General features: G+C 43.6%; 1 protein-coding gene across 2 annotated transcripts; it reads right to left on the reverse strand.

The window, feature by feature from the left end:
• Positions 1-599: 599 nt before the first annotated feature.
• Positions 600-60,454, reverse strand: RHOBTB1 (Rho related BTB domain containing 1). 2 transcript variants are annotated; one of them, XM_083149141.1, is made up of 10 exons: positions 60,369-60,454; positions 30,133-30,334; positions 27,110-27,213; positions 16,061-16,246; positions 14,340-15,301; positions 9,988-10,106; positions 9,633-9,783; positions 8,015-8,103; positions 7,086-7,191; positions 600-4,984 (listed from the first exon to the last, which is right to left on the reverse strand). In XM_083149141.1, exons 2-10 carry the CDS (start codon positions 30,322-30,324, stop codon positions 4,812-4,814), a joined length of 2,082 nt encoding a protein of 693 aa, XP_083005267.1. In that variant the 5' UTR covers positions 30,325-30,334; positions 60,369-60,454; the 3' UTR covers positions 600-4,811. The 2 variants fall into 2 exon arrangements, with proteins under 2 accessions (XP_083005267.1, XP_083005266.1); XM_083149140.1 differs by lacking the exon at positions 60,369-60,454 and adding an exon at positions 40,603-40,967.
• Positions 60,455-72,089: the final 11,635 nt, after the last annotated feature.

Genomic DNA, 72,089 nt, shown 5'->3' on the forward strand with positions numbered 1-72,089 from the left:
AACCATCACCACTCTATGAATTTTTTATTGATTTCATTCATTGCATTATGTATGTCATGTTTTTAATTTGTTATTAAATATTGTTATATGACCTTTCATCATACAGCGCCACTTCCTTTCTTTCCTTTGTACTTGAACCATTGGGACTGACAACCCCATTACCAAGTGGCAGCTCTTGACAAAACACCCCTGGTAAGCGCCTGTCTGTGCACCCTAGGTAGCACACCCAATCCTCTTTTTTCGGAGAACACAGCATTGGATCTGAGGTTTGCCCAAACGCTGAGATCGGCGGCTAAACCAGAGGGATCCGTGAGTGCACTGTGAGGCCGGCGAGAGAGAGAGATATTTACTTAACAATGAAAATGTTTGTGCCTAGGGGCGGCCTGACCCCTAAATTTGCCCCTGGCTGTGTGGGGTCCTGAAGATCGACTTTGAGAACCTGTGTTTTAGTAAAGTTCCGCAAATAGGCCATAGACATATACAGGTGAGTTCTATGCAATGTTTAGATTTTCTTTTTATATTCCATATTTTAGATTGATCATCATCATCATCATATTTATTAAATGCACATGACAAGGACATACAAACCACACAACAACTTTATATTTAAACAAGTTTATTGACTTTTTCATTTTTTTTGCAAAATAAAAAACATAAAATAACCACAAACATAAAGGCCATAGGCTGTATAAACCAAATGAGCCAGCCACTTGGTTATATAAATTGACATTTAAGATTACAACTGGATATTATTGCATATACCCCAGGTGCGTTCGTATTGTTGTAACATTTGGCAAGTTTACAAACTGAGCTTTGGTTGTGTAAAACAGACGACTGTACTTTATTCCTATGGGTCACAGCATCGCGATACAAATTTAGGTTGTCAATTGCACGCATGAACAAATATTGCAAAACCTAACATAGCTTAATTGAATGGACACCCCCCCCCCCCCCCCCAAGTTAACCAATGCAAACTACCTTATTAGTCCATTAGACAGTCTGGCTATTTTGTTATCTTGCTGGTATATTTTTTATAGGGTTCCCCTATTTAAGTAGCACCTGTATTAACTATGCTAAGTGTCAGTGCCTCTGTCAACAATGCACCTGGTTTTAGGAACCACAATTTCATTAAAAAAGGTATATGGCTTTCAATCAGTGGGGTTTAGCAAAAAATATCTGATTAGGGCTAGTTCCATATACTTGGTCTTCACCTTTACCAAACTCAGGAGTTTTATTACTGTAGACTTCAGCATACTACAAAATGTTCCCTTACACCCTTTGCCCCTATCAGTTGTCCTCACATAAGTAATTGTGCACTTCAAATGGTCTTCAAATTATCCCTTAGATAATGTAAGCATTTAACGTGTGGCTTTTATATACCTGAAGAAAACTTAAATAAAATAAACGGTCTGTTACTTTAATCTGTAGTTTGTACTTAAATACAAAGCTTGTTGCAAATTGCCAGGCAAACATAGCCACCCTTTGGGCTATTTCACACACTCCGGCTCCTGCCGGGCGGCGAAATCACGCACGGCCAGGAAGCCGTGCCGCACACAGTTGTTTACAATGGAGGGTATGGCCACAGCCCAGCAGTCATCCCTTTCAGTGGTGGGATCCGGCTGCAACCCGGCGGCCGGGCCATGGCCGTCCCATGTGAACGGACACATTTGTGTCCATTATTAATTGCTGTGTGCGGCAGGAGCCGGAGCGTGTGAAATAGCCCTATTACTGGTTTAAGAACTTGAAAAGGCAGATTAACTGTTACTTTGTAGTTTTGAATTTGAAAAATATATAGAAAAAATAGGAGTTAAAAAATTTAAAAACAAACAAAAAAATTGAATTGCGCATTCTTTGAAATGCACATGAGCAGCCTAAAAGGACCATGCTAGGAAAAATCATATAAAAAGGCCACTAAGCCTAAAACAAACATTCTTTGCATGGAAAAGTTAGATAACATTTACTAACACATGTAAACGTTCAGGAAGGTATTTATTAATAGCGCATTTATGGAGGTGCGGGATTTGTTATATGCTAACGTTCCTGAATGCGATCAATTGCTTGTAATTAGGGAAGTATAATATCAGAGAGCTCTGGCATGGTGTTATAGGAGAGCAATTACATTGATATATTACCATATATGCTCCCTTAATCCTATTTATGATTAATATACTCATATTTTACTATTCCTCAACTGCGGCATATTTTATTTCAGGTTTTTAAGGGGATACATCAGACTATACACAAGGATTCCGTAAACAAGATATTTGTTTCCTATTTTATATTAATTATGTAGTTATGTCACATTAATTTTTCTTTCCTACTTTATAGGAATGAAGTCACATTAAAAAGACCCTATAGGAAAAGCATATACATTTCATAGACTGTACTAGATAAATGACAGCTGGCACCTTATTGGTTGCTAGAGATTTACTCTTTCCACCTGCTCTCTAGAACGTTTGGTAAATCCCCCCTATTCTGCTAAAATACGTAGTGATAGCTTGGCCCAGAAACAGCTTATGTCCTACTTAACAATATGTAAATTATTATTTTTGTTGTTGTTGTAATTAACACTGAAAACACACACAAAAAAGAACACGAAGATAAAGAAATACTGATACAAGAATATTCAATACACAACAAAGAGAAGGTTCATATGCTCAGTTTCCACGGCATATTCATGAAATGCAATATCCACTGAGCTACATCAGTCTGGAACACAGTTCATATGGAACCTAACAATAATAATAGGTTAAATGAAATGAGGATCCCAGCGCTATTTCCTTTCTGGATTTAAATAAAGCACAAAAAGTAGACACCGTCATGGTGTAAACTGGACTAATATTTTGCCTCTGTATTATCTAGGAATAGAGTTATCATTGAGGTGTTCCTAGTGAATTTTACAAGTTGAATTCTCATTCATATTACTTCAGCTCACAAAATGGCTGAGGTAATGAATCCCCTATAGCATTTTTGGACAAGGCCATAATATTCGAAGGACGGTATCCAATTACCCATGATTGCAGGTAATTGGCTACCAGAGGGTTATCCAATTAATCCCCAATGAGCCAACCTTTGTCTTGGCTTATTGGGGATATTGTTTCAAATGCCTGAGTCAGGCAAAGCAAAATCCCCGAAAGCAGCCCCGTTAAACAAGGCTGCAGCAGCCGAAAACAGACAGGTTTCACTGAACCTGTGTGTTTTGGGAATGAAATGTTTTTTTTTTTTTTTTTTCGTAATCGGACGATCTAATTGGATAGCCCGATGCATTTTGATTTTTTTTTAAATAGCAACAAAACTGATATTCCTTATATGTTAGGGGGGTATCCAGTTACCCTCATTTATTTTATCAAGGGTAACTGGATTCTCCACTAACATATAAGGCCCTACATTCATCTGCCAGGACCGACTAGAAAAAAAATAAAATAAAACAAAACAAAAAACACCACAACACAGAATACAGTGGACAGGAATATACACAACCAAAGAGTAGTTCAGCTGTAAAAAACAGCACTCTTTCCAATGTTCACAGTATACCTTATGCAGTCCTTTTGTAATCGATACAGGTCCACATTAAACAATCACTTCACAACATTAAAGGTGGAAGACCACTGTGTAATAAATGAATGATATAACATAAATACATATTTTAGGTCATAAAAGAATAGCTAAAAAAAAAACAAATACTTGCAAGTAGGGTCTTTTGCTTACCCTGAATATCCCTGTAAATAAAGCCCTTCTAGTGTGTAGATTCTAATCTAGCGTAGGCAGTTCACATACAAGAACATTAGTTCCCGGTAAAGTTGGGAACCAGATCACTACTGGATAGTAGTGTCCGTCTTCTACGTTTTTTAATGCTTTTGGTGGGCCAGAGACTAATAATCATTGTTTTTCTGTGAAATTTTTGAGGAGCTATAAAGATAACTGATTTCTAAACAGATCATTTTTTTTTTTTTTAAGCAAGCAGAAAATTCCTTTTACAGGCCAAACTGCACTTTCTGCCCCAAATCCTTGAGAATAATACACTGGGAACAGTTTTAAAAAAATGCATACTAAGAAAAAACAACCTTAAAGCAGATTCATTTCTAGAAGGGTAACACTGCAACAGGCCGTCGCCTCTCAACGACCGAACCGGGCCAACTCTCATTAAGAGTGGCACAAGCGGTACCTTGGCTTTTGCATTGTTTTATCTGCCGATTATAAAGAACGTGCACGATAGTTATTAAGAAAAAAATACCTGAATCTGAATATTTTCTGATTTCTAGGAGCTTAGTATCTTAAGAACACACAGTTTTAAGCACGATTGTCGAGCTTTCCAAAAATCTGAGGTTAGCTTGACACTCTTTTCTGGATGCTACACAACTTTGTTCCTAACGTTCAAAAACACAGTACTAGCAGAAGAGATAGACTTTGCGCTCCACAATATAATATTATTTTGTTTGAGCACTTGGTCCATGTATTGGCTTATTCTCACCCGAGAGTTTTTGCTCTAGATACATCCCTGTATTTAGTGCTATGAATACCTAATCTATGTTACGTTGTCAAAGGTGGTCATAAACACCATGTTGTTAATGCATTAAACATTTTCTGTGACACATGAGGGTCTACGTGGACCTCCAGCTGAAGGTAACAAGCTTGTATTATTTTAATTTTTTTGACCTGCTTGAGAAATTGTGCTTTGAGCTTATAAAAACAATAAATGCACACATGTGGATTCAAATCAGTGCTTCGAAGGTAAGTTACTGTACAGCTTGTTTTAACATTAAGACAATATTCATTTACAAGTGTTTTCAAGTGTGCAATTAAGTCATTGCTTAAGCAAAGGCCGCTGACGAAGAACTCCAGAAGCACCACTTGCGTTTTGATCGATATTTATTGAAAACGTGGTCCTCTTTCTCACGCTCTTTCTTCACTCGCTGGTAGTGGTCTTCTTCTTTTAAATACCAAACTGGTGGCCAACGGTGTCTTTCAAAGTATTCCTGGTTTTCTGGTGGAAGGGAATAAAAAGATGTGGTCTACCTGAGGTAAATGTGCAAATTTTCTGTACCTGTTTAGATAAATGACTAACATTTTATCATGCAATAGGAGTAAGGGTGCGAAAAGAAGGGAGTGGTCACAGCTTATGAGGCAGGTCACAAATCAGTGGGGCCTGGTACACCCTCATATATCAGTATGCCGGCTGCTGACATGCAGGCGAACAAGAAGCAGAGTCTGCACTGCTTGGCCAGCCCGGCACTCTGTGTAGCCGGATCGACCTAACAAGCCGTAGGTCCTCCTGGCGGTCAGTCCAGCCATGGAAAGAAGCAACCTTGTATTCACAAAACTCTTGGTCAGAAAAAAGTATTACCTCACGAAACCTAAAAATGATGTATTCAGTAACACATTTGTATGCACATCTGTGATTGCTCACACAAGGCGAGTACTTAAATGGAACCCTCAGTTGCCCATCGATGCACCACTATGCAAGCCTGTCTCATCTCAAAAGGAACATCTCACCTAAGATGCCTGGTCCTCTACTGCTGAGATCCAGACATCTGGTCGCAGTGGCTGAATCCGACACACCCAGAAAAAGTGCCTGGCATCTCAACTCCTTGCTGACTACATGTCACTCACTTTGCAAATACAGATGTGTCCACATACATCTATCTTCTGTGTGATACAAGTCGCGTTACACATAATGGGCGAGAATCACCAAACAGAAAATGCCGAAAAAAACCCGTTTTCGGGGGTTTTACCGCATTTCCATATGCAACAAAGCCCCACCGCCGGGGCTTCACTGCGGGGGGTTACGGCAGTTGTAGATGGAGGAAACCCAATGGAAGCCTATGGGCTTCCCTTCGCGTCCCCCCGCCGCCCCGCGCGCCCCCGCCGATCAGCGCCGCACCCCCCTCACCTGTATCTGGGCAGCCTCCTGCTGTGCTGCCCGTACCAGTGACCTCCTCCTCCCTGCACCTCTTCTGAGTGCAAGGAGGAGGAAACGGAGCACCCACACAGCGAGTAAGGGTGCAGGGGGGACCCGCTGCACATCGCCGGCCTTCGCCTTGGCGTTAATAATCGCATATGTTAATGCATATGCGATTATTAACAACGAGAATGCCGGCGATGTACAGCGGGGGTTATTAGTGAATCCCGCCCATTATGTGACCACCACGTGACTCGGTAAGGCGGGATTAGAAGAGCTGTTTGACAGACAAAGAAGGCTAGATGTTTGCGGACAATCTGTTTTCCGTGGCCAGGCGCAAGCCATCGGACCCCTTGTGAAAAAAGAGGTCCCAACAAACGTACCCAAAAAAGGTCCCAACAAAGAAAATGCAAGTGCACTATAAGTATTACAGAGTGCTAATCTGAAGCTGCTGATTTGTGCTAATGTAACAACGGTTTACACTTAGGGGCCATTTAATATAGGATCACTTCTGCGTTACATTTACCGCACAGCATTGCAATATGCAATCCTTTATCCCCAAAGTATGACCCTGCAGATACAGGGACAGAGACTCTGAAAAGAGCGCTTCCCTGTGTTCTGCATCGCCAGGTAACCAGGGGTCTGCATATGCGTGGTCATCGCTGACCCACCCAACCGCACTGCCCCCATTTTTCTTTTATTACAGTGCAAAAAACATGCAAGCTATGCTCCGCAAACCTGTGAACTTTCAGCTCCGCCCCCAATAGGCTTTCTTTTTGACTACACACTTGTGTAATTGGATGGATATGTACAGACATGTAACTGAGCATGTTTGCTCCGGGTGTGGTACAGGGGTCCGACAGTCGGGATCCCGACAGTCATTAGCCCGACGTTGGAATCCCGACTGGCCGGACCCAGACAGCATGGTGAGCGCAACTAAGCCCCTTGCGGGCTCGCTGCGGGCACGGTGGCTCGCTACGCGAGCCACCTATTCTATTCTCCCTCTATGAGGGTCGTGGGAAAATAGTAGGTGGCCGTCGGGAACCCGGCTGTCGGTGTTTTGACAGTCGGGATCCCTGACGTCGGGTAAATGCCTGTCGGGATCCCGACTGTCGGGACCCCGACCGGCACGTTTTGCTCCTTTAGGCATCTAGCCCACTTTACACCACATGGCAGAGACACTTACCAGCAGACTTTGATTTGATATCTTTTCGGAATTTGGAGCAGACGCTGTTGTAATTTGTACTGATGTGATGCAGGCACCAGGCAGCCAGCTGATGGGCATTGTGAAACTGTAACACAAATAGGTACCGCTATTAAAACCAAATGAATCTACAGTTTATTTGATCATTGTGTGTTTTGGGTCACAGCATACTAACATTGCTGTTGTTCACATTTCCCCAAACAGCTAGGATTTTATGCAAGCCCGGTTTACAAAACAAAATCTACCGTCTGATTGGTTAGTGTTGTTGTGATCAGATCTCTGTCTAGGACTTTCTAGTCCTGAAAATGATTACCGGTCCTGAAAGTGATTACCGGGTCAGATAGAAACACAAAACTGTCTTATAGCACAATTGGTTTCTGCCTTCGGTAGGCACTAGATCAGGAGGGGATAATCGTATCTGTGAGTTATCTTGTCAGGGAAAAAAAAAAACGGTACATGCACAAGGTCAGAAAACATCAAGTACTATATAGTCATTGCTGCACTGTCTATTTGTGAATTCGATTGCTGCTGAACTGGCATTGGCATCGCATTGGGATCGAAATTTTAAAAAACATGTTCAATCTCCATTCGATGTCTACACGATCCTGTTTCGGTTTTTGACTATATAGTCAAAATCAAATGCCAAATTGTACTGTGTCTACACACCAATAGACTCTAACTGGGCGCTGCAGATCTCTTGTGGCGCCATATAAGGGATATTATTATTATTATTTACAACAACAATGTAGGAATGTTTGCAAATGATATTCCATTATGAAGATCCGTATGTTCCTCAGGTAATGTAATAATTCCAGAAATGCCTGATCTCTGCTTCTCTCCTCATCACAGGCTACTCCTGGTGCTTGGACAGTACTATCCTCTGTGGTTAATGGAATATAACTAATACAAACCTGCGCAAGTTCCAGGTAGGTCAGCACTTCTTGATCAATATCCACCCCATTTACTGCGGCTTTGGTCAGCTCCAGCACAGCATGGTGTTCTGCAGGACAAAGCACATTTTAGACTCTGTGACAACCTTTATAAATAATACAAGTATTTCTTGCCATTAAAATATACATGTGAAGCAGATTCTATTAATAATCTGTTTTCAAACATCCCATAAAAGCCAGCAGAATGCAGAACCTTCCTGCCTAGGTTTTGCAACCATTCTGTAAACATTGCATATTTCTATACAGTGAGCCGGGGGAACTTGGGAGCATAACCTGGCTTTAGGATATACTAGGGCAGGAAAAAGGGAAATCAGTTACCGACATTGGGGGGGTGACTACGGTGTCTCAGACCTGCGGGCACCTTGTACGAGGACAGGGCGGGCAGCTGACATCTGCTACACGCCCCACCGCAACCGCGTCACTGGGCAATTTACATGGGAACGCCCAGCGCACATGAGGACGTTGGGCGTTCCCATAGGCAAATTGCCCCCCCCCCCCCGCCCTTCTGTGTGCGAGTGCTGTGGGCGCTCGCACACAGTAGCTGCACATGTGCATAAAAACCTATGTGCATGGGCAGTTGCAAACAATCGGTTCCCCCGTGCGAACGCACAGGGGACCGATTGAATCTGAATAACCCCCCAGGTGCAGAACAGGTCCATTCAAAACCTGAACCTTGGGTGGAAAAAGGGTGTCTGGCATGAACGAGTGCATTCTATGTACTTGCCAGAGTGGTGTAAAGCAGAGATTTTCATTTCCTGAGCTAGATTATTGAAAGAAGATAAAAAGACGAAGAGTTTTTATTGCTTTCATGTGATTTTGAACCAGCTCTCAAATGTCAGCAATGAAGTCTCCTCCTACACAAATCTATGGGAATTAGTTTACAACTTCCAGTAAAGCGTGCGGTTATAGGCATACTAGAACAAACAAATGACAAACAGTAGTAATGGTGCTCAGCAGTTTCACATAAAATGCATCAAGTCCATCGCATAAGTCGCAATCTATATGAAACTAAGCTGGGTGGCATTACAATGGTCTGTAGTTTCTATATTCATGGTCGGATTTGGTAGGATTTTGTGTCAACCTCTTGTGCTGACCTCAAGAAGTCGACACAAGCTTTTCATGTGTTTTTGTGTAGACCGACTTGGTTCATACTTTACTATCCAAGTGGGCACAGAGTGAGATCATAATGTAGTGTGCCGAGCGCGTGCCTTAAGCATGGCAAACTATGAGAGGGGATGCGTTACACGTATGCGGTGTCCATGTCGACAAATGTCAACCTACACACACAAAAAAAGTGAAAACCGTGTGTCAACCTTTTAAGTGTCAACCATGTACAAGTCTATCTTAAACTTGTGCCGATCTTCTGTCATTGCCAACCTAGGGTATGTCAACCAGTCTTAGATGTCCACCAATAATTTTTGACCTAGTAACTGTCGACCTAGACATTGTTGATCCATTATCCCAGAACTGATTTGGTGGTCCTTGAATGTGGCACAAGTTCATAGACCGCAGCAGCTCAGCGCATCTTCTCAATGATCATGTCCTATTAAATCTTAAACTTCAGTCACCCTTCTCTTACCTGTGAGAGCAACAAGATGTGGGAGGCAGATCCTATTTGCCAATGCAATCAGCTCCACCGGGTCCAGCTCTGATGTACAAGATAACTGCTTGGTGTACAGATAGTCTAATACAGCTCGCATTGAAGATCTGCTTACATTGGGAAGCACGACCTGTAAAACACAACATGGAAACAGGTCAGCTGCAAGCCCTACGTGAACACCCCTCCAACCTGTGCTCCCTGCCAGCCATACACATAGCCTACGTGCATCTCGTGTATTGCAGCAACCTCATGCAATGCATTAGTGTGTAGTGCTAGAATACAGAAAAAAAAAAATAAACACACCCAACACCATTAAAACAAAAAAAGTATATACCTCATTATTTGCACTTTCCACAAATGATCCTCCAAACATAGCAGACATCCATTCACAGCTACAGATTAGAAGCGGCTTATGCGCATGGATGTCTCCATCATCCAATTTAAATGTCACATCTGGAACCAAATATGAGATCATGATCACTAAGCTTGTAGGGATGTAGGAGTTCATGGACAGACAAGTTAGGATCAGAATATAGGAGGAGGAAAGGCAACTATCCAGCAAGCTACAAGGATAGCATTATGTTTTCTCCAAGTAGAAATGAAAGAGTGCCACATACTGGCCAGAAAGAGGGACTGCATGCTACAACATATGGCATTCGTATGTCATCATGTTAAATTAATATTTAGTGGCGATTCCCCTGCAGACTGACAGCAATTCTTACTCTATTGTTCCAAACATCCATGGGAAAGTAATTTTCCATTACACAGTAAAGACTGGATCCTGTACGTGAGGAGGCAATGGAAAATATGGTGTATATAAGGTGTAGGAGCTTCTGTGTGACTGCATGTGTGTCATCAGGGGTGTTTTACGGATTAGCCTATCAAATCTGAAAGGTTAGTCTTTCAGCACACACTAAGTTATTCAAACTTTTCTAAAAAAAAAAATACGTAAAACATTAATATTCTTAATGGTTTTATTGGGTGCCGGAGGACTCACTGGCAGTCAGGATTCCGACAGTCATTACCCAGACGTCGGAATCCTGACTGCTAAAAGCCCGACACATGTGCATCGGCTATTCTCCCCTGTGGGGGTCCACGACCCCCATAGAGGGAGAATAAAATAGCGAGCCGCTGTGCCCGCAGTGTGGAGGGTGCAGCAAGCCCGCAAGGGACTTCATTGCGCTCCCCCTGCTATCTGAGTCCCCGCAGTCGGGATTCTGACGTCGGGCTAATGACTGTCGGAATCCCGACTGTCGGGGTGTTATGCGGCACCTGTTTTGTATATCACATACACATATTTACTAATTATATATAAGTATCCACAGAGTCCGCACTCAAATTTATCAAGGTTCAGAAGGGGGTGCTCCAACAGATGAATGAACATCAAGGTATAATATAGGAGGAATGGGCACTCACCAAGGTCAAGGTTTCAACGACAAGTTTATTGTAAGCAAGAAGATAAATCATCCGACGTAACGTGACGTTTCGGTCTTGTACAGACCATCATCAGGAATTAGTACAACATTAGGTAGCAAAGTCAGACAAGTAACCTGGCATCCATCCTCCAGAGAGGATACGTATCCTTACGTTACGTCGGATGATTTATCTTCTTGCTTACAATAAACTTGTTGTTGAAACCTTGACCTTGGTGAGTGCCCATTCCTTTTATATATATATATATATAAAAATAAATAAAAATAAATGTCCAAGGTCCGGCACTCCAAATAACCAGTGTATAACTGGGTCCGGTGCCCTCACAGGTAAGCGAAATAGAGAAGGTAATGGTGCAGCACTCCGGATCAATAATCAAATAAATTCAGACGACAAGGTACTGATTGACAACGTTTCAGTTGTATTAGCCAACTTTTTTCAAGTCATACATATCAAAAGACAAAGTGTACATACCTTATATACTACAAACAATCACCCGTGCAAAGTGACGCTGCGGCAGAGAGGGCGGAACAATCCCCCAGCCCCGTCGCCGTGCAGTGACGTCAACAGACGCGATGTAATGACAAGTATACCATCACCATAAACAAGCAATCTGTAGGACAGAGACAAGGGAGGCAGCATAGTGCTGCAAGATCTCAGTGACTACCGTAAGGAAGCAGAATCGCAACTTTTTGACCGTGATGTATACTCTTTGATCTCCAAGGACCCTACACCCCATTCCAGACGTTTATTGACAGCATCTCTCAAACAAGCAGTGGACACAGAACCATTGTCCCAGGACCTGAGTGACATTCTTATACCGGACTTTCCCATTCTCCCTTTGTTTTAAACCTTGCCCAGGGTCCACAAGAGCCTCACCAATCCCCCCGGGCAGCCCATAATCGCTACCCGCGACTCATTATTCCAACCGACTGCCATCTTTCTGGACTCAATTCTCCAGTCCCTTGTACAATGTGAACCCAGTTTTTTGCTTGATACAGGATCGTTTTTGTCCAAACTTAATGCACTCACCAACATTCCTGAAGGCAGCTGGCTTATTGGATTGGATGTGGTGAGTTATATACCTCTATTCCACATGACTTTGGACTTCACGCTACTAAATTGTTTTTGCATAACAAAAGTTCTTTCACTGTACCACAAATTAATGCCATTTCTGATCTGTTATATTTGGTGCTTGCTAACAACTTTTTTCTCTATGACGGTCAGTTTTATCAACAAGCTCGGGGCTGCGCAATGGGATCGAGCGCAGCTCCGAGCTATGCTAATGTTGTTATGTATGCCATAGAAGATTAGGTCTTTTACAACAAACCAGATGTTTTGGATAAAATTGTTTTCATGGGCCGCTACATAGATGATGTATTTATTATTTGGTCATCCACTAAGGAAGTGTTTGCTGCCATTATTGAGGGACATAACCAATCCCCATGCTCCATTAAATTCACATATTCTGCTAGTCAGAATGTCATGCATTTCCTGGATGTATCGGTTTCATTATCCAATGCCATCATTTCCACTACCTTGTATCAGAAACCGACCGATCGCAACCAACCCCTTTTATCCACCAGCTGTCACCCACATAGTCTGAAACGCTGTTTGCCGTATTCCCAGATGATCCGCATATTGCGTATCAATAGCGATCATTCCATGGCACTCTCACAGATTGACGCTCTTATGCGGAAATTCCGCAACAGAGGCTATTCTGAACAGATTTTACAGCAGGCAAAACCAAAGCTCTAGCATTGGATCGCACTTCTCTTCTGAGTAAAAAGAACAAACCTCCCTCAGAGCCCCAACTCCCATGGGTTAATACATTTTGTCAGGTTTCTTCTTCCATTAATGCCATCACTAAAAAACACTGGCCCATTATGTCAACTGACACTGCACTACTATTCGCAAATACCTCTCTTATGCCATGTTATTCAAGGGGAAAAAACCTCAAGGATCTTCTCGTCAAAACTGACATTTCCAAATTGCATCAGGCTAAACCACGCACTGGTTCTTTTTTGACCAGCAAACCTTTGGGCTGTAACCGCTGCGGGTGCGTTACATGCCAATTCATGTTGGCAGGCAAAACCTTCAAGCATCCCCATACTGGCAGATCCATTAACATCCGTCACCATGTTAACTGTGATACCAGTCACGTGGTCTACCAAATCCTCTGTCCTTGTGGGTTAACATATATCGGTAAAACCGAGTGCAAATTTAAGGAGAGGATGGCCGCCCATCGCGCTGCGATCCGCAAAGCCATCCTAGCGGGCACCAGCGAACAGCCGGTAGCTCTGCACTTTGCTGAATTTCCCCACCCACTCAATTCGCTACGCTACTGCATAATCGATACCATTCCCCCATTCCGTGGTGGCAATAGGGCGCTGCAACTACTCCAACGGGAGGTTATGTGGATACACAGATTAGATGTGGTCTCTCCCCGAGGTCTCAATGAAAGCATTTCATACGCATGTTTCCGCTAATCATATGCATCCATTATTTGTATTGCAGTCACGGAACATGTTGTTTATCGTTTATGGTCTTTCATTTACCTTTTTGACATTATGCCTTTTTGTCTCTCTCCTACAGATTGCTTGTTTATTGTCATGGTGATGGTATACTTGTCATTACATCGTGTCTGTTACGTGATGACGTCACTGCACGGCGACGGGGCTGGGGGATTGTCCCGCCCTCTCTGCTGCAGCTTCACTTTGCACGGGTGATTGTTTGTAGTATATAAGGTATGTACACTTTGTCTTTTGATATGTATGACTTGAAAAAAGTTGGCTAATACAACTGAAACGTTGTCAATCAGTACCTTGTCGTCTGAATTTATTTGATTATTGATCCGGAGTGCCGCACCATTACCATATATATATATATATATATATATATATATATATTCCCAAAACGATAATATACTGGCTCCGATGCCCTCTAGGTGTCCCCTAGGAGGGATCCAATACAAGCAGCGTAGCTGCAGCACTCAGAAATGAATCAACTTAACGCAAAGTGTCAGGATCAAAGTTTTTTAAATTTATTTAGTAAATTCAAAAACATTTGATCTTTATAATTATTTGCAGCTTTAAGATGAATATTAGGCAGTTATGGGCAAAGCAAAAATCCAAAGATGCAACACGCTAAAGATCAATGCACCATAGACTTTCAAACAAGGCCTATTTGAGCCACAATGCTAACACAGGGACAGGTATTTAGCACAAAGCGCTCTAAATAAAAGAATTCGCTCACCAGAAAATGTGGATTTGGAAAGACATTCCTTGATGCGATTTGATTTCCTGACATGGAATGCTTTTGTAATCTCCTGATTCATAAAGGCTTCTTTGTTTGTAATGTTTTCTACCATCATCCGCAAATCAAATACTTCCAGGATTTCTGCAATCTGCGCCACCCGCATCAAACCCTTTTCATTCTCATCTAACTTTCCTGTATACAGAAACTGTAACACCGTTTTAAAAGGCCCATACTGTATGGAGGAATCCATTTGCACCACAGTCATCGAACAGGTCCTGTTAGAAATCGGATTGATCGTCACCTCTTGGTGCATGCTATGAAAGCCTTTGCTCCAAGACAACAAAGCCACACTACCTTCCACGTCACAGTCTGTAGTTAATAAGGTATCGTCGCTTCTTGATATCCGAAGGCAAGCATCTGAAGGTTTCAGGGATGCCCCATCTGTGTCCTCTTCTGTATCAAGGCTTAAAGTCCTCATTAACAAATCCTTTGTAGGCTTCTCCTTCTTGCAATGCCGATCCACAGGATGTAGAGATTGTTCGTGTTCCATTAAAAAAAGGTCATAAAATTTTGAGGAGGAGGTAGCAAGGTAAATCTTATGAGCAAAGATCCGTTTTTGATCCTGAAGGACGAACATGACATCTGCACACAAAGGATTGTCCAGCAAATCTCCAGCATCATTCATGTTAGACTTGCTGGACTCAGGTACTTTTATAACTGGTGGCGGTGATTTAGGGGGAAGGAATGGAGCTTGTAATAAAGGTCTCTGAACTTTCTTCAGATGTGATTTCCAAAACTGGAGGTGTCTCCTGGATATCAAAGCTGCCCTGATTGCATTGTCAAAAACATCCTTGATCCCAAACTGGTCAAAAACACTGGTTTCATAATACGGGATGCCAAGTTCCTTGGCGACTTCTCTTCCTCTTTCTGGTGGAAGGATGTCTCCTCTTTTTATTGGTCTGCAATTTTAAAAAAAAATTGTAATTCTATGTTTTCCTGTAGCTTTAATAATATTATAAAGTTCAAGGTGATACAATGTTTCACAAAATAATACATGACTTTCTGGCTACTTCGAGCAAACTTTACTGTAAAGCCCCATATCCACGCCTAGAGGATATAGTAAAAGATTATTGCGCAGAAATGGCTTTCTGAGCAATATCTTTTACTATATCTTCTAGTATGTACACTCCTGCTCATCATTAACGCCCCCAAACATCGTTCTGCATGTACAGGCGAGGGAGGTCCTTGTTAATGACAGCCACGCTGAAGCATTGGCCATCCCCTTTCCTCTATAGCCCTTCACCCCCACCCATTGTTTCCTTCCCCCACTGGCATCGGCAACTGGGCCTCGCCTCGCCGCCACCAATGTAGGTATCAGTGGGGATTGACTAGTGTGTATTGGGCTTAACCGCTATACATATGTCATTTTCCATATCCTATGTAGTAAAGGGCTAATACTGCTTGAAGAGTTTTGCATGCCAGCAGCCAATTGCCCCATTTAGGCGTGCACAGGCACCAACGTTACGTTGTTCTGGCATGTTAACGGACTAGTAAGTAGTTACATTATAACAGCTTTGACTGTTTTTTCAAACATCCTTAAAATGCCTAGTTATAATTTACTTGTCACGACAGATGAAAAGAACATTTTCCATAATCACCAAGTCCCAATATCTGTGAGTTTGCTTTATAAATGGTGAATTAAAGTGGGGTCATTTTACCTGGCTAATGGGCGCCTTGCCCTATTTACGGCTTCAAGGTCGGCATAACGCAGGTCCAGCTGGCAGCCAACAAGAATGACAGGTGTCCGGGGGCAGAAATGCTTGATCTCCTGAGCCCACATGGTTTTCACATGATTTAACGAGTTGGGATTTGCAATTGAGAAACACAGCACAACCACATCGGACCTGGTAAAAATAAATACAAAATAATTGGACATTTAGGATTAAAAAGTAAAATAAATAAAGAATAAAAAAAAAAAAAACATTATTACTGGCATTATCTACAGAGGTCATTACAGTAAAACAATACTGCTCCATCAGCTGAAATACAATTAAATATTATCCAGAGACTTAAAATGGACCACAACCCCATTGGCCAGACGAATGTGTGCCATAATCAAAAGCTTGTTTGCATAGGCCAAGCAATACATTTAGAAACAACCATACAGACACAGATACATATAGATATTGTTCTAGGAGCAAATTGCTCCTTTTTATTGCTTTTTTGGCCCCTTATTTTTTTCCTGACACTGAGGCCCAATGTGTCCACCAATACTACCACAAACACAGTCACTTGGCATGAGAATGGTCCTTTCTGTACCCTCTGTCTCATGTGTACGCCCACTTATTCAACCTCACAACTACATGTTCTGTTTCTATGTGTGGTTTTATAGGATCTGCTGTGCTGACGTCTGGCGCTGTTTTATGGTGCGATGGGAAAAAGCTAACTCCAGGTACTGAAAACTCTCCATCTATGCTGAGCATTTAACTGAGAATAAAAGGTTTCATTTGAGTTCCTAACCGTAGCTGGGCATCACCTTCATTGTATTTCCTAACCTTTATGCCAACGGCAGTGATATCGATAACCGCTGGATAAGAATATAAAACTATTGCCAGTTTTTGGGGTTAGTTTTGCCCACATTTCCCATAACAATGCTGTGGATTTTTCTTCTTATTACTAGCATGCCCAGCAAAACAGAGAAACAATATTTGCAATTGTTCAACATGAAATAGCATACTATATAGAATGATTTAATGTAAAGCGTTGGCTGTAAATTGCCGGGATTTAGATCACCAACATTGCAGACTCTTCCTTCACAGTCGATACAGAGATGCGCTGTAATGCTCTACAATGTGCGCGTTCACGTGCACCAACATTTAATATACTTGACTGTGATGAGACTTCCCACAATAAATTTTATATATTAATACACCAACAAAGGGGGTATTCGATACCCACCGCTATTTCCGACGGGGGAAATAGCGGCAGGCGCCTATTCAATGCTATCTTGCCGACAGCATTGAAGAGGCAGACCAACAGAACGGGCCCGACTTTAAAAGCTGTCGGAGCGGTTTTGCCGAGAATGGCCGTGAATTGTCGCAATCACAGCCAGATGTCGACAATCCACGGTAGTTTATGTGGACACGCCCCCTTTTGCCAATCGACAGGTGGGACATGCAATCCCGCCTGGCGATTTGCCGTTGAGCAAAACTAAAATATGGGCAAGGGTCATGGCTGTCGGGACGTACCCGACAGTCGTGACCCGGGATTGAATACCCCCATAATGTTTTATTTTGTGCTTTTGGTGTACAGTACAAGATAATATTTGAAGCACAGTTATATTTAAAGAACAGATGCAAAACTGAACACATTGCAGACATCATATACATGCTGCTCTTCTAGATTCCAACAGAATGGCAGAAGATCACACTAGACACCCAGTCTAAAAATAAGATGCTATTACAAAAACACAGCCGGTTTCTCTGCTTTAGATTTTTGTGAGTATGCAATATAATATTTTGTACTAAGTATACTGCCTACAATAACCACAAACAGTTATGGGAACGCCATTTGCCTTAATTGCTTATTTAATACAACAATAACTGGTCTATTTAAATGAATGTAGTAAACTACTTGCCACAGGGTGATGAGCGAGATCAGAGAGCTGCAGTCATGCAAATAGAGATAAAAAAAACAAAAACAACTCCTCAATACTGCTACACTGAGCAGAACTCCCAAGGGGATGCAATATGCACTCAGTTTTAATATGGTAAGGTTATTAACCTGTCCATATCCAACTAGACTGTGCAAATGTATCAGCTGGTTACAGCTCTACACCAATCAACTTTAACCCACATCATTCAGGTTTTACAATGATAATTACAGACACTATAAAACAGGCATGCCCAAAGTCAGGCCCGGGGGCCAATTGCGGCCCGTGCTGTCATTTCAAGCGGCCCGCAGCCTCCAGCTGGAAGCGGGCAGAGCATCAGATGTGGGAAGCACAGCACAGGACACTAAAGGTGGGGCCCCGGCGAGCGTGCCTTTACCTTGCTGTCTGCTGCAGTAAGGAGGTGCCGGCCGCCACAGTCAGATGTGTTTGGCGTCCTACCCCTGCTGCTGCAATCATATATCACCCTACTCCACAATCACAGTGACAGCAGGGTGCAGGGAGGGGAGGCAGCAAGGGGGAAGCTTGCTCCCGTAACATGCAGAGTGGAGGAGGGCAGCAGCGGGAGCCCAAGCATCTCCTGTCCTTGCAGTGCCTGCTTTGCCTCTCCTTCCTCTGGCTCACACAAGGGGCTGGGAAACATACAGAGAAGGGAGGGGGCAGAGTGGGGGACATACAGTGAAGGAGGGTCAGGCTGGGGGACATACAGTGAATGGAGGCAGTGATGGCCATTCAGAGAAGGGGGAGCAGGGGCAGGCTGAGGGACATACAGTGAATGGAGGCAGAGTGGGGGACATAGTGAATGGGGATCATACAGTGAATAGGAGTCATACAGTCAAGGAGGGTCAGGCTTGGAGACATACAATAAATGGAGGCACTGATGGACATTAAGAGAAGGGTGGCAGGCTGGAGGACAGAGCGAATGGGTGCAGAGTGGGGAACATACAGTGAATAGGGGACATACAGTGAAGGAGGGGCACGCTGGGGGACATACAGTGAATGGGGGCAGGCTGGGGGAAATACAGTGAATGGGGGCAGAGTGGGGGACATACAGTGAATAGGGGACATACAGTGAAGGAGGGGCACGCTGGGGGACATACAGTGAATGGGGGCAGGCTGGGGGAAATACAGTTAATGGGGGCAGAGTGGGAGACCATTCTGATGTGATTAATGATTCAAAGAATGTCAGGCTGAATGGTCGGCCCCCACACATTTACACTTCACCAAATCTGGCCCTCATCGCAAAAAGTTTGGACACCCCTGCTATAAAAGAACAAAGCTTTGGTCAAGACACACAATAACTATTCATTGCTGTAAGTATGTCGTTATTTAAACAGCGTACCAATCTTTAAAATATACACTCTGGGTTGTATTTTCTATACTACTAATTATTATGATTCTTCATATAAATGAATTAATCATTAAAAGCAGAATCAGGACTATATTTAATTTAAATTCAAATGCTATAAAAGAATGCAAATTGCAAGGTACTAGTTTGTTTTAAGAGACATATGCTGAGTGCAATCTAAAAGGTTAGTACACATGGAAGCTGACTGAGGTACTCTCTCCCAATAATCTGTCCTGTGTATCCTAAATGTGACTCCCATCCAGCTCCTGCGAGCATAGGCATACACAGCACATTTTATTAGCAAGTGCACGGTTAAAGTGGGTGTGTCTAGCACTGTCTGTCTAGTGTAGGAAATAATAGGAATTCAATTAGCAGCAATGTGCAGCTGCCAACATCACCACTAGCTGTGGTCACCCAACATTTAAATGGGCTGCAGTAAATGGGGATCCTCAGCATGCTATTATACACCCAACATTGTGATCGAGCTTATAACAAAATGAAGCACAAAGCATGACTTGGCCAGCGGTTTCCTGCGCGCCTCTATTGTGTGTATAGAAATACCTGTGGTGTTGATGGTGTCAGAGAAATGTTTGGAATGCTAGAACCTCGGGGCCACTGCGATAATTGAAATCCTGAGTATCGCTGTTAATGATTACTATACATATTCCCATAAATTACGTGTATTTGAAAGTGCATAAGATTCCACTGCGACTTATAGTGAGAAAACATCTTAACACACCGATACAAAAACTGACATGCGTGAAGCCATTCCAACCACAAGCTTTCTTCAAGCCACATGACAAGGCACACAAAATAAAGTGCTTTATATAACTGCTCTACATATCTCTAACCTAAAACTACAAAGCTTCTAAAAGCTATAAATATCAAACTCCGGCACTGCTCCAAGAATCTCAGATATCCAATAACCATTTAAAAAAAAATAAAAAAAAATAAAGCCAAGACTTTGCCCAGGGGCTAAGTACTGATTAAGCTACAAAGTGCTCGGTAAAGTGCTTAAGAGACAAGTACAATGCAGGAATCCAAACGCTTCTATTGCTTAGATGTGTTCTTTACTTATAACAATTGTTCTGAGAAGTGTGACCTCCTGTACATTTTATTATTGTTCCATCTCCCTACAAGATTACATTTCTGGATCTTTTTATAAACATCCTCTACAAATTCTACGCGGATCCAACAGGACAAACCGTTGGTTCTCTTACATTGCTGTGTAGATTGCAGACATCATTCACCTACACCTATTGTCATCAGATGACGCCGAGGCAAAGCACACATTTAAATTGGCGGTAGTAAATGTTGATCCTTAGCATCCTATTAAACACCCAACATCATGAGTCAATGCTTGATTGAGCTTCTAAAATAATGAAGCAGAAAGCATGAGAGGACCTGAACGGGCTAAGCCAGTGTTTCACTGGGTGGAACAGAGAGTCACGATGACAAAATGCTATTATTAGGAATAAAGCACGCTACAGTACAATGATTGCTAGCACCATATGTAAAAGTAAAGATTTGTCTATAGAAAAAAGTTAAGCTAGTACACACCCGGAGATGTATAGTTACTGATATGGACGATATTGATATGGTTAACTATATTGTGTGCGTATTGTCCAGGGTGTACATTTACGATCAAGTAAAGAACAAGAATCTCACGGTAGGGTCATAGGGTGACATGGTGGGTGGGATTCAGTATGAAATCCCGGCGGTCGAGATCCCGGCGTTCAAAATCCCGACGCCGGAATCCCGACCGCCGAAATCCTGACAAGGGGGGGGAAGGGGATCGCCCCCCCTTGCGGGCTCGCTGCGCTCGCCACGCAGCGGGCCCGGTGCCTCGCTACGCTCGGCACACTAATTTATTCTCCCTCCGAAGGTGTCGTGGACACCCACGGAGGGAGAAAGTGTCGGGATTTCGGCGGCTGGCATTCCGGCGTCGGGATTCTAAACGCCGGGATCCCGACCGCCGGGATTTTAACTGCATCCCGATGGGTGTGCTCCATCAAATAAGTTGCTTGCAAGGAAGAATAATCGCACCCACAATGCATATGCACATGGCACACAAGATGATGGCGGACATATATGTATATTGAAAAGAAACAGGTCGAAATATAGAAATGTCAGGATAGCATTTTTTACTTTTTAGCCTAACCCTAAAGTTTGCACTTTAAATGCTATTTTACCAGATGAACTGTAGACATGCTAAGAACAGTCAGGGTGAAAGTTAGTAGACTTCAGAAAGTGAGAGATTTGGTAAGAAATCTTCAGTTTTTTAAAGCGGCAATCACTTACACTGCAAAATCCAACTGGTTCTCCAGTGGTTATGATTGCTGCTTTAAAAATACTGGATATTTCTTACCAAATCTCTCACTTTCTGAATCTCTCTTCCTATTAAATTTCACCCATTATATTCTGTTGTTGGAAAAACCCTACAACTAAAATCAAATGTTCCGGATTTATACACCCGGTCCTGTAATAAGTTACATGAAAAGGCATAATGTACTCATACATGTGAGTGAGAGATTAATGTCATTTACAGCAATTCTACAAGCATTTGCATATGGTGGCATGGTAATTCATTAGTCATAAGATGGGGCAGTACGTTTAGTGTAATGGTTAGCATTACTACCTCACAGCTCTGAGGTCATGGGTTCAATTCCCACCATGGCCCTAACTGTGCGGAGTTTGTATATTCTCCCCGTGCTTGCGTGGGTTTACTACGGGTACTACGGTTTCCTCCCACATTCCAAAAATATACTGGTAGGTTAATTGGCTCCCAACAAAATTAATCCTAGATTGAATGTGTGTGCGTGTACATGTGGTGGGGAATATAGATTGTAAGCTCCACTGGGGCAGGGACTGATGTGAATGTTCAAATATTCTCTGTAAAGCGCTGCGGAATATGTGTGCGCTATATAAGAAACTATTAATAAATAAATAAGTACGCAGGAGCTTCCTATAAATATACTTCTGTACAGAAAAACGTACAGTATAACAAAATGCAATAAATACACTGAAAAGAAACTTTCAGTGTTAAAAAACATTCTCATTTTGTATGAATGCTGCAGTTCATAGACAGTGTAATGAGAATATAGTACACAAGCATTGCAGAAGCTGAACTTGTTTCATACAATACTAAGCTGAAGTCTTGCCTGATTGAATCATTACAATAGAGGACTGTCCTGAAACCTTTGCCAAGCCACACATGCCAAGGGGGTGGAGTGTTTTTTTTTTAACACTTCAAACAAACCTTATTATAGTTTCAGGACTGTGAAATGAACTAGCAGCATTTCATGCCATGAAGCTGGGTGCATTTATATGCCAATTACCTGCAGACTATTGCACGGGCTCTGGTAAATTCCACAATTTTTTTTTTTAGAAGAACAATTCTTAGGGGTATATTTACTAAAGAGAAAAGAGGCGATGTTGCCAATCAGATTTTGTCTATCATTTTCCAGAATGCAATAGTGAAATGATAGCTAGAATCGAATTGGTTTATATGGGCAACATCTCCACTTTGTACTTTTAGAAACGTTAGTAACTTTACAACCTAAGGGGGGTATACAATCCTTGATGATCTTTCAGATAGTTGGAAATAAATAAAAAATCAGAATTTTTTGTCTAGAATACAATTGACAAATTGATCATTTACTAGTCAAATAAAATCGTAAAAAAAAAAAAACATACGCACGCTTGGCATGCTCTAAAAATAAAAACATAAACCCTAAATCTTGAATACAAAACAAAGCAAAAAAAAAAAAAAAAAGAGGAGTTTCGTTCCAAGAATGTTCAGTGCCAACAGCAGCATGTATAGACAGCAAGATTTCCAATATCTGCCAATAAAGATAGAAACTTCACTATCTTTATTGTATCAGTATATTCATATAGAAAACACAAATACTCTGTGTTGCTGCTATAGGTTAATGTTTTTTTTAAAACACATTCTCAACGTCTTATTGAAAAAAGAAAAAAGCAGGTGCTCTGACCATGCGCCAAACCAAACATAAACTTTTAAACTACGAGGTTGCTCAAGGTCATAAGTGATGCGCTCTATTCCTTCAGTTGAGTGAAGGGCAGACATTTTGAAAAGGCAGACTACATTTATGCACCTCATCTGAAGCTATGGGACTTTTTTTTCTGATTACAACACACTGCAGATTTCTATCAGACATGAGGATCAGTTTGTGGTTTCAGTGAACATTACAAGAAAGTGGCCGAGTCAAAGATATCTGGGGAATTTTACACTAAATATCTAGAAGTCTTTAGATTCTATACCTCAGAATATTCAGCCACATAAGCGACGGTAAAAGAAAACACTTTTTAGCCAAATATTGCCCCAAGCACGGTAAACATGTAGTGATGCAATAGTTTATAGCACTATGCAATTACGTACCAAGAGAAGTTATAAAATAGGTTATGAAACCATTACATATTTACTCTATGTCAGCTGTTGACATCTGTAAAATCTATGGGGTTTATGTACTAAGCTATGGAGACAGATAAAGGAGACGAAGATAATGCACCAGCCAATCCACTCCTAACTGTCATGTTAGAGGATACATTTAAAAAATATGTCAGTTGGTTGGTTCTTTAGGGCAAATGTACTAAGCCTTGGAAAGACAAACTACAGTACCACTCAATATGCCTCCAACTAACATTTTTTTAAACACAGCCTGCAACATGACAGTTAGGAGCTGACTTACTAGTACTCTATCTCCATCCAATTCTTTATTATTATCTTTATCCGCTGTATTTCTCTCCAGAGACTACTACAGTACATAAGTGTGATGTAAATGGCAATAAACTGACATTACCATAAGTTTATTACTTTACAGGACATTTGAAGCAAGGGTTGTGCAAAGACACGGGCCAGATGCACTAAGCTTCAAAAAGTGATAAAGTGGAGAGTGATAAACAACCAGCCAATCAGATCCTAGCTACCATTTTCCAAACCTAGCTTGTAACATGATAGTTAGGAGCTGATTGACTGGTAGTTTATCACTCTCCATTTTATCACTTGGTACATCTGGCCCAAAGTGAGATAATGTTGCTACCCAGAGCAGCCAGTCCAATGCATACTACAGAACAGTTGTAAGCAACTTGTAGCATTCCAGCTGCTGTGAAACGACACTACCCAGCATTCCCTGCCCCAGTTTCACCATGCTATAACATTCTGGGATGTGTAGATCCACTTCAGCTGTAGAACCACCTATTGCCTACCCTTGCTTTAGAATAGCCAATAGAATGTGGCTGCTATAGTCAACATGGGGGAGGATATGCAATCCTCCGCCGCTATTTCCGACTGGGGAAATAGCGGCAGGTGCCTATTCATTGTTGTGTTTATCGACAGCATTGAAGAGGCATCACGGCAAGACGAGCCCGACTGTAAAAGCTGTCGGGCCCGTTCTGCCAAGAACGGCCAAGGATTGTCGCGATCACGGACGTATCGCGACAATCCTTGCCCGTTTACGCAGACATGCCCCCTTTTAGCTGATCAGCAGATGGGACATTGAATTCACACCTGCCGATTTGCTGTCCATTAAAAAGCAAACAGGCCTGGATCACGGCTGTCAGGACGGACGGACAGTCGAGATCCGGGATTGCATATCCCCCATGGACTATTTACACTAAGACTGTTAAATATACGGTGTAGCTGGTGCTTCACATGCCTTGGGCCATGTAACTAGAACACACCATGATGTGAGATAGTTACATGGCCCAAGGCACGGGGAAGCACCAGCTACGGAGCAGTCCTGTACTTCTGCACGTACATTCCAGCCTACAGTATATTTAATCCTAAGTATACACTTTTAAGTAATTAATTCTTTGTGTGTATTCGAGGAAGTTGACCCTTCACGGGGACAACTTCTGTCAACAGATTACTTGTAGATTTATTCCAACTATTGACCCTCAGCTGAAATAGACTGTGGTGGCTAGCACCGGTACCGGGGATTTGCTTTAGTAAGAATTAGCCTTGCACTGATGGCTTTTAGGTTCTATGTCGATAAGCATTTGTCTGAGCTGATGGTGATAAATCTGTCTGAAGGAAAATATTGTTTTTTTGTTTTACATTATAAAAAAAAAAGAAGAAGAATCTGGAAAAACAATGTAGTTTCCATACAACAATAGATGTTCTCTGCCTCAGGCTGCCACTGAGGAATTTAAATTTGCTATTGAGATGATTTAGTACTATGGGTTTTTAAAAATACTTTCCTACCTAGTGATTGTTTACTTGGTAACTCCTTTGTGTTCCTTAATCTTTTGACCTTGTACGACTAACCATATTTTTGCATCTTTATGAAGTGTTTTTAATAAATTAATAATTCTGCTGGAGATCTATAGATTTTTTCTCTCAAGGATGTAATTTAAATTTTTTTTTAAACCCCTTCGTGGGCAACAATCAGATAACTAGGAATCCTATACAAGAGATTCATAGGTGGATTTGTATCAAACCTTGCAGAGAGGTAAAGTAGTGAAAGGTGAAATACTAGCCAATCAGCTTCTTCCTTTTTTTAAAAACAGCCTTTTAAATGGCAGCAAGAAGCGGATTGGTTGATATGCTCTCTCTTTCTCTACATTGTCTCTCACCTTTTATGAGTTCACAAACTACAATAAAAAATGTCAGGTATATAAAAAAGTTTTTATATTGTAGTTAGGCCACACCTTTGAGGATCACTAGAACTGCTTCCACTGAATAGGTGCAAAAGCATTCACTTGTAATAAAAGTACAATCTAAAGTCTAGGGCAGGCAATTATAGAGATTTTTAGTATCCGGTTCCTTCTTTTGGGATGGGAGGAAATTGCATGGGGAAAAGGAACATATAAAAAAGAATTGAAACAGCTGAGGGATGGACAGAGAGGTGAAAAGGACACAGAACTCCGGGTTTATAAGAGCAGACAACTGTTTCTTAAAAACTGCATTCACTTATTCAAATATGTATTCAAAATAGCTTGTTACAAGGCTAAGGTGATCAGTAAACCGCACAACCTAAACCAGTGGTTCCAAAACTTTGTCCACAAGGGAATTACATTTCCCAGGTCACACTGCATGTCCAGGTACACAGGTGTTCTCATTAGACACATTTCTTATGCACGGGTGGAGCTAATTATTTCACTTGCGACTCTGTAAGGAGTCCTGGAAAATGTCCACAGTTGGAGTGCTTGAGGACAGAGTTGGGAACCACTATTATAAACAAAAACATCTAAATATATGAGGAACTCCCAAGCGAATCTAAAAACGGTCAACATAAAAAAAAAAATGACTTGTCTAGAGAACTAGTTTAGGGCCCCCTCTCCCAGAAACAAAAAAAATGAACACACAGTTCACAGATTAAGTATCCAAAACCAGAAATGCTTTATGCTTAGAGTACAAATCCCATAATCCTCAGCAAGTCAAGAAATCAAGGCCCGTTGACATCTATATATCCCTTAACCTTTGTGCTGATACTTTTATAATCTTGTTTGCAATGCACTATTTTTTTATGGTATGGATATTTTAACATCCCCGGAAAAGGTTAAGACCTTATATCTGCCTCATAGGAATTCTGTGCTCCTATGAGAATGTAGTAAATGGTAAAGCACTGTATAGCAAACATGCATACAATGTGAAATGAGATACCAATCCATGCTCTCAGCTCCATCAATGCTTGTAAAACACATTGTCCTCTGGATATTGTCATACCGATCTCTGTTACTTTGTGCTAGCTATGTCGGGAGTAAGCAGTATTTTTTTTTTTTTACCTTCCATAGGCAAAACGTCTGTCCTTGTGATGGTCACCAAAGGTGTCCCACAGCCTGAGAGACACACTCACTTCATCAACAACATCCCGGGAGCGCTCAAGGACCTACATGAAAGCCATAAATACAAAGATACAGGTTAAATGCTGCAGCAACCTCCACACTCCTGATAATTCTGCAGCTTGTGCACTATTTAACATGACGTCACGGAACCTTTTGCTGAAATGCAATATGCTGAACTAATAAAGAACAGTCTGTGATTAGCAATATACATTAGCAAGCACAAGTTAATACAACCCCTTCATCTAAATTACAAGTCGACAGTATGCAAAGCAATCTTGTGACAAGAACTGCGTGGTGGGGCACAGGCCTCCTTTATCAAGGTTATTCGGCTAAAAAAAGGGGGATTCACTTCACAATTCCAGAGTCTACCGTGCCGTGAAGAGGAGGCGGCCCACCTGGATTTTACACACATGCCCCCTCCTCTGTTTAAATGCCCCTGGCAGAGAAGTTTAAATGTGGGAGGGGCGTGTCCATACTCAACTGCAGTGCGCAAATAAAGCGATCCAGTATTTGTGGGCTACATGCAAAAGCAGCCAGTATTTACCCTGCATGCAAAAATGATTTGTACAGGCTTAAAACTGCTTGCTTTTATTCTCTGTAATTTTTTTAATCTATCACATGACGGACAGGGAATTTGGTGTGGGTTTATTTCCAGTCTAGCTTAAAACACATTGAAATGGAGAATATTCGTGACATTTTCAGCGCAAAAAGGGTATGGATCACAGGATAGACAGCAATTAGGTAGACATGACTGACAGTCGACATGAGTTAGGTTGACAGGGTCATTAGATCGACACAAGCATTACGTCGACATGTGCTCACCATGCTTGAGGCACGGTGCCTCGCTGTGCTCGGCACACTATTTTATTCTCCCAACACCCTGTCGGCACATGTCGGCTCAAAAAAAAAAAAAAAAGGTGAAAACCCCATGTCGAAATTTTGACAGTCGACTCTCCCCATGACCTAATGCTTGTGTCGACCTAACCCATGTCGACATTCAGTCATGTTGACCTTCCTGCATGTTAACCTTCATGCATGTCGACCTAGTGACCGCATCCCGGCAAAAGACCTCAAAGCATTTAGCGAAAAAATGCTTAGAACAAGATTACATTTATTTTAGAGATTGTGAGCATCTGCTTTATAGGGGTTTTGGTACTTATGTAGTAACTGGGCTGCCGATTTTGAAATCGGGTCCATCGCATCGCATCGCACCCGACCATATCGCATGCGATGCGATGCGATGCGATGCGATGGACCCGATTTTTCCATAGGATTCAATGTTAAAATGGACTGAGTCCATTTTAACATAGAATTCAATGGGAAAAGGGGTCCTTTTCATACCCCTACTATCCAAGTGGGCATGGAGTTGGATATAAACCTGTGGCGAGCGTAGCGAGCCACCGAGCCCGAAGCGTGGCGAGCGTAGCGAGCCCCGCGAGGGGACACAGAATACCGTCCCCTCGCGGGGCTCGCTTCGCTCGCCACGCTTCGGGCTCGGTGGCTCGCTACGCTCGCCACAGGTTTATATCCAACTCCATGCCCACTTGGATAGTAGGGGTATGAAAAGGACCCTTTTTTCCCATTGAATTCCATGTTAAAATGGACTCAGTCCATTTTAACATTGAATCCTATGGAAAAATCGGGTCATCGCATCGTATCGCATCGCATGGTCGTATGCAATGCGATGCGATATCGCATCGCATCTGATTGTATGCCTTAACTTAAGGCATACAATCAAAAAATCGGCAGCCCAGATACTACATAAGTACCGGGGTTTTTGATCAGCACTTACACATTGCTTTGTGCATACCTTCCTGCAATTTTAACTAAACACAGCAGATACATGTTGCCATTGGCTTGTGCTTTTCAGCCATGACATGTCTTTATATTAGAGATGAGCGGGATAGGATTTACTTCATTCTTATCGCCACATTATCGCAATTTCAGATTTTTCAGCCGTCACATGTTATGATAGCCAAGAAGATCCCACTTTGGGAACCCAGTAAATCAGAGTAAAACCAGACCCTCTCATCTCTACTTTCCATCAGGCATAACAGCCAAGAGGTCAGAGCTTAAGCCTACAAAGACCAGATGATCCCACGGATACAAACACATGGCAGGATGCATGGCTAATATAAGACCTTCAGTGGTAACTTTACTAAAGCTTCTAAAAATTTAAAGCAGTGATGTCGCCCATAGCAACCAAGTCTGTCTATCATTTTATAGGATGCAATAGAGAAATGATAGCTCAAACTGTATTGGTTGCTATGGGCAACCTCACCACTTCTCATTTTCCGTAGCTTAAGTACATTTACACCATGGGATCTCATTTATCAGCATTTATAAAACAGGTTGTGCATATGGTAAACAGCGCTCCTGCCAATCAGCTCCTAACTGTCATGTGTTTAATTCCTGTAATGGGTTTGGGAAAGGACAGTTGGGAGACGACTGGCTGGAGAAACATTCTTCATATGCAACGAGATTTATCATTTACAAGTTTGATCACTCGTTAATAAATGGGTGAGATATACTAAGCCCTGGAGAGTGGTCAGCCAATTGGTTCCTAATTGCTGTGGTACAAAAATGATGGGAGCTGATTGGTTGGCAGTTTGTCTAGCTCTCCCCACAGCTTAGTACATCTGCCCCATAGTAATTGTTGTAGAATGTAAGCATAGGCCAATATATTGCACTCATCTGCAGATTTGTCACTATTACATACACAGCAGACTGTATGACCTGTGCATTACTATGGGGAAGATTTATCAATGCTTGAAGGGAGTTTAAGTACTAACCAATCAGGTCCTGACTTTTTTCCTCCAAATCAGGCTGTAACATGCTAGTTAAAAGCCTATTGGCTGACACTTAGAACTTAGAAAGGAGGATATTAATCAAAAGTTTGGAGAGAGATACTGACAACATACATGATAGGTAATGGGACAGAGTATTCAGAGTTACTGACTTACCTCTTGGCACACACGATACTGATCTATTGCCCATACTGTCGGTACGTGGGTGGCCAGCAGCTGGTACTGAGTCAGGGTGGTGTTACATGCCCGTGCGCAGATAAGTCGCGTCTTTCCCACCGCATTGTCTCCCACGACCACACACTTTATGGTTTCCACATTGGGCCTCTCGTAGTCCATATCAGTGTCCATTTCTGCAGACCTGATAAAAGCAATAGTCACAAGGATCAGTATGGTGACAGCAGTGTACAGTCAGTGCAATTTGCATAGCTGCTGTACTACTAAAGATCAGAGGCATGTCCCTGCTTTTATATATCGTCTGAAACCGCCCTTAGCTGTGAAGTCTTCTTGTGACAGGACACACCTGGATGCACCAAACATGACACCCTTTGTTTTCTCAAAACACAGACCAGTCCACTTAAGGTGTATCTAGTATGTAGCAGATTTGCATTATGCGTATTAAATGGACTACACAGTGTGGGCTATGTACAGAAATCTGACAACTATGGGAGGATATATACTAAGAGTTGGAGAGTGATAATGTAGAGAGAAATAAGTACCAGTCAATTAGTTATCATTTTTTATGGGCAGTACGGATGGTATAATGGTTAGCATTGCTCCCTCATAGCACAGAGGTCATGGGTTTGATTCCCACCATGACCCTAACTGTGCAGAGTACTTGCGTGGGTTTCCTCCCACAATCCAAACATATACTTGTAGGTTCACAGGCTTAACAAAAATTAACCCTAGAATGTCTGTGTGTGCGTGCATATGTGGTAGGGAATATAGATTGTAAGCTCCACTGGGGCAGGGACTGATGTGATTGTTTAACTATACTCTGTAAAGCGCTGCGGAATATGGGCCTTATTCTAGTTCAGTCTTTCTGACAAAATCCTTCTTAGATGGACAAAACCATGTGCACTGCAGGGGGGTCAAATGTAAAATGTGCAGAGAGAATTAGATTTGGGTGAGTTATTTTGATTCTGTGCAGGGTAAATATTGACTGCTTTATTTTTACACTGCAATATAGATCTCACTTTGAAGTAAAACCTCACCTAAATCTAATTATATCTGCACGTTACATCTGCCCCCCTGCAGTGCAAATGTTTTTGTCCATCTAAGAAGGAATTTGTCAGAAAGAGTGATCTAGAATAACCCCCTATGTGTGCGCTATATATGAACCTGTTAAATACATTTTTCAAGGAGCTGATTGGCTGGTACTTTAGCTCTTCCCATTTTAATCACTCTCCAAGGCTTATGAGGTCTACACACATAGCAATGCTGGGGCATTTTCTAAGCGATCTCACCAGATCGCTCAGAAATGCACATAAATCTCTCTGTGTGTAGCGGCATAGCAATAGCGATACACACACACATGGCGGAGTAAATTTACTAAGATGGTGGTTCTATTTCACATGGGATGTTGCTATGGGTAACCAATCAGATACTATCTATTAAATTCTAGAAGGTGCTAAATAAATAAGAATTAGATTCTGATCCATGTGGTCTTTAAACTTTTTCTATGGTGACCCAACATATATTGGCTATGTAATCTCTTCCTTTCTAGCCATTGGGATGATTTTGCTTAATAATATACTTCCTAGAAATGACTACAGTTGTCTAGAAGAATCCGATGGGGGGGAAAAAAGGGGAGCAGGATTCCAGAAACAAAATATCAAAATGATCGTTATTTTATTGTTTAATAAAAGCGAAGGTCATGGGTCAAATGGCACTGGGACTTGGACACAATGTGCTTTGGTGGTCGTTACCAATATAGATTATAAAAGCCCAAGAAATACGTAATATCGTTGAAAATGAATTCATGCTGTGTAAACTGTCTGAACATACACAATATTCCTGAGGTTTTACTGCAGTGCAGTAATTATACGTGTTAATTCTGCACATGAACTCCCCTAGGAAATCAGTTATTACACCACTTCAGCATCTGTGCTTTCTAGAGCACGCGTCTATTCTCAGAGCTTGTTAAAGCGTCACCAGGAGATTTTATGCTAAATATTACAATGCCTTATGAGAGCAAGCTGCATCATGCTTTCTAGAAAGCAGCTTTCATTTGCTAGAAACCATCTACACAACTGCTTTTTTTAGTCTAGAGAAAGAGTAAGAAAAACAGGAGACTTTTAGCCAACGAGGGTGATTAAGATGAGGTTCTCTAAGATGACTGAACTACAGCTCCCAGCATTCACGTTGCAACAGTGGTCCTAATTCAGACTCGACTGCAAAGCACACATGTTTGCTCACATGGACAAAACCATGCTACATTGCATGGGAGGCCTATGTAACATGTGCAGAGAGAGTACGAATGGGGGGAGTTGTTTTGTTTCTGTGCAGGGTAAATACTGGCTGCTTTATTGTTACATTGCAATTTCAGTTTCAGTTTGACCACCCTCCCCAGTAAGCAATGTAACAGTCCATAACACTGACCCTGGAAATCTTGTTGCGGTGAACATTCAACAGACTCCATTGCCCATCGTCTAAGCACCTTCTAGTTTGTAGATGGCAGTAGTGGGAGCTGCCATCTCTTAAGCTGGGTATGACCGACACACATCCTGGATGCCCAGAAAATGTTTTAAGTTTAAATCCCTTATTTTTTACACAATGTGATATTTGTTAATATTTATTTATCAGGATGCCATCTGTATCAATGCTACTATACTGTAATTACAGAATATTTTATGATCAACTTGCCAACATGGCATGTTGGACTAATACTAAAACAGGGTAGAATGTAACCAGCCACTTCTAAATCATTTTCTGGGAAAACAGAGCAGTTCTGCAATTTGTAGAAAAACAAAGATGCCAACAACAACATAATGCATAGTAACATACAGTTTACAGGTATAACAAAAACAAAAACACTGTAGCATACACATAATAAGCAACACCACAGCAAACATTCCACAGGCTAACGCAATTAATATGTTTATGTACTGCTTGGTGCCTAGGGGTTGTAAAGTAGAACTTGAAGCCTGTCATTTCAGAGCTTACAGTACATTCCCAAGCTTATTGTCACTTGACCCCCTAGACATTACCTTGTAATTCTATAACTTTGTGTGAAGCTGACAGTATGCTGGATATGAGAACAGTTATTTACAGTTCTGGGTGCGAGATATTAACTGGGGTAATTACCAGTGTCTCCATATGGCATGCCAAGGGCTGAACAGAAATAGCAGCAGGTAGCAAACACGACTTGTGAAAAGGCCTGACACCCAGAGGACCGCAGGGCTGAAAATAATTCTACTTCGTGATAGAAAGCATAAGATAGCATGGTACTCTTTACCTAGAACGGCACCCATCGCGGGCATCGCATGTACATCGCATGCCATTATAATGGCATGTGATGCGACCGATGCGATGCCCGCGATTTTACATAGAAATGCATGTTAAAATGTAAATCGCGTCGGTTGCATCGCATGCGGCCAAAAAATCGCATGCGATGCGACCGACGCGATTACCGCGATTTTACATAGGGAACAATGTTGAATGGCTCAATTGACCCGATTTTACATAGGGAACAATGTTAAATGGCCCACAGACCACAAATAGCCACCCTGAAGTGTGAAATGGCCCCCCCAATTGTTAACGCCACCCCACGATCAACGTCAACCCGAAGCGTGGCGAGCGCAGCGTGCCCGCGCGGGGCGGCGGTACGCGTCCTCTGACCTATTCATACCCCCACTATCCACGTCGGAGTTGAGAATAGAAAGTGTGTCGAGCGCAGCGAGCCCGAAGCGTGGCGAGCGGACGCGGATACCTGTGAAGCCCGCAAGGGGACGCGGATACCTGTGAAGGATAGTGGGGGTATGAAAAGGTCGGAGGACGCGTACCGCTGCGCTCGCCACGCTTCGGGTTGACGTTGATCGTGGGGTGGCTTTAACAATTGGGGGGGCCATTTCACACTTCAGGGTGGCTGTTTGGGGTCTGTGGGCCATTTAACATTGTTCCCTATGTAAAATCGGGTCAATTAAGCCATTTAACATTGTTTCCTATGTAAAATCGCGGTAATCGCGTCGGTCGCGTCGCATGCGATGCGACCAATGCCATTTTTTACCTTGCGATGCCTAAGATCAAAATCGTGGGCGCCGTTCTAGGTAAAGAGTACCGATAGCATTGCTGTGCCAACCACCCAAAATATGACTAAGAACTATGTTCTTCCTAGCCTATGGTTTTATAGGTTGTGAAGAGATGAATCTGTGCAGATGCAGGTCTGTTTTTTGTTCTTTGGAGTATTGCATTTACACTGAAACCTATACTGCTTTCAGACCGCAAATGCAGGGTCACACCGGGACTTTGAAACGGTTCAGTCCTGGTGCGACCCTGTCCAGACCTCCTATATTGCCGTTTCGCTGACTTCATGCAAGGGGGGGGCAGAGCAGCGGAGCATCATCGGGGGTGGCTCTTAGAGCTAGGGCTGCTCCAAGCACTGCCTCCTCCATTGGTGATAACGGGAAATGGGTCACTCGACCCGACTAACCTGTTCACACCCGGTTTGCGGGACTCGGTAACTCCTTTCATAGGTCGAACTGGCAAGAAACCGGCATTAACCCGGGAATTAGGTGCATCAGGCGAAAAGGGGACATGTCCATGTAAACGGAGGTGGATTGTCGAGATTCAGCTGTGATCGCGACAATTCACGTCCGTAATCGACAAAACAGGCCCGACAGCTTTCAAAGTCAGGCCCATTCTGTTGATCTGCCTCTTCAGTGCTGTCGGGCAAGACAGCATTGAATAGGCGCCCGCCGCTATTTCCCCGTCAGAAATAGCTGTGGAGATTGAATACCCCCCTAAGAGTTAGCTACAATTTACCATTGCTAACTGAATCGTCAGCTTTACCATCTGTGAACGTGTAAGTAGGAAGTGAAGGCTTCCGACACTACATAAGCCTGAGGCAATACTTTTCAACGGCGAAATTGCTTTTCCTGGACAACCTTTTATGGAAGTGTGTTCCTGTGAGGAATTATTGGCAAATACAGAAACATAAATATAAAATATAAATATCATAGTAAAAAAAATCCCCAGAGAAATAAATATAGCTATACTAAGACAGGAAAACATATATACAGTATTTATGGAACAGTCTGGTTGTGGTGAAACCTATGTAGAGGACGTATAAAGGCATAAAATACAATGACTCAGTATTTCATTGTGCAATCACTGTTACAATATGTACAGTAACAGCAGATAATAAACTGAGGGGTAAACAAGAAGGGAAAGAAACAGGGATAAACCCTCCCTCTAATGCTATCCATTCCAGCTGCCATCAGAATAACTAGATTGGGATGCGGCCGATAGCTTGACAATATTAAGCTTGATAGTCAAAAGGTCGACCACTATTGGTTGACAGGCCGAAGGTCGACACGAGAAAAAGGTTGACATGCATTAGGTGAGCATGGTCAAAGGGTTGACACATGCATTAGGTCGACACGGAGAAGGTGGAAAAATGGTCAACATAAGTTTTTCACATTTATGGCATGACCTTGTAGTGTAAGCGTAGTGTGTAACGCTTCCACATAATTAAGAACACAAGCCAAGTAGAAGCAAGATACAGTCAGAATAGTGTTAAAAAGCCCATCAAATAAACAGCTGCTCCAGATCCCTCTGCAAGTCAGTGTGTCACCATCCACAGCAAGCTTTCCTTGCTTCCACTAGGCTAGCAGTACATTCTAGGAAAATCCTGGAAAGCAGAATGAGTGTTATGGAACGAATACAAGGCAGCAGTCGTTTCTTTTTATAGCATAAGGTTCATTAAATTAGAGATCGTTTTAAAGTTGACTTATAACCCTCGTGACATACAGAGCAGTGATTGGCACTATAATCATGGAAAGAACCTGCAGGTCAATATTCATTGAGTTAAAAACAGTCCCTAATTCCCAGGGGTTGCGACAAGTGTCAAGATTCCTCACCGAGAACGTCCGTATTCGGTTTCTTTTATATGTAACTCACCAAATGCACCTTAACACTCTTCATGGTAGATGCAATGGTCGCTATTAATCCTCCACTCTTCATACATTAATGTTATTCAAGAGGAGTATTTAAAATACTATGGGAGAAAACAAAACCCTAAAAACAAATGAAGTCAACGAAATAGTCAAGTGTCCCTAGATTTTTTATTTAAATGTTAAAAAACTGCTGTACATGCCGGGGTTGGTTACATGTTAGCCTAATTCAGACTGGATCGCAAAGCACTTTTTTACTCAAATGGACAAAACTACGTTGCACTGCAGGTGGGGCAGATGTAACATGTGCAGAAAGAGTTACATTTGGGTGAGTTGTTTTGTTTCCGTGCAGGGTAAATACAGGCTGCTTTATTTTTACACTGCAATTCAGATTTCAGTTTGAACACACCTCACCCAAATCTAAATTTACTCCCTGCATCAGTTACATTTAAATCACATGCAGTGCATATGTTTTTTTTTGTCCATTAGAATAAAAATGTGCTTTGCGATCCTGTCTGAATTAGGCCCAAATACTATGGGGCACTAACCCTGTTATTCTCTGCAGGCTGTTCTAACCCCAACTTCCCTCTTCTGTTTGGCTGAAGAAAGAAATGCAACAGGTTCAACTCTACTCAAAACACACCTACAGTATGTTGAGAGCCACAAATACATTAAGACAAGGCTATAAAGGAAATTTTAAGTAATAATCAGACCTTGGCAAGAGTCTATTTGCTGTTGTTAAACAGACATTTGTTATTATTGGTCTTTAGGGATTTATTCCCTTTTAACAATGCATTACATGCAACCCAAAAGTTAATCCAGTTCATGTCCAATAGCAATCCACCACAAACACATACACACTTTCCAGTTAGCAAGAAAAGCATCCAGGTAACTTACAGGTGAGATACTGTGTGATGATTACCAGACTGTGACTCACTATTACTAAAGAGGAAATGAATGTACAAAGATTACCAGCATCCTCAAACAACAACGTACATAAAATAAGTATGTAAGTTCTTACAAGCAGGGCCCTCTTCCCTCATGTGTTTTTCCTTCTCTTACTTGAAGTCTTTAATGGCACCAAATCCTGCAGTTTTCTGCCACAATGATACTTGTTCCAGTGTCCTCTGCTGATGCACCTATATTTATGTACCCTGTACTTATCCTATTTTGTATTCAAATGTAAAGGTGGGGTTTTGGCTATCGATTTTGACTATATAGACGCATTTCTGCGCATGCGCCGACACAGGGTGGGTGCACCCATGGCAAACAGTCTGTTTGCCGGGTGCACGCACCCAGGACAGTGGGCGGGGGGGGGGGGGCGGAGAGGGGTGTCGGGCAGCCCCATATGGGAACGCAGGCGGGCCTTGCGAATCAACTAGAATAACCCCCTATGTCTACTATCTGCGAAAAAGGGCCATGCTGCTCTATGCAGCCTGGCCTCCGTTCCCCCCACGCCGTCTCTCCCTCTCTGCCAGCCATTGCCAGCACCCCACCAGGTCCCAGTGGCTGCCGATATTGATGACATTTGGATCGCACCATGTGTACACACCAAAAGTCACTGTTTCGCGTATCAGTTTATGTATTGTGTAACTGGGCGCTGCGGATCACTTGTGGCGCCATATAAATAAAAGGATACTAAGAATAATAAAAAACATATTGTACATGAGCAAAATACTGTCACATAGACCTGTGTCCAGTCTAAATACAAATTAGATATGGCAAATGTTTCATTCTACTGTATATAGCAAAAAAGTCTCCACCCAGAATGTTATACCTTTATCATTATACTTATGCCAATGCATTAGAAGTACGTGTAAAGGAACACTGGATGCAGCAGAATCCATAGGAAAAAATATATGGTAGGATCCATAGAAACAGACAAATCCATGCTCGGACCAGACTTATGACATGTTGTGACCAATATATGGGTATTAGCAGAATTAGGACCAACTGTAAAAAAGTTTTGCTTGTCTAATCATTATATATATATATATATATATATATATATATATATATATATATATATATATATATATATATATATATATATATATATATATATATATATATATATATAAAATAGTTTTTTGGGCAATGGAGCGCTGACACCTGCTTTCAATTAGTCCTTTTTAGGGCTGTAATGCTCTCCAGATAGCAGTAAAGAGATATAAAAGCACTTGTCATTTTAGTCTTGGACCGCTGCTCCCCACTGTGAAAAGGGCCCTATCCAAAGGCACCTAATGGATTCTGGGAAGAAAGAGGGGACAGGGGGGCGCCCAATAGTGCAATATCGTTTTATTTAAAAAGACAAATATTTAAACACACAAGTGGTCACTCTAGTGTACAAAACTCATACCGAGTTATACATCTGGAGTGGACTGGTTACCACAAGATTCAACAATAATTGCACTGGCAAGATCAGCATACACAATGTCACCGCTACAGAGTGGTTGTAACTCACGGGACCTCTGCAAGGCAGAACGGAGATATTTGCCAGCGTCTCCGGCTGCTGCAGGATGGCGTTGGTTCGGCTGGAAGCGTGTGCTGCTTGTCAGGGGCTTGGATCACGTCACGCTGGCCACGCCCCTACGCGTTTTGTCAGAGACTTCGTCAGTCCACTCCAGACGTATAACTCGGTACGAGTTTTGTACACTAGAGTGACCACTTGTGTGTTTTAATATTTGTCTTTTTAAATAAAACGATATTGCACTATTGGGCGCCCCCCTGTCCCCTCTTTCTTCCCAGAATATAAATATATTTAAATAGATAGATACAGATGTCACGGTACTCGCCATTCCTAAGAATGGGGTGCAAACAGCACCCACACTTCCCAGTTTGGGGTGCAGTGGCCTGTGACCACACACTCTAGTAAATACAAACACAGGGGGTATATATATATATATATATATATATATATATATATATATATATATATATATATATATATATATATATATATATATATATATATATATATATATAGATAGTGTCCATGTGTAACGGAAACACTGCCATCTGCTGGCAGCGAGTAAAATAACATCTTTCTCTTTCACACATACAGAAACACAGAGGCAATCACACGGTAACAGACTAGCTTTCAAACTGTGGCTATACTGTATATTTCACAATTTCATAATTATAGTTATACTTTATGGCAGGTATAGACAACCTCTGGATCTCCAGTTACTGTAGGACTACAAGTGCTAGTATGCCCTTCTAAATTCTGCCCGTCAGTGTATTCTGAAGCTTTTAACTCTACGCCATTTGACGTCTATTCCACAGCTGTATTAAGTACACATAGACTTCCTAACTGTACAGTTGTTAGAGAAATACAATGAAAGTATGAAATGAACCTTTTTGACCTTTCCAGTAACTGCATAGAATTAAATTACCTTAAAAATAAAGTTATTCCCCTGTCATCCAGTCGGCAGAAATACCAGCCTGTACTGTAAGTACACAAAAGGACTTCAGCTCTCCTTGATTGAATTGTCAGCATAGACAGACCTCTGAACCTGGCATTTGCAATAATTGGATGTTGTTTAAGGACTCATTGGACGGAGGCTGCTCCCAGAACAGGAGGCAGGAAGGAGCTGTTCGGATGTTGAACTTTACTAGACAACAAAACAAATATGTGGGCTTGAGTCCAGTCACTGTGACTCACGTCTCAGGATGACAAATACTGCCAGCTTACAGGTGTGCCCGCCACCTAGTCAGCTGTGTGAATTACAGGGAGTACAAGGTGCAGCTCCCCGGGCATGAAATACTACAAGCATTGCATATGAACTCTGGTACCGTCAGCGAGTAGTATGCCCAGGAAGAACTTCATAAACAGGAGACTAATACACATTCCTGATACATACCTATTGTCAACAGTGAGAGGAGTGTGTAATAAATCAATAACAAGAAATGGGTGGCAAGCTTTGTTTACATAACTGGGGTAACACCCCATATGGCAGAAGAATACCATGCATTGTGATGACGAGTAAAGGGATATTATATATATATATATATATATATATATATACACACACATACACACACACACATACATACAGAGAGAAACACACTGTACATATGGTAGCTCTATTTATAAGTAATCCTGTAGCAGGTTTCTGTGCCTCCAGCCCCCTCATTCCTGCCCACAGAACTGTTGTCACAGCAACACACAACACACTCCATAGACACAACACAGCCCAGTCCCCGGGAATGTGCCCGGGTACACAGTGGCACCTCTTGCTATGTGTGCCATAAGCTGCACCATCAGAGAGGGGACACAAAGCCTCATGACATCCGCCCTGATCTGCTGTATTTCCTGGCCTCTCACCGTTATGTGTGTGACAGCAGCAGATGACACAGTGTCACACACACTTCACCTGCGATCATACATGCATGCATGCACACAGCACAGGATCTCCTGCACAGATGCACCCCCCCCCCCCCCCTCTGTAGGCCAGCATTCTGCCCCCTTCTTATACAATGTATGTCAGATTGAATATTACAGAAGGTTACCGACCTGGTGCGTTCTCCTCCCGAGATCCCCGTTATCTCTGAGCTCCAGCTCAGCTACTGTTCTCCGGCAGGGATGGAGGTGCAGCGGGGAGAAAAAGACTAGGCACAAGTTTGCGCGATATCATTGTCTCCTCTCCTTGCGGTGACAGTCCCTACCCCTAACCATCTTAAGGGGCGATTTGTACCCTTCTCCACCCTTTCTGTTTTTAAATCCCCGCCCTCCCGCATACGTTTTTGGAGAGAGAATAATAGACTGTGAATTGGTAGATTGGGAAGCGCAGGGCTGAGTGACTGAAGCAACCTGATCTCCAGCTGCAGCAGCAGCAGCTCTCTCCTTGTGACGTCAGTGCCCCTGATCTATTTATATCCGCCCGATTAGATTTCATTCATGAAAAACAACGAGCGTTCCGCAAGGCGGCGGGTGCGCGCCCCCCGAGTCGAGAGCGCGCTCCCGCCGCCCTGTCTCTGGTCATACAAGCTGCTGCGTGACGGGTTACTTAAGGCCCTTATACATGAGGCCCGACTTGGACCTAATGATACCATGGGTGCCGATTTTTATTTTTGCTGGTGGGTGCTCAAGCCAAAAATATAGGGGAGTGGCTTCACGGGGAAGGGGCGTGGCCACATAATACCAATTTCATACTTGCCTACCTGATCCTTTCCATGCAGGAGAAAATGCTCTGTTCCTGGACTTCCCTGGTAATGTATGATTGCCATCAGCTGTGGTGACACACCTTTACCTAGCTCCCCACAGGTGATGGCAATCATACATTACCAGGGAAGTCCAGAAACAGAGCATGTTCTCCCGCATGGAGAGGGTCAGGTAGGCAAGTATGACCAATTTATATTACGCAGCACAGTTCTATTAAATATTAAAATTACGGCAGCAGAGTACCCCTATTTTACACATTACAGCAGCCGAGTACCCCTTTTTACACATTTACGGCCAAATACATAAATGCCCCCACAGTGCAGGTACATAAATGCCCCCACAGTGCCAGGTGCATAAATGCCCCCACAGTGCCAGGTGCATAAATGCCCCCACAGTGCCAAGTACAAAAATTTCCCCACAGTGCCAAGTACAAAAATTTCCCCACAGTGCCAAATACAAAAATGCCCCCACAGTGCAGGCATATAAATGCCCCCACAGTAGCTGTGCCGGCGACCAGGGAGGGGGAGTGCGGTTAGACACGGGCGGGTGGGCCGCTGCTGAGCTACTCAGTCAGTGCGCGCTATGCGCGATGTGTGGCACTAGTGTCGCATAGCACGCATAGACTCTGCTGACGGAACACATTCTTCCCGCCGTCCCAGCATACTTTTTCCCTGGTGGCTGGTGCTGTAGCCGCAAATTACCAAGTTAATACGGCGGCCCAGCAGTGGGACTTGGGCCCGTGGGCGCTCATCAATTTCCGTGGGTGCTCGGGCTCTGAACACCCACAGAATCAGTGCCTATGAATGATACTGACAACTCCAGGGGGTCACACAATTTGGCATTTGATGTGCCACGTTTTGCATGTGATGAATTGCATGCGATTTATCACATGCAGTCTCCGGGGAACTGCAGGCACAAGGAGCCGGGCTGGAGAGGCAGTGGGTGCACTGTCCTGGGCAGTGAATGCCGCAAGCAGAGAGGCGGGCAGGGGAGGCAGTGGTCTGGGCGGTGAATGCAACGAGGGGACCAGAGACCGGGTAGCATAGGGGAAGCAGCGGGCGCACATAGAAATTAATGATTTAAAATCATCGATGGTTTGTGGCCAATGTCGAATACTTTCGCCATTGATGTGGGAGTACCAGATAATTTCCCTACATCGATGGCAAAGGAGAAATGACACCCAGAAGTCCCGCCCATGAGTTCTGATTGGCCCATGGGCCATTCAGTCCCATGTAATGGATGACCATCAATAGCTAAAACTATCGATGGTATCCATCAAATATTTTGCCACGATGGCTGGGTGCAGAATCACCATCGATGGCGTTTGCACCGATGGCCATCCCTAATGGACAGTCAGTAATTGGCTGAGAGTTCTCAGCCAATCACTGGCTGTCCATTTATTTCTATGTGCGCCCGCTGCTGCCCTGCTTCCCCTATGCTACCCAGTCTCTGGTCCCCTCGCGGTGTTCACCGACCAGACCAGTGTGTGCCCACTGCCTCCCCTGCCCGGCTCTCGGCATTCACCATCCAGGACAGTGCGCCCACTGCTCCTGGCATAACTAGGGCTCAGCAGCCGTGGCGGGGTGGCGCCAATCACCCCTTTTCTTTTTCTGGTTTATTATTATTATTATTACACTTGTTGCGCTGCTGGGAAGCGGAAGAGGCTGTGGCTGGAGCTTCCCTCCTCCTCATTCCCTGTGCGCCGTGTGGAGGCAGAAATGCTGGACGTGCGGCCAGCAATACGAATGGACGCGTCAGGTCCAGTTGTTGAATGTATTGCCAGTGGTGGGCAGTCGGCGCCAGGGAGCAGGAGAGTAGCAGTGGGCACAGTAACACAGCACAAAAGGGTTCCGAGCACAGTAACACAGCACAGCGCACAATAGGGGCCCGATCCCAGTAACAGCACAGCACACAATAGGGGTCCGGGCACAGTAACACAGCACAGCGCACAATAGGGTTCTGGGCACAGTAACACAGCACAGAGCATAATAGGGTTCCGGGCACAGTAACACAGCACAGCGCACAATAGGTTTCCGATCCCAGTAACACAGCACAGCGCACAATAGGGTTCCGGGCACAGTAACACAACGCAGCGCACAATAGGGGTCCAGGCACAGTAACACAGCACAGCGCACAATAGGGGTCCGGGCACAGTAACACAGCACAGCGCACAATAGGGTTCCAGCCCCAGTAACACAGCACAGTGCACAATAGGGGCCCGATCCCAGTAACACAGCACAGCACACAATAGGGCTCCGGGCACAGTAACACAGCACAGAGCACAAAAGGGGTCCGGGCACAGATACAGAACAGCACACAATAGGGTTCCGGGCACAGTAACAAAGCACAGTGCACAATAGGGTTCCGGGCACAATAGCACAGCGCACAATAGCACAGCGCACAATAGGGTTCCGGGCACAGTAACACAGAACAGTGCACAATAGGGTTCCGGGCACAATAGCACAGCACACAGTAGCACAGCGCACAATACGGGCCCAATCCCCGAAACACAGCACAGCGCACAATAGGGTTCCGGGCACAGTAACACAGCACAGCGCACAATAGGGTTCCGGGCACAGTAACACAGCACAGCAGGGGTCCAGGCACAGTAACACAGCACAGCGCACAATAGTGGCCCGGGCCTAGTAACACAGCACAGCACACAATAGGGGTCCGGGCACAGATACAGCGCAGTGCACAATATGGTTCCGGGCACAGTAACACAGCACAGAGCACAATAGAGGTCCGGGCACAGTAACACAGTACAGCGCACAATAGGGGTTCGGGCACAGTAACACAGCACAGCGCACAATAGGGGTCCGGTCCCAGTAACACAGCACAGCACACAATAGGGTTCCGAGCACAGTAACACAGCACAGCGCACAATAGGGGCCCAATCCCAGTAACACAGCACAGCGCACAATAGAGGTCCGGGCACAGTAACACAGCACAGCGCACAATAGGGGTCCGGGCACAGTAACTCAGTATAGCGCACAATAGGGGTCCGGGCACAGTAACACAGCACAGTGCAGAGTAGGGTACCGGTTTGGACAGCATGGAATGGATTGAGCTTGGAACACATGGGTGCAATCATTCTACAACTCCCTCTGTCCTGAGGAAGGGGAAGAAATGAATAACAAATGACTGAGTTACTCAAAAGTAAAATAACTATTTTTGGAGTGGTGTGGTGGTGGAGTGGTGTTATTGCTGCTAACAGACAGATGTGGGCTGGTGATCGGGCAATACCCCTAGTGAAACACCTTTCAAATCCATGAACCTGTTTAACACAGGTGATGGCAATCATACAATAAGAGGGAAGTCCAGGAGCAGAGCATCGTGTCCCTCCAGGAGAGGGTCATGTTGGGAGGTATGATGTGGGCAATATACTTATTATGCCAGGCCTGTTCTAGATCGGTCCACAGCTATCTTGCTCTATAAAAAAGAGGGGTACTGTTTACCTAGAACGGTGCCCACGATCTATATCGCGGGTATCGCATGCATCTTATGTGTTTGTAATGTTAAATTACCTTCCAATCAACCAGATCAACCCAATGGACCCGATTTTACATAGGGAACAATGTTAAATTCCCTTCCAATCAACCAGATCAACCCAATGGACCCGATTTTACATAGGAAACAATATTAAATTCCCTTCCAATCAACCAGATCAACCCAATGGACACGATTTTACATAGGGAACAATGTTAAATAGCCCCCAGACCACAAATTGAATTGAATAACCACCCTGAAGTGTGAAGTGTGAAGGTATCCGCGTCCCCTCGCGGGGCTCGCTGCGCTCATCACGCTTCGGGCACGGTGGCTCGCTGCGCTCGCCACCCTTTCTATTCTTAACTCCACACCGACGTGGATAGTGGGGGTATGAAAAGGTTGGAGGACGCGTACCGCCGCCCCTCGCGGGCTCGCTGCGCTCGCCACACTTCGGGATGACGTTGACCGTGGGGTGACGTTAACAATGGGGGGGCATTTCACACTTCAGGGTGGTTATTCTATTCAATTTGTGGTCTGGGGGCTATTTAACATTGTTCCCTATGTAAATCGTGTCCATTGGGTTGATCTGGTTGATTGGAAGGGAATTTAACGGTACTCTTTACCTAGAAGGGCGCCCGTCGCGGGCATCGCGGGTACATTTATGTCTGGCCGCGACGCGACCGACGCGATGCCCGCGATTTCCCATTGAAACCCATGTTAAACATGGAAATCGTGTCGGTCGCGTCGCGGCCGGCCATAAATGTACCCGCGATGCCCGCGACGCGATGCTCCCGATTTCCCATAGGAATCAATGTTAAAAGGCGCGATGGACCCGATTTTACTGTTAAATGGCTCAATGGACCCGATTTGGCCATAGAAATCAATGTTAAATGGGCCACAGAGCCCATTAACCCTTAAATGTCCCCCCCAATTTTTAACGCCACCCCACGATCCACGCGAACCCGAAGCGTGGCGAGCGCAGCGAGCCCGCGAGGGGCGGCGGTACGCGTCCTCCGACCTTTTCATGCCCTACTATCCACTAGGGCGTGGAGTGAGAATATAATAGTGTGGCGAGCGCAGCGAGCCACCGAGCCCGAAGCGTAGCGAGCGCAGCGAGCCCCGCGAGGGGACGCGGATACCTTCACAGTTATACGCGTCCCCTCGCGGGCTTCACAGGTGTCCGTGGCGACGCCGACACCTGTGAAGCCCGCGAGGGGACGCGTCTACCTGTGAAGGTATCCGCTTCCCCTCGCGGGGCTCGCTGCGCTCGCCACGCTTCGGGCTCGGTGGCTCGCTGCGCTCGCCACACTATTATATTCTCACTCCACGCCCTAGTGGATAGTAGGGCATGAAAAGGTCGGAGGACGCGTACCGCCGCCCCTCGCGGGCTCGCTGCGCTCGCCACGCTTCGGGTTCGCGTGGATCGTGGGGTGGCGTTAAAAATTGGGGGGGACATTTAAGGGTTAATTGTGCTTATTTGGGCTCTGTGGCCCATTTAACATTGATTCCTAGGGCCAAATCGGGTCCATTGAGGCATTTAACAGTCAAATCGCGGTCAATTAGCCTTTTTAACATTGTTCCCTATGGGAAAATCGCGGTCATCGCGGGCATCGCGGCCATCCCGATTTACCCGCGATGCCCGCGATGACCGCGATTTTTACCCCCGACGACCGCGATTTCAATCGCTGGCGCCCTTCTAGGTAAAGAGTACCAATTTAACATTGTTCCCTATGTAAAATCGGGTCCATTGGGTTGATCTGGTTGATTGGAAGGTAATTTAACATTGTTCCCTATGTAAAATCGCTATAATCGCACCGCAGGCACCGCATGCCACTATAATGGCATGCGATGTACATGCGATCAACGCGATGGGCGCCGTGCTAGGTAAACAGTACCAAAAGAGGTGAGCCAAAACAGTGGGAGCATGGTTATGCCCCAAAGTAAATACATGAACCAGTTTTACATGCTGGGCAGTTTGCTGAAGGGTGCATGAATGGGCACATGTAAATTAACTACACATATTCAGCATGTTCCCCCAGACTCCCAGCCCTGCAGCCAGATAGGGAATGGCTGTCAGCATGCTGATTAGTGGATGACTGGAGCTATTCAGCAGAGTGCCAACAGCATACCTCCCAACATTGGTGGCAGTGCAGGAGGGACCTACCCCCCCCCCCAAAAAAAAAGGCATGGCCTCACGATCAGAGTGGGTGTGCTTATTTTTACCACTGTGGGGGCATGGCCAGCGCTCTGGACGCCCAACTGACAGCCGCCCAAGAGCTGCCGAGTGAGTTGGGGTATCACCCTCCTCCTCCTCAAATGCATGTCTCCATTGAAAGCCAGGGTGTGTTGTGTGTGCCAGAACACGATCTGGTTTTTGTGTGTATAATTCCTAACAATGAATGAAAAGTTGGGTAGGACAGGGTAAATAGTCTGCACATATAAGTTAATACTAGCTGCCGGAAGAAATGATAACAATGTCCTATTTTTATAATAATGCAGTGTTCTTGATGGTTGTTTGTATAACTTATATCATTTTTTTTTAAATAATATTATATTGTGTGCATCTGGTTAACTTTTATCAAGAATAAAATTCTGCTTATATTGATATTTCCCTTTCGTAAGTTTCCAGATTTGCTAGAAATACCTAGTGTTCATTTCTAAGAATGAAATATACAAAAGATAATAAATGATAGAGACATCCTGTTTAAGAACACAGGAAACCAATTACGTACAGTGAACAACTGAACCTCTTATTCAGCAACTGAAAAGGAGCAAACACAGGAAGGACTGAATGATCAGTACAGCAATTCTCAGAATCACACCGCTCTTTCTACTTCATCAACATTTTAGGTATTGGAGTAATAACTTATGTCCTTCAATGTATTTTACATTTCATTCCTGCTTCTAGAAAGCCTCTTTTTGTATTTAGGACTTCAGTTTGTTTCCCAAACATTGATTCAATATGTGATGGTAATGGAGACATGGAAGTAAGGATTCAAATCATTGGATATACTAAGCCTTGAAGAGTCAAAGTGGAAAAAAAAAATCCACCAACCCATTAGCTTCTATATCAAGGTTGCCTACTTTTAACCCCTTCAGTGGTGTTTTTTTCTTTTTAGGGAGCGCTCCCCACTGGGCGAGTTTTTTTGGGGGAGTGTTCCCTTAAAAAACCCACCACCGTCAGTCCTGGTGCCGGGCAGCGCCGCTGAGCACTTCATCAGCCGCTCCCCGGCCCTGCCCCTGGCAAACCGGCTGTGTGCGGCGTGATGGTACAAGGTCACGTCGCACACAGCCGGGGGAAAGGAGGCGGGGGGCGGCCAGCCGGAGCCGGACAGCAGCTGAAGCTGAGCTCAGCCCTCATCTCAGCGCTTAGCTCAGCGGCGCTGCTTGGCACTAGGTAGCGTAGTCTGGGCACTGGAGCACAGCCCAGAAAATTCTCGGGAGTACCAGTGAAGGGGTTAAAGTCTTCTCTCCAGCAGTAGCACCGGAGAGGAGACTGTCAGCAGCACTGCAGGGGGCAGGGCCGGATGTAGATGCGATTTGTATCTTTAGCCCTGCCTCCTCCCCATGAAAAGCCGTGAATTGCGGGAAATTAATGCTGCAGTCGGGGAAATGCCTTGGTGGGGGGGGGGGGGGATATCCAAGAGGGTATATATATATATCATACACACACACACACACACAATAAACTCCACACACACAGTGGGGCAGATGTATTATAGCAGCGCTTATCGCGCCGTTATAATACTTCCTGCTTCGCCTCATTAACGAGGCGAAGCAGGAAGGGACATCGACAAGATGTATAAACATCTTGTCTGCCGAAGCGGGGGAGCGCTAACTCCCCCCTCCGGCGATGTCCCCTCCTGGAGATTGCGCATCAGTTTACACTGATGCGCTGTCTCCTGTCCCCCGGCCGGCTGCACTGGGCATGCGCGGGATCTCGCTACTCACGCGAGATCCCCAGCGCAGCCCACAGCTGACAGCAGGGACAGCGCTGTCCCTGCTGTTTAGATAGGGCTTCGCCAGCCTGATGCTGGCGAAGCCAAAAACGGTAGCGTGCGGAACGGTCAGCGATGCTGACCGTTCATACATTCGGCCGGCTATCATTTAGATAGCAGCGCCGATATGGACAGGGGCGCATAGCGCCTCTGTCCTGTACCGCACGCTGGCTGCTTCATACATGGGGGAGAAGCGGTATCAGTGCACATAACGTGCGCTGATACCCCTTCTCCCCCATAACGACCCTTCATACATCTGCCCCAATAACACATGCAGTGGAGGACCAGAACAAGAACATACTGTACTGTATATCTTAGCTATTTCCTTGTGGCTATATGAAGAGGTTAAGATACTTGCTACTGGCCTAAAGAATGCATTTGCAGCAATCGAGGAAGACTGCAAGTCATGGGCTGCCTTACAACTTTGTTATAATGGCTAAATTTGGATCAGGCATGTCTTCATTCTCTGCTCACACAGGTTACAACATGGTGAAAATAGAAACGTACAGTACATGTTCCCAAAACCTGACACGTCAGCAGGCCAGTCTGTATATTGCTATTTACAAGTTGTAATTTATACCACCTTGAGAAAACAAATATTTAACAAAGTACAGAGGTGAGGGACATTCCATCTAGATCTTCATACACTTGCTCATTAGATTGTGGGACTTGTGCAAAGATAGTCTGACATGAGAACACAGGTTCCTTGGGGATACTTTTAGGTTTCATTGGATTATCATACATGATTAATGTTATCTAGGTCGTACATATACATGTCAACACATCTATGGAGGTATATACACTTAATGATGATCTAGTGGGTGGAATAGATAAAATAAATGCATCTTTTCCCCCCACCTATCTCCCTCTAGCCCAGGGGTTTCCAACCGCGGTCATCAAGGCACAATAACAGTCCTGGTTGGAAGCACAGGTGACTTAATTAGTATTTCAATTATTTTGATTCAACCAAATGAGCTCAAGCATAAAACCTGGACTGATTATGTGCCTTGAGGACAGGGGGAACTGTAGGTAAAACACAAGTCTATCCCATCACATGTCCTTTACCTTATATAGTACATGAATCCAGAACACTGGAGGGCTATCACATTCTTTTCATCTAGAACAATCATACATATACAATAGAGAATAGTCTTTAAACTAAACAGGGCCAGAAAGCCTAAAGTTAAGGTTACATAAAAGATGACAAATTAAACACAGTATAAAGGAAAACATAAATAAATAAAACCAGGCAGAGTTGCCACACTCTAGTACTTGGAACCTTGGTAGACCTCTAGCAAACATTCATCAAATCCTATCCCAATTAGAACTTCAGCCCGACCGAGATACTATAAATACTATATACGAGACTTGCTTAAAAATGTTCCCACTCTGAAACAAAGCATTGTCAAACTAAAATGACGCCTAGCTTCAGCATTGGGTGCTATTTTAAATAAGGTACCTGTACTCTCCCCAGTGTATAAGCAGATTAAAATTTTTGCTAGTAAGGGGAAAAAAAATGAGCAAATATTTTTGCACAGAAACAAACAACAAGACAGACCATGTGCTCCTCCCACATGCCACCAGCTTCCTAGTGAAACTAGCAGCCTAGGATAATGCCAGTAATGGAGGGTTCTACAATGATGTGAATCACCATCATTTTATAGCCTCCGTTGCCCCCAAAGTCTACAGCTGCTTCTCCTCTCCGGGCTTCTCCCAGAGAGAAGTATTAAAATGTAGGCAAGTATGCGAAGAGGGCACTGCGACTGTCGTCACTGATGGGTATCAGCATGGGCACAGTACAGATTTTGTAGATGTTGGTAAACTATCATTATTGCATGCATCTCCGAAACTGGCCCTTCATGGATCTCTCATTAGATTATTATCCTTTTACTTATAGAATGCCTGTTCAAGTGCAATTTACACTCTACAAACACACCTAGTTTTAGTGGCGGCCCATCCTATTTGCAGTGGGAGCTATGGATGGCCATCAACCATTCAAAATCATTGATTGTTAATGGTCAAATTAGAATAGTTTAGAAACCGATAGCATTGATGTCAAGCATAAACAACAATCCCCCCCCCCCAAGGGGCAAGGGCGTGGAGCATAGCCCTGCCCCAGACACCCGTGAAGCCTTGCCCTCATGTTTTGATTGGCCTACATGCCAATAAGTCAAAGAAAAGGGATGACCATTGATAGGTAAAAAAACATTGATGGTCACCCATTGCATAGTATGCCACAATCGATGGCCAGTTGCACTATTGCCATTGATGGCAATCGCAATGATGGCCATCCCTAATTGGAGCTGTTGTGTGGGCAGTGCACGCCTGGCTCCCATTGAGCATACCTGGTGGAGATGAGGCAGTCCTAAACAAATTATGGTAGAGATCATAAAATAAAATCCAAATACAGAAGGTGAACTCAAACAAATACCCATACAATAAATATCCATACAAGTGAACAATAATTAAACTTGTGTCAGAATATTCCCTGTAAAGATGCATAAAGTACATTTTCATTGTCTTACAGTCACCTATGTTGTGATGGGCACAGGCCAATAATATGTCAGACAAGGCACACTTGGATTGCTATGCCAAGGCTAATTAAGCATAGTCTTGAGACAGACTCATCTCTGCCATTGACAGACTAAAGAGATTAAGTCTGTCTAGAACATCTTAACATGACAGGGCTATGCAAAAAAGATCAAAGAAGTTATCAGTTAATACTGTCAGACGAATGAACTATAAAAATAGCTGAATCACAATATATTCTTCTTGCGGGATTTAAACATTAAGAAGTAAGGCAAAGGAAAGAGCAAAGTATTATTTTTTTAAATATAATTTATTTTATATTTCGGAAGCAGTCAACTACAGTGGCCCTGAAAATATCCCCGCTGACACCTCTATTGTGTAGTATGATTTTAAATATAAATAGATTTTGGCAATTGTGAATTATTATTTTCTTTTTTTTTCTTTTTTTATTAGAGCTGCCTATTTGTTTGAGTATTTTTGGTCCTCTGTACTAATTTTATACAGACTTATGTGGTCTCTTGCTGTGTAGGCGATGACATTCCATGGTCATCAATTGTTCAATTGTACAAACTTCTTTTATAGTCTTAAAATAAATCAAACAAACAAACAAACAAACAAACAAACAGAATACTGCTTATAGGTGTGTACACATGGTGTGATTTCGGCTTATAATTTTGAAGGTGCCCATACACAGAGCGATGAACTCCGTACTTTTTGTACTAGATTGCCTTGTATCTAGTACAAAAACCCATACAATATGCTACTGCAGCGTGCTTTTTGTACTAGATACAAAGCGATCTAGTACAAAAAATGTAGGCTGCACAGTGCTGCCTGTGCTGTGAGATGTGATGTGCGTGGGAGCGCGAATCTCACCCAAAAAAACAAACCGTCTATGGGCACCTTGACTATATAGTCGAAATTGTCTAGAAAGTTAGCCAAAATCTCAATGTTTCCTCTGCTTGCGATATTGATGCACGGCCCCATGAGGCATACTTGCCTACTTTTGAAAATGAGTTTCAGGGAAATTATAGTTGGTAGTATAATTTTGCACAGCGCCTCATTGAGGGGGTATGTCATGCTCCACCCAAAGGGCGTGTCTAGTTCCATATATGGAGAGATTGTGAAGAGAGATTGTGAATGTGGCACATAGAAGCGTGGGCGTGCACTGCTACATCTGAGAGGAATCTTTTAAAATTACTTATATCCAAATGTAGATGAGCCCCAAAGCCGTTAGTAAGAGATACTGTACTTGGTAATGTGCTGGGAAATGGCGCTGATGATTCATTGTAAATGTATCTTTCTCTAATTCCTTTTTTCCCCAAAAATGTAAACGTGAAATGAGGGCTAGGTGACATGAGGGAGATTGCTAGACTAATGAGGGAGAGAGGGAGATTGCTGCTATTTGAGCAGAATGCAGGAGGATAGGCAGCTATGCCATTAGGTCGGTCTCACATGGAGAAATAGACTGTACAGGAAAGGCGATTTTGACTATGTTGCTTACTTGCTTGTAATGTAGTTTGCCAAATAGAATCTCAAGTGAAAATAGTCAATAGCATAGTCGAAATCTGCCAAAGCCAAAATCGCACCTTGTGTACACAGTTTATGGTGTGTACACAAAATGAGATTCAGGCTAATGGCCACTTTAGACTACCCGATTTTGGCTAAATGCACTTAAATAAGATTTTCAATATCTTGCTATATGGCTCTAGGCTAAATACCTTCTACAGGCAACATAGTCAAGATAGACTTGCCTGTACAGTCTATTCAGCCAGGGGATACCGAAGCTGCAGGACTGATGCTTCTTCCTGGTGGTTTCTTGCTTTGTGTTGGATTGTAACACAGAAAATAAGTGGGTTGAACTACAGAGCACAACATGGAGTTAAATATTAGCGAACATCATAAACTTTATTTCTTGGTAATACCAAACAAGCATTTTTTATGGTAATATGGTCTGTTATATTATTTCTAGATTAGTGATGCCAGGACTAACCTTTGTAATGGAAATAAACATTATTCTTATACATAGGTTACATCCCACTTAAGGTGTTGCCATGTGTAATACTGACCTTACAGTAGTAGTTCCTTTTCTGGATAAAAGGTGCTTTCAGTGGCAAAAATTTTTTTTGACTGGTTAATCCTTATAATAAAACATTATTGTTTAGTCAGTATGTCCTCTATTTGGGAGATGGGATATGTCACCTACACAGAAGTGCAGAGTGATTTAAAAATAAATCATACCTCCCAACTTGACCCATTCCAGGAGGGACAAGATGCTCTGTTCCTGGACTTGCATGCCAGTGGCAGTTGCGGAGTTGCAGGGATGTAGCACAGTCCAAAATTCAGATAGGGGCCCTGCACCAATTGCCACCCCAAACTCCATAGTCAAGGAATCACTGGCAGGTGTGGCTCCCCTATTTGAATTTTGGACAGTGATGCAGTCCCACATCGGCAATTGCAGCTGGCAAGGAAGTCCAAGAGCAGAGCATTTAGTCCCTCCAAGAATGGGTCATGTTGGGAGGTATGAGATACTAATCTCGCAAAAGGTCTACTTACATACAGTATGTGCACCCAACACAGAGCTCTCTCTGCACAAGTCATAAGCAGGGCAGGCAACAGGTAGGGGGGGGATCAAAGGGGACACCTGTCCCGGGCCCCAAGCTTGTGAGGGGCCCCAAGGTTCTGAAGGGCTCCGGGGCTGTAAGCATGGCTGCGGCAGTACAGTGCCTAGCAATGGTTTATAAAGGCACCCATCTGTATTCCTGTAAGGGTACTTGCTGGGAACCCCCTCCGGTATTAGTGAATATTAATTATGTTTCTTTTGTAACAATTAAAAACCCCCCACATTCAATATGCGGGTGCCGGACAGTTTCCCGACAGTCGGTAACCCGACAGTTATTACCCCGACACACGGGGTCCCGGCGGCCACCAGGTGCAGCATGCCCGCAAGGGGCTTTGTTGAGCTTGCCATGCTGTCTGAGTCCGGCCAGTCGGCATCCCGACGTCAGGGCTAATGACTGTCCCGACTGTCGGGACCATATACCATACCCCAATATGTAGTGTACTACAAATTTTCTGCTCAAGGGGGTGTGGTATTGGGCCCCCAAATATATCAGTGTACTGGGCCCCAAGATTTCTGGTGCCAGCCCTGGTCATAAGCAAGAATAGAGAGTTGTTTCTACCTCCTCTTTGGACTTTGGCCTCGAACCATATACCTGGGTCTAGTCAATGATACTACAGTATATCATGCCCAATGAGCTCACACACACATATTGCTAGTCAGTAACCCACTCCTGTACTGTAGTGTAAATAAGATTATCACTTATGCAATATATTGGCATAAGGGTGCTTATAAAAAAGGGATGCAGCATGTGTGGTGTGGGCCCCTTGGGACTTAGGGGCCCGTCTACACACTGCACCCATTATGTTAGAAGACTCGCTTTCCTTCACCAATCTGTGATTTTTTTTCTGTCCTTAAATATAGTTTATACTGATAATCTTTATTATTAATAATTGATTATATTATGTATAACTTATTATATTATTAAATTGATAATCATGGTCCAACATATAAACAAACCTTTAACATTACATGTAATACGTGGGATTCCTTCCTGACCACTGGGATAGGCAGCGCAGTCTCACGGCTTCAGTTTTCCTTCCCTTCCTTTACAAGTCCTCCCCTGGACTCCTATTGGCTAGTTACACAGGGGTCTGGGGGCGGGCACAGGAAGGAGAAGCAGAGTGCTGCAGCTGCATTCTTAATGCAGAGGAAGTTGTGATAGACAGAGCGCTGCCAATTCCCAGGCTCCTCATATCTGGTTTTGTGGTTGGGCTGGGCTCTTTTCCCCTTGTGGACCCTCTGGAAATTTGCTGGCCTAGCCATCCTGTAGTTATGTCATTAGGCACACATAAGCTAGGAGGTTTAATATCTAAACAGATAACATAGTGCACTGTATATAATTTAAGAACGGTATCATATTGTACACACTACATCCATTATAGACAAAACATGAATTTATTCAGAATCATAACATTATTGCTATGTTTTCCGCAAATGGGTTGAGTCTTGCTTGGAAACAGATTTACAAAGGCAAACATTCTCCAGGCAATAGCTGCATTTCTAGGACAAGCGTACAATCATGCATTTTGATTGGATTCATGTTTGCTACAGTACGGGAAGAATTTAATCAGGAGTTGGCCAAATGAGCATTTCATTTATTGCAATATATGTACCTAAACACAGAATTTCACGACAGATAAGAACCACTTGGCCCATCTAGTCTGCCAATAACTAGCATTTCCTGTTTTTAATACACAACTGCATTTTAAAATACCTAAATAGCTTAAAAAATGTTGGGGAGATTCAATTGCTGACTGGATTTGCTTGACACAGCCACACTTTACAGCGGCAGGATTCTCGCTTAATATTGCTCACTGTTCCATAGGCATCAAGTACTTTTAGGTGAGTCTTGCTTTCGGCCAGATGGGCAAATGGGTCTACTGCCGCCGCCGATCAGATGCCATTGTAACAGCTCCCCCCCCATTGTGTTCTTGTGTCCCCCCCCCCCCATTACATGTTTAAGGCTCATTTTCTTATATTAAAACATCTCATTACAGCCTCACTTTTCACATATCGGGCTGTAGGAAAATGTTTTCACACCAGCAGCCACTTGAGGGCGCCCAACAGAGCTATTAACATATAGATCCACTTGGGAATGGGATCATTGGATAGACAAGCATTAGGTCTAAAAGCATTAGGTTGACACCACTAGGTCGACATGCATTAAGGTCGACATGGCTGAAGGTCGACATGCAGGAATGTCGACATGGGTTACGTCAACAGGGTCATAAGGTTGCCAGTGTCATAAGGTCGACATGGGGAAGGTTGACAGAGTCATAAGGTTGACATGGGGATTTTTACTGTATTTTGACCCGAATGTTGACACAGTCGACATAAACACTGAACCGGAAATGGTGCAGATAATTCAATGTAAATGTATCTATCTCTCATTCATTTTTTCCCCACAAATGTAACAGTGTAATGTGGGCTAGGTGAAATGAGGGAGATTGCTAAACTAATGAGGGAGAGAGGGAGATTGCTGCTATTTCAGGGAGTCTTCTGCAGAATGCAGGAGGGTAGGCAGCTATGGCTAGTGCCAGTCTGTATGGGTCAGGATCAAGCTACTCAGCACACTTGAGTTGGATACTAGCAATATCCATTCTACAAAGTGCATTACAATCTGATAGTACTAGTAGGTCTGAAGCTAGGATTTGTCACCCGGGGCCAGGTGCACCGATAGGTTGGCCAGGACCCTATAAAATGGAAGGGGTGTGGCCACCGGATGGAGGCATGGCCTCTGGGAGGGTGCATGGCCACGCTACCATGAAGAAATAAAACCCCATAACTTGTGCGAGATCCTCCTCGCACACACATAGGGAGAGAAATGACAGGCTGCCTCTGCAGGACCATGGCCTGATTAAAAGGTTCCAGGTACCCATGGCTAATACACATGTAGCTTCCCTTGTAAAGCTGCTAAACACAGTGGCATAACAAAGGCCCCACAGAAGGAGGGGGAAGGCGATGAGCGAGTGTGGGCGCCGGGGGGTCTGCGGCGCTATAGATGCGCTGCACTGCTCTGGCTTACCCTGATGCTTGCCGCCACTGTGTCTGTGGCCGGGACCCGCAGATCTGCTTGTCTGCGGTCCCAGCTCTCCTCCTGGCTATGTAGTAGAGCTACATGTTTAAATAGAATGTGTGTACAAATATAATTATGCTAATTAGTTTTTTTAAACAGTGCAAGTAACAAATTAATCAAGCTGTAATTTGCTTAATTACCCTGTTTTAACTGTAACACGGCTGTGTTTAACACGGCATTTCCTATTTTAACGTCACATTTTATTTGAATCCCGTGAGCACTTTTACACGGCGATGATCTGTAGTTTTGAAAATACGTTACTGGATTAAGCTATAGATCATGTATCTTGCCGTCATCAGGATATACAATGGCTCTCTTATAGTAGGTATGTACCCATAGGTTCCAATAAAACAAACACAAACACCAGTGGAACCATAAACATATGCCACACAATAACTTCAGCTTTAATCCCATTGGGAAGTTCTGTCTATGAATGCAGTAGATAACTTTTGTCCTAAAATGCACCTAGGAATAGATTGACTATGTCCTGAAATGTATCTAGACATATAGTAAAACAGAAACCCACAGGAACCCATATACTTTTGGCAGTACTATTCCAGGACCTGTAACACTGTTATGCAACAATGTAACTACAATTGTAAGGTGTCTATTTTGCTTCAAATGCATTAAGCATCTGCAAGTCTAGATTTTTTGTTATATTCCTAAAACACTGTTTTACTAAAGTTGCATGCTGATCAGTGCAGTAAGCATAGTCCTTGCAGTCTGTACAGGGTTGGATATACATCTTCTTTAGTGAATGTTCTGGCTGACGGGACATACCATATGACTCATGAGGGCAGGGGAGCATGAAAGTAGTCTACAGTACACACAAAGGCCCTTATTCTGGTTGACTCGAAAAGACACCTCTGTGGTGTCTCAGATCTGTTGGCGACCTGTGCGGGAAGCGGGCGGGCAGCTTACATCCACTGGCGTAGGCTGCCTGCCACCCGCACCATCGGGGAACTACCATGAGAACGCCCAGCGTTTTCATGTGATCGCCCATGAAACGTTGGGTGTTCCCATGGGCACATCTCCCATGGCCGCCCGCACACAGTGGCTGGGCATGCGCATAAATGACTATTACACGCATTGGAGTGTGTAAATCATAATAAGGGCCAAAGTGTACCATTGCAGGCTTGCTTTGATCACCACCTGGTTAATAAAGGCAACCGGAGGTGAGGTGGATAGTGAATTCAGTATTCGACGACCTTGCAATCGCAGGACACATGGTATGGTCAATTGGTCACTTGGTCCAAACTACACTTACTGCATGGGAACTAGCTGCTACTGTCTATACAGCAGCAGTCCATAACATGTCCAAGTAGAGCTGCAGGTCCGGCTCTGCATGTGTAGAATAGGTCCTGTGATCGCCTCTGCTGGAATGATAGGCAGAGAAGTTTGCGGGGACAGACATGGGACTGTTGCCCTCATATCTGAGGCATGGCAAGGCCAAGGGCAGCAATGGGTATGCAGTGTCCTTAGCAAGGCCCCCTGTGAGTGCAAGTCTGAGCAAATGAAGATTATTTTCCAGAACAGCGATCACATTGCAGTTATGCACCTCCTCCTGCATTTGCATTGCTTAGGATCGTATATATGCTAAGCTGCTGTGTGCAGATTTGCATATATATACAATCTCCTTGCTGAATTAGGCCCCAAGTCTGGATATTCATCCGTATGCAGCCTCCTATATCTCCCTGTACAGTGCTGCTCTATGGTGGTAATTGCCCACCCCCTGGATCTACCACTGGTATGGTCCACAACTCCATCTACACACCCACAGTCAAAACACCAGGTTGCCACCCAATCACACATATTTAGACAACTCTGCATCAGACCATATATGTGTAGATAAACTGATCTATTGTATTGTCTCCTTCTTGGTCTATTAAAATTATTAATTTTATAACATGCAAGAAATATTTCAAGGCTATGTGGCCAGAAAGTACAAGCTAACTTGCAGGACACTCATTAGTTTACAAGGAAGGGACAAACTCAGAGAGCAAGAGGAAGATAGTATGCTGCAAATCGGACCACTGAAATATATTTACGTATAGATGACTGTCCTAAAATGCATCTTGAATAGTTTACCCATATCCTGAAATGTAGCTATGAATAGAGAACCCATGTCCTGAAACAGGAATCCCACATACTTTTGGTAATACTATTACAGCAACAGTACACTGGTAAACAACATCGCATTGAGCAACAACCATTGCAATGTATATTTTGTTTCAGTGCTTTTCTAGTTTACAGAGTTCTGATGTTTAAAACATCTGCAAGTGTGTGAGTGTGTGAGTATAATATATATATATATATATATATATATATATATATATATATATATATATATATATATATATATATATATACATACATACACAGTATATGAGTCCATATATGAGTCCACTTGTTTAGCAACGGCAATATATTCACTCATACACCATGAGTCTTACACAAGCTTTCGGGCTATATTAGGCTCTTCGTCAGGTAACAAGAAGGGCCTAATAAAGCCCGAAAGCTTGTGTAAGACTCATAGTGTTTACAAAAAAGAGAAAGGTGTGACGCTGGGTGATGCACCTGAAGAATGATTCATTTAAAATGTAACCTTTATTAGCTATATTGTTAAAAAATGTAGCGAAGTATTAGACACACAAATCACACAACACAAAGTGAATTTAAAAGGGATAATATACCCCAACTCTGTATTCTCCCCTTTAGGATCTCCCACTAATATCAGTATGGTGTTTTATTGTGTCATACACCCACTGGTATATGTAATAATAATTGTTAGTGACAGGTGTGGGAGTTGACTCAGCTGTCAACCTGGCCGTGTATGTCCAATGCAGGGATTATACCCTTATTAGTGGGGTATTGGATATTTCAATAATCCGCAAATATAACAATGGCGGGTAGAGGGTGGATGCGCAGTTCAAACCTGTGCCCGGGTGCGGTATCAGGCTTCTGACGTGATCTCTCACTTCACAGTCAGTTCGCCTTACCGCTACCTCCTAGGCGCACACGGTTCCTGCTGCCGCCCGCTATATGACAGACTGGGCTGAGGCGCACGAGATGGGCGCCAGCAGTCTCAAATCTGTCACGAGGATCAGTGTATCTCGGTGTGGACGCCACACACCGTGACCTCTGACGCGTGCCCAGTGGAGACTGGCACACGTGCTGTACTGCGGCTCAGGCTGAATGACAGTTTCACAAATATTTACACATTGGTATGTGGGGAGGGAAATGAGGGAGTCATAACAGATGCTGACAGGGTCAGTGTACGCTTCGCTTAGAGAGCTTCATCAGGTTCTCTTTCAATGTGGTAAAACCAGTGAAATTAATGTGAACAGTTTTTTTGCAGGTACAGTAAGCGGCATTACGAATGATGACTACGGTAATTTTTACTCACCACAACAGAAGAAGAAACAAAAGCCATCTTGAAAGAATGTCGAAGGTTAAACTTGGAATGAAACTTTCTCATGTAGCCTTCTTCCATGTAGTGGTTGGTACAGTAGCTACAATAAAGAAGCAGTGGTGTGTGAGAAGATATGTTGTGTAAGACACATATTCACATGGAACAAACACAAGCAAAGTCCAGCAGGGATATTCAACATGTGGCCCTCCAACTGCAGTGGAACTAGACATTCCAGCATCCCCTCTCACAGATTTGCGGCAGAGCATGGTGGGATATGCAGCTCCACATAAGGATAGACATCAGTAAGCTTTCCATCAATTGTTGACATTGCTTAAATATGGCAACCCCCTTTGAGGTTTCACACATGTGCTGAAGATATGCTCGGCTCCTGTAGCTGCTGCTGTACTAGCCTTGCTGTAGCCTGTTTATCAGACTCTGCACCTGTTCTTCTGTACTGCTGTCCTTGTAGGAGACCAGTTGCTACATGGCCCCACCAACTTCCTGGCAAACATGGCAAATACTCATAAGTCATTTTTGAAATGCGCCAGGAGCCATGGGTTGTCGCATCACTGTCTGCTGTGTTTTGCTAAGCTCACTGTGGGCCAGATGTGCTAAGCCTTGAAAAGGGATAAAATGGTGAGTGCTAACTACCAACCAGCTCCTAACAGTCTTCTATCAAACCCAGCCTGTAACCTGACCATTAAGACCTGACTGGCTGGTACTTTATCTGTCCCTATGTCCATAGCATCTAATCAGGGTTTAAGGCTACCATCAAGGGCAATGACCAATTCGGGGCTACGATATTAATGATAAAATTAGTTATCTGTCAGACCATCAATAGTTTCTAAAGGTCGATGGCCAACTCTAGCACCAGATGTTAAAAATAGAACTTTAATCTATAACTTAAACAGCAACATTTACCAGAAAGTCTAGAACATATGAAATAGCGAGTGGAACACTTTCTAGACATTTGTGTATATATATAAAGTGTATTTTATCCCATGATTTTCAGTCTTGAGTTTTATTTATATAGCTTCATAGAAAATAGATTTATGCATTTCAATAAAAGAACTTTCATAAAAATCTTACAATAGGAAACACTATATCAAATACAACAGCTGTTATAAAACAATAGTTGACCAGATTGGTATTACAGGGACTTCCTAATAACAGAAAATGGTTCAGTGGAAATTCCAAAATGCTAGATAGGGCCACCAGCTTAAGTGGTCACGTACGCCATGGTATTTATGGCATCCTACAATATCCTGGCAGATGCTACCTAATTTTCAACTAGATCATCTGTTTGCAAAGTATAATAAAACGTACTACCTTAAACAGTCAACCGCTTTAGGAGTTGTAAATCAGTTTGTCAATAAAGTACAGTACTGTGCAGATGTTTTTGGCAGGTACGGAAAAATGCTTTCAAGTAAGAAGGCTTTCAAAAACAGTAGGTTTATCAATTAGCAACATGCAAAGTGAATGAACAGAAGAGAAATCTAAATCAAAACAATTTTTTGTGTGACCATCTTTTGCCTTAACGCCGCATCAAATCTTCTATGTACACTTGCACAAAGTTAGAGGTTTTGTAGAATTTTGCTTGGTGTATGATTAACCAAACATGTGATAATGATAATCATTTTTATATGTACAGTAGGTTACTTGAAACAGTCTCACTGAAACAGAAATATCTGTGTAGGAGGCTTTAAACTGGGCAAGGGTCAGACAAACTCTGCTACAAAGTTGAGGATGTGAAAGAGTTTCATGTCACGGCTCCTACACCATGGTAAGACACAGCACAGCAAAAACATAACCAGGTAGTAATACTGCATCAGCAAGGTCTCTCCCAGGCAAAGATTTCAGAGCAGACTGAGGTTTTAAATCATGCGGTTTATGCTCTTTTAAAGAAGTGGGCAACGCTGAGGACGCAGTGGTACGCCGAGGAAACATAGTGCATTACATGATAGAGACATTATTGATACTTTTAGTTTCTTTAGATGACCTAGACCACTTCCCAGGCTGTGGAGAAGGCTCCATCAAAACTGATTTGTGGGGTGAAGGTTGCGCCTACTGTGTGACAGTGTAAATACGATATTACAGTAAAATATATAAAGTTACAAGCGATGTGCATTTATTAATATGTATAAAATTATAACACACAAGCTGCATCCAGTAAGGAATATGTTAGTAATATCACCTCAATCTGTGCAAAGTCCCTCCTTTTGGGCCCCCCCAAAAAACCTTGAAAAAGCTGCTGCTAAGCAGCGAAACACGTCGGTAACAGGCACCATCCCCCAACGCTGCTAATCCAGCACCTCACCCTCTTTCCCTCTGGAGTACAATCAAACATCCATAAGGCGATCCCAGGTGGAAACAAGGTTACAAGACCACCACCAGGCATTGTGGAGAAGTGCCACCTCTCTAATAAGCCTATTCAGGGAAAAAGTGGACTTTTATGGCTTCAGATATTCCATAATTTGGAGGAACCCCACCCCCATTATTCAATTGGAGGAAGCATTTAAAAGAACGCCACTACACCACTCACCATGTTCAGGCATCTGGTCTTTCAGGGTAAAATGATCCTGAGCTGAAACAGTTTCCATTGAAATACTGGTTAGATACTGCTGATGACAGTTCATGTTTACCATGTATACTAGTAGGTGATCTGGAAAACATGAGCTGTTGGGTGCGGTCACCACTGAGCTATAGAAGCAAATTAGGGGGGGCGGGGGGGGGGGGGGGGGGGGTAGAAGACAAAGTAATGTAAATTAAGCTAACAGAAACCCAAGTGGCATTTAGAATGATAAATACATCTAAATACATAATCCAGGGGTTCTTTTTGAATCACGGCGCCCTAGAGCATCAAAATATTTTCAAGGCACCCCTAGGTCAAATGCTTCTTATCGAGAAATTCAGAAAAAAAAAATTAAATTAAGTGCATTGTGTTTATATGTCACAGTTATCTGGTGAGGGACAGGATTTGCTCCTGTTTGTCCACATATATTATGATTGGCAGCCACCTGCACTGGTTTTGCCTGGTACATTGACCATAAATAATATGAATTGATCCTGGTCCACCAACCCAAGGCACCCCAGCATGTGTCCTGAGGCACCCCAGGGTGCCTAGGCACACAGTTTGGGAACCACTGACATAATCTAAATATATAAGCAGTACACGGCTACTACAGCTACATCCCTTACAGGCTTGCTATCAAGGTAGAAATGTGGAGTATTACTAAGGGTATCGAGACATGTTTTTTTTTGCTTTTTTTTGCTTTTTTTTTAAAATATTAACCATGAAAGAAACAAACAAAAAAATATCTTCTCCTCATCGCCATGGTCTTTAAGTTTCCAATTCCCTCCCTATGCCATAAAGAGAGAGTAGGTACAGTATAATCAGCGGCAGCTCTTATCTCTGCGGAGAAAGGGGGCTACAGCGATGCCGGGCCCCTCCGCTGTTGGTCACCACCGCCAGTCCAGGTCCCCACCGCATGTGCAGTAGCTTCTTCGGTACTGTGCATGCGGTGGCCCCCAGCCTCTGGGCTGCTTAGAAAGAAGTCCACAGATGCATGTTCGGGGCCCCGGGTCTGCCGCGTGTGCAGTATGAGCCTCGGTACTGCGCATGCGCAGAATCCAATTTAATGGGCTGCCGCACATCAGCCCATAGAGGGAGGGAGGGAACACCCTGGAGGGAGGGAACACTTCCCATTGGGACTGCCTTGGGTGACTGACAGGTCGGACTTCCAATATGACGTCACTGCCAGTCACATTAAAGCCAGTGCAGTCGTATAGACTGCACCTGGCTTCATACAGTTGCGGATTTTGCCTTGGGGTGGATGGGGGCTGTAGCCCTGCAGCCCATAGGTAAAAACCGCCACTGAGTATAATAAAGGAGAACTCAGAGAGAACAATATTCTATATGTATGCTAATCACAGACATCAGCTATACTTCTGTATACACAACTAGAAGGACATTAATTATTACTGGTGCATTAGACTCGAAGCATGCTATTGTATCATCTATTACAACTGAAAATGTCCTTTTAGCAATGACAGGTCACAGCTGTTGCTAAGGTTCTGTTGCACCAGGTTACGCAGACAGAATAGATTATAAGACACATCTCTACTGTGTAAAGCCAATAATGGCTTGCCGACTCTTCATTTTCTTATCAGCACTTAGCTTTATTTCCTCTGTCTGCCCCACACTGCATCAATATCACCGAGGATACTCTGAGCATCACATTAAGCTTCTTTGTATGGCTAGATGTGTTCATTAGCAATGACATATTTACTGGGACAAAGTCCAAGCATTACAGAGAGAGGTATGGCTTCACCAGGTGTCCACTTAGTTCATTGGGGCAGATGCATTAAGCCTGGTGGAGAGATGAAGTGGAGATAACATAGAAGGTGATAACACAGCAGCCAATCAGCTATGTTTGAAAAAAAAACAGCAGTTGATTTACACTATAGTCACAAGTGGAGGAAGATCTCAGACTTAAGGGGCCTACACACAGGGAGATTTTGCTGAGCAATGCTAGATCGCTCAGCCTAGCGATGTGTGCTGAGCGATCTGTCAGGGCAAGTGTTCTCCAGTGAGAACAGTGACTGGTGATTAAATAGATTTGTCCAGCATGGTGGATATTAACTGGCAGGCGTAAGTGACCCATACACACTGGGCCCCTACACACAGAAAGATATAGGGGCATTTTTCTAAGCGACCTAGCGAGATCGCTTAGAAAATGCCCTGAAATCTCCCTGTGTGTAGGTCCTGTTATACAACAGAAAAAAACACAGTAGCAAAGTATAAAAATCTATATATGCATGCATGAAATAGCAGGGCTGAAACTAGAATCTTTGTCACCTAGGTCAAAGCAGTAATTAGTCTCTGCCCCTGCCCCACCTGCTTGCACATATAGATATCACATTTCCCCCCCCCCCCCCCCCCCCCCCCCTAGTTGCTGCCCAATGGTCCAGGTTTTAGTGTATTCATGCCAGAGCACAGATGGCTAAATGAAATTGGTTGCCATACTAAAGGCCCATACACACTGGGCGACTTTGAGCTGAAAGTCGCTCAAAACAGCAGGTTTGAGTGGCTTTCAGCTCAAAGCCGCCCAGAGTGTATGGCCCAGCGATGAGCGCTGCTGCGCGCTCCCGCAACATCGCCGAGAAAGCTACTCATCTGCTGGTTATACCAGCAGATGAGTGGCTTTGAGGACGGCTTTGCAATGTGCTATGTGCTATGCAATGCCGTCCTCCCACCCCCGTTGGCTCCAGGCAGGGGGAAAGCCGCTCAGTGTGTATGCACTGAGCAGCTTTCCCCACAGCGATGAATGAGATCATCGCTGTCCATACACGCTGGGCATAGTCGCCCAGTGTGTATGGACCTTAAGTCTCCTGTCCTCACACCTACTCTGCTTGAATGGCCCGGAGGCTCACGAAAATTGGGTGGTGCTTCCAGACCCCCAAAGGAGGTAAGCAAGTCTCCTGCTCCCCCATAGTAAGCCATTTTACTGCCTTATGTATTAATTTAACTATTCCTCTGTATACCTATATAATATATTCCTTAAGAAGTTGTGTGCATTTAAATTACCAAGTACTATAAATATCACACATCATTAGCTTTCTTAACAAAAGTAAATACCAATGAAGTAGACATATGCAACAAGATTGGAATTTCTGAAATGAATACTCTTAATTTTGTTTTCTCTCAAAACATGCTTTCTAAGACAGCTGGCTCAGGTTTCACCATTACAGGCACACACCTGTTTTCTTTACTGAACAATTGGGCAGTGCGGATGGTGTAATGGTTAGCATTACTGCCTCACAGCGCTGAGGTCATGGGTTCTATTCCCACCATGGCTGTAACTGTACAGAGTTTGTATATTCTCCCCGTACTTGTGTGGGTTTCCTCTGGGTACTCCGGTTGCCTCCCACAATCCAAAAATATAATGGTAGGTTAATTGGCACCTAACAAAAATTAACCCTAAAAAAAATGTCTGTGCAGGGGCAAGAGCAGGATTTTCAGAAGGGGGTTTCGAGTGGGTGGAGCAAAGCCGGGTCAGTTAAAGTATTATAGATAGACCAAATGTATATTAATAATAATATATATATATATATAGTGGAGTGGGCTTATTATTCATTATTTTCTTGTGGGAGGACAGCTTGCTTGACTGCAGATACCTCCAGTTCCCGAAAATAGACTTCTTAGATTTTAATGGAATTAAAAACTAGAAAATTCCACCTACCAAATGGTATTGGGGACTAGGGGATCAGAGTTCAGGAGGCCGAGCAATCTGCCAATGAGTATATAAAACTACATACCAGGTGTGTGGAGCTGGAGCAGTAACCAGCTGCTGTAAGGCTGATATCTCTGGTTTTGGGAACAGTAGAGACAAGCTACTAGTGTCCATCAAAGGGGGAGAGTCCCAGCTTTTGGAATATACCCTCAGAAAAACTCTACGTCAGACAGAACCTGAAATATCTGACTGGGAAAAGCAATTAACAGGCTTGGATGGGGACCACTGCTTTGAAGTCAGATATCTCCGGTTCCCAAGGGCCGATTTTTAAAATTCTTGTACCCATGGAAAGAGGGGACCCTCAGCTTTCAGCCTAGGGCCCTTAGACTCGTGCACTACGGCTGTGTGTGCATGTTCATGTGGTAAGGAATACCTACCACCTTGGATTGCAAGCTCCACTGGGGCAGGGACTGATGTGAATGTTCAACTATACTCTGTAAAGCGCTGCGGAATATGTGTGCACTATATAAGAAACTGTTAATAAATAAATAATAATAACAACCCTCCTTCGGCAGACAGGCTTTGTTTTGGCCTTGGTCCATTCCTAGTACTACAGCAATTGGTATCAATTTTGAACCTTGCTTACTAGACACTGAAGCAGGGTCTAAAAGGAAAACAGCCCACACCGGTTTAGTACAGACAGGGTCTCATTGCATACAACTGTCCTGTGCGATACTCCCGACTGTAGCACTGTCCAAGTAGGGCCATAATAAGGTGTGTGTTTAGTTAGTGGCAAAACTGCACAAAAAAATGTCTCCTTGTTGCAGGTGTTTCATGCACCCCCACAGCGTCGCTTCCCCTAAGCCACCACTTGGGCTGCAGTGCCATTGTTACCCCACTGTGAGCAGTGCCAATGCAAAATTCACAGGGCCCTGATGATACCCTGGAGGCAGTAGCGCTACAAGCTACAAATTAGACATGGAGACTCACTAATTGCAGGACATATATTTTGCTCAAAAGACATTTTTATTAGAAGTTTAAGTGTAAGATTTCTATGTTTATTTTGCTGTACAGTAACCAGCTGCTTGCTTATTATACAGTGTTGCAATCCCAATTTCTAGGAAGACAATAATGTACCTATGGCCCTAGTAAGAGTGAAAGTATGAATTATACAATGCCCTATTGTGTCACCACAGCCCTACCACTCCTAAATATTAACAGCAGCGGCAGTTGGGAGAAACCTGCTGGATAAAAGGGTGTAATGTATGTATGCAATACATAGCTAGTATTTTACAGCAACAAGAACAATTTAAACATGCTTGGGATAGGCGTATGAATATCCTTACAAAGAAATAAGGATTAAAAAGGGTTGAGATAACCTGAAGGATAAAAAAGGGGCAGACTAGATGGGCCAAATGGTTCTTATCTGCCGTCACATTCTATGTTTTCTAAGAAGGACACACCTGGCTGATTAATGGGTGGAAGTGACAAGATTAAAGCTATATTTGTATACCCGTGCTAAAACGAGAATATGACAAATTATACACCATGATAATTGCAGATATTTTTAGAACATTAAGATAATTGCTTAAATACAGTCAAACTGCAATCCTGAAAGGGAGTCTCCAAATAGTCCATCCTTCTGTAGGTCACTTTAAAAACACATAAGCAGTCCAGATAAATGTTGTGGCAGGCCCATCTGATAACAGGACACCCAATGACATATTAACTTAATTCTTCAAAACTATGCATTGCCGTTTTACAGCACCTTTGGGAACAATGGGCTGATGTATTAACTTCTTCAGTGCTATTCCAAGAAATGTTTTGTGCTGATCTGCGCTGCCGGCGTGGGTTCCCTCGTAAGATTTCCATGAATTCTAGGAGTGTGCCAGTGGTGCACCAAATGGCAGCACCACTCGCATGCCCCCCCCCCCCCCCCATTCACAGATGTGTCATCGCACTCCAAAGAAAACAGCACAATGGCCATTTTTGGCAGTACGGATGGTGTAATGGTTAGCATTACTGCCTCACAGCGCTGAGATCATGGGTTTGATTCCCACCGTGGCCCTAACTATGCAGGGGATGCGGTCATTTGGTCTACTGCATTATGGTCGACAGTCATTAGGTCGAATCCATTAGGTTGACATGCTAAAAGGTCGACATGACTCTAGGTCGACATGGGAAAAGGTCGACATGATTCTAGTTCGAAAGGTCATTAGTTCGACAGGTCATTAGTTCGACAAGGTCATTAGTTCGACATTGTCTATGTCGACATTCACAAGGTCGACATGGAGTTTTTCACTGTTTTTTGAGCCAACATGTGCCGACAGGCGGTATTTCATGCCCTACCATCCACTAGGGCGTGGTGGGAGAATAAAATAGTGTGCCGAGCGTAGCGAGGCACCGTGCCCGACGCATTGCGAGCGCAGCGAGCGATGCGAGGGGATGCAGTGCACTTTAAACTGTGTCCATGTCGACTGTGTTGACATTCAGGTAAAAAAACAGTGAAAAACCCCATGTCGACCTTGTGAATGTCGACATAGACAATGTCGAACTAATGACCTTGTCGAACTAATGACCTGTCGAACTAATGACCTTTCGACCTAGAATCATGTCGACCTTTTCCCATGTCGACCTAGAGTCATGTCGACCTTTTAGCATGTCGACCTAATGGATTCGACCTAATGACTTTCGACCATAATGCAATAGACCAAATGATCCCAACCCCTATGCAGAGTTTGTATATTCTCCCCATGCTTGCGTGGGTTTCCTCCAGGTACTTTGGTTTACTCCCACAATCCAAAAATATACTGGTAGGTTAATTGGCTCCCAACAAATTAACCCTAGAATGTCTGTGTGTGCGTGTACATGTGGTAGGGAATATAGATTGTAAGCTCCACTGGGGCAGGGACTGATGTGAATGTTCAAATATTCTCTGTAAAGTGCTGTGTAATATGTGTGCGCTATATAAGAAACTGAAAATAAATAATAATAACAACCCTCCTACGGCAGACAGGCTTTGTTTTGGCCTTGGTCCATTCCCAGTACTACAGCGATTGGTATCAATTTTGAACCTTGCTTACTAGACACTGAAGCAGGGTCTAAAAGGAAAACAGCCCACACCGGTTTAGTACAGACAGGGCCTCATTGCCTACAACTGTCCTGTGCGGTACTCCCGGCTGTAGCACTGTCCAAGTAGGGCCATAATAAGGTGTGTGTTTAGTTAGTGGCAAAATTGCACAAAAAATGTCCTCTTGTTGCAGGTGTTTCATGCACCCCCACAGCGTCGCTTCCCCTAAGCCTCCACTTGGGCTGCAGTGCCAATGTTACCCCACTGTGAGCAGTGCCAAAGCAAAAATTCACAGGGCCCTTACGATACCCTGGAGGCAGTAGCGCTACAAGCTACAAGTTAGACATGGAGACTCACTAATTGCAGGACATATATTTTGCTCAAAAGACATTTTTATTAGAAGTTTAAGTGTAAGATTTCTATGTTTATTTTGCTGTACAGTAACAGCTGCTTGCTTATTATACAGTGTTGCAATCCCAATTTCTAGGAAGACAATAATGTACCTATGGCCCTAGTAAGAGTGAAAGTATGAATTATACAATGCCCTATTGTGTCACCACAGCCCTACCACTCCTAAATATTAACAGCAGCGGCAGATGTGAGAAACCTGGTACTTGTGTATTATAGCGGCGCCCCCGATGTTGGTTGTGCAATGTTTTTATCGCATCGCATCGTATGCCATACAACCGATGGCATACGATGCGATTTTACACGACGATTCGATTAAAAATTGTACAAGCACCCTAATGGGTGATTTTAAGCACCCTAATGGGTGCTTACAATGTAAAATGCACCCCCACGCCACCCCCCACTATAAACGTGAACCCGAAGCGTGGCGAGCGCAGCGAGCCCGCGAGGGGCGGCGGTACGCATCCTACGACCTTTTCATACCCCCACTATCCACGTCGGCGTGGAGTTGATTTTATATAGTGTGTCGAGCGCAGCGAGCCACCGAGCCCGAAGCGTGGCAAGCGCAGCGAGCCCCGCGAGGGGACTCGTATACCTGTGAAGTTATGCGCGTCCCCTCGCCACGCTTCGGGCTCGGTGGCTCGCTGCGCTCGCCACACTATATAAGATCAACTCCACGCAGACGTGGATAGTGGGGGGATGAAAAGGTCGTAGGACGCGTACCACCGCCCCTCGCGGGCTCGCTACGCTTGCCATGCTTCGGGTTCACGTTTATAGTGGGGGGTGGCATGGGGGTGCCTTTAACATTGTAAGCACCCATTAGGGTGCATTTAACATTGTAAGCACCCATTAGGGTGCTTATACAATTTATAATCGCATCCCATCACATTGTATGGCATTCTATGCCATATACAATGTCATACAATTTTAAAATTGTATGCCATTGTACAACATTGCGCGATATCGCATACCATCGTATGCCTTATGGTATACGATGTGATGGGCGCCGCTATAATACACAAGTACCAATATTTTTGGGTAATTTTTAAGAGGAGTGGACTGTACTATTTTTTGAATCCAATATATAAGGACTATCCAGTTCATTCCAAGGGTCCAGCGCTGTGAGAAACCTTCAAAAATGTATTTTGATTTTTCCAAGAAGGACACACCTGGCTGATTAATGGGTGAATGTGACAAGATTAAAGCTATATTTGTATACCCGTGCTAAGAAGAGAATATGACAAATTATAAACCATGATAATTGCAGATTATTTTTAGAGCATTAAGATAATTACTTAAATACAATCAAACTGCAATCCTGAAAGGGAGTCGCCAAATGGTCCATCCTTCTGTAGGTCACTTTAAAAACACATAAGCAGTCCTGAAAAATGTTGCGGCAGGCCCATCTGATAACTGGACACCCAATGACATATTAACTTAATTTCATGCATTGCCGTTTTACAGCACCTTTGGGAACAATGGGCTGATGTATTAACTTCTTCAGTGCTATTCCAAGAGATGTTTTGTGCTGATCAGCGCTGCCAGCGTGGGTTCCCTCATAAGATTTCCATGAATTCTAGGAGTGTGCCAGTGGTGCACCAAATGGCAGCACCACTCGCATGCCCCCCCCCCTCCATTCATAGATATGCCATTGCACTCTGAAGAAAATGGCACAATAGCCATTTTTGGCAGTACGGATGGTGTATTGGGTCATGGGTTCGGTCATGGTGGGAATCGTGGCCCTAACTGTGCAGAGTCTGTATATTCTCCCCGTAATTGCCTGGGTTTCCTCCCACAATCCAAAAATATACTGGAAGGTTAATTGGCTCCCAACAAATTAACCCTAGAATGTCTGTGTGTGCGTGTACCTGTGGTAGGGAATATAGATTGTAAGCTCCACTGGGGCAGGGACTGATGTGAATGTCCAAATATTCTCTGTAAAGCGCTGCGGAATATGTGTGCGCTATTTAAGAAACTGTTAATAAATAGTTAATAAATGCATTT

This window comes from Crinia signifera, chromosome 6, assembly GCF_055691185.1.
Source record: "Crinia signifera chromosome 6, ASM5569118v1, whole genome shotgun sequence".
Taxonomy (NCBI): Eukaryota; Metazoa; Chordata; class Amphibia; order Anura; family Myobatrachidae; genus Crinia; species Crinia signifera.

Bases quoted from the DNA above. Each gene is read 5' to 3' on its own strand.
- RHOBTB1 (XM_083149141.1), bottom strand. From the start codon at position 30,324: ATGGACACTGATATGGACTACGAGAGGCCCAATGTGGAAACCATAAAG. The intron at 15,302-16,060 runs GTAAAATGACCC...TTAAAATTGCAG, and splicing joins GCAAGGCGCCCATTAGCCAG to ACCAATAAAAAGAGGAGACA. The intron at 8,104-9,632 runs GTAAGAGAAGGG...TTTGTCCTGCAG, and splicing joins ACATCTTGTTGCTCTCACAG to AACACCATGCTGTGCTGGAG.